At 39.5% G+C, this 63,515-nt stretch overlaps 5 protein-coding genes and 2 long non-coding RNA genes across 10 annotated transcripts; 1 reads left to right on the top strand and 6 right to left on the bottom strand.

The window, feature by feature from the left end:
• Nucleotides 1-2,949: 2,949 nt before the first annotated feature.
• On the bottom strand, nucleotides 2,950-5,924 carry LOC143875971 (flavonoid 3'-monooxygenase CYP75B137-like). Its single transcript, XM_077377551.1, has 3 exons — nucleotides 5,412-5,924; nucleotides 4,413-4,910; nucleotides 2,950-3,728 (listed from the first exon to the last, which is right to left on the bottom strand). Exons 1-3 carry the CDS (start codon nucleotides 5,865-5,867, stop codon nucleotides 3,087-3,089), a joined length of 1,596 nt encoding a protein of 531 aa, XP_077233666.1. The 5' UTR covers nucleotides 5,868-5,924; the 3' UTR covers nucleotides 2,950-3,086.
• A 20,163-nt stretch (nucleotides 5,925-26,087) lies between these two features.
• On the bottom strand, nucleotides 26,088-32,757 carry LOC143885747 (uncharacterized). Of its 2 annotated transcripts, XR_013253577.1 has the most exons (8): nucleotides 32,662-32,757; nucleotides 30,596-30,663; nucleotides 29,439-29,530; nucleotides 28,804-28,896; nucleotides 27,328-27,437; nucleotides 26,528-26,717; nucleotides 26,381-26,440; nucleotides 26,088-26,210 (listed from the first exon to the last, which is right to left on the bottom strand). It is a non-coding gene; the product is annotated as an uncharacterized LOC143885747 (long non-coding RNA). The 2 variants fall into 2 exon arrangements; XR_013253576.1 differs by lacking the exons at nucleotides 30,596-30,663; nucleotides 32,662-32,757 and having other exon boundaries at nucleotides 29,439-29,941.
• A 770-nt stretch (nucleotides 32,758-33,527) lies between these two features.
• On the bottom strand, nucleotides 33,528-43,056 carry LOC143885711 (replication protein A 70 kDa DNA-binding subunit B-like). 3 transcript variants are annotated; one of them, XM_077389827.1, is made up of 12 exons: nucleotides 42,922-43,056; nucleotides 36,664-36,820; nucleotides 36,285-36,549; nucleotides 36,100-36,196; nucleotides 35,886-36,010; nucleotides 35,727-35,805; nucleotides 35,502-35,646; nucleotides 35,259-35,416; nucleotides 34,988-35,108; nucleotides 34,069-34,121; nucleotides 33,843-33,977; nucleotides 33,528-33,717 (listed from the first exon to the last, which is right to left on the bottom strand). In XM_077389827.1, the coding sequence occupies exons 2-11, from the start codon at nucleotides 36,817-36,819 to the stop codon at nucleotides 33,929-33,931; spliced, it is 1,248 nt and encodes a 415-aa protein (XP_077245942.1). In that variant the 5' UTR covers nucleotide 36,820; nucleotides 42,922-43,056; the 3' UTR covers nucleotides 33,528-33,717; nucleotides 33,843-33,928. The 3 variants fall into 3 exon arrangements, with proteins under 3 accessions (XP_077245942.1, XP_077245943.1, XP_077245941.1); XM_077389828.1 differs by lacking the exon at nucleotides 42,922-43,056 and adding an exon at nucleotides 41,994-42,031; XM_077389826.1 differs by lacking the exon at nucleotides 42,922-43,056 and adding an exon at nucleotides 36,918-37,194.
• Nucleotides 37,117-38,483, bottom strand: LOC143892400 (uncharacterized). The gene is made up of 2 exons (XM_077396998.1): nucleotides 37,232-38,483; nucleotides 37,117-37,142 (listed from the first exon to the last, which is right to left on the bottom strand). The coding sequence occupies exons 1-2, from the start codon at nucleotides 38,481-38,483 to the stop codon at nucleotides 37,117-37,119; spliced, it is 1,278 nt and encodes a 425-aa protein (XP_077253113.1).
• On the bottom strand, nucleotides 37,366-40,974 carry LOC143885695 (uncharacterized). The gene is made up of 2 exons (XM_077389825.1): nucleotides 39,967-40,974; nucleotides 37,366-39,828 (listed from the first exon to the last, which is right to left on the bottom strand). Exons 1-2 carry the CDS (start codon nucleotides 40,958-40,960, stop codon nucleotides 38,699-38,701), a joined length of 2,124 nt encoding a protein of 707 aa, XP_077245940.1. The 5' UTR covers nucleotides 40,961-40,974; the 3' UTR covers nucleotides 37,366-38,698.
• Nucleotides 43,057-43,295: 239 nt separating the features above from the next.
• LOC143885684 (uncharacterized) lies at nucleotides 43,296-44,267 on the top strand. The gene is made up of 2 exons (XR_013253554.1): nucleotides 43,296-43,580; nucleotides 44,123-44,267. It is a non-coding gene; the product is annotated as an uncharacterized LOC143885684 (long non-coding RNA).
• A 14,061-nt stretch (nucleotides 44,268-58,328) lies between these two features.
• LOC143885668 (flavonoid 3'-monooxygenase CYP75B137-like) lies at nucleotides 58,329-61,303 on the bottom strand. The gene is made up of 3 exons (XM_077389824.1): nucleotides 60,791-61,303; nucleotides 59,792-60,289; nucleotides 58,329-59,107 (listed from the first exon to the last, which is right to left on the bottom strand). The coding sequence occupies exons 1-3, from the start codon at nucleotides 61,244-61,246 to the stop codon at nucleotides 58,466-58,468; spliced, it is 1,596 nt and encodes a 531-aa protein (XP_077245939.1). The 5' UTR covers nucleotides 61,247-61,303; the 3' UTR covers nucleotides 58,329-58,465.
• Between the last annotated feature and the right edge of the window lie 2,212 nt (nucleotides 61,304-63,515).

Genomic DNA, 63,515 nt, shown 5'->3' with positions numbered 1-63,515 from the left:
AATAATAAATGGCATAAGAGACCAAGTGCTTGCACTCGGACAAATCGGGGGTGCTCTTCAGACCTTCTCCATTCGTAATCAGGCACGGACCCATACATATCTCTGGTTATCCATGGTATACGGAGCCTATTTTGTTTGAGGATCCATGGCCGTATACCATGGATGGCGACTCTGAGTTTGTTTAGGTACGTTTCGAATCCGGACTTGTTCCCGAATCGGGAGTTATCCCTTTTATATCGCCACTCGTGCTATGTTATGAGGGTGGCATCCGTTTTGAGAGTTCCTTGGTAGAGCTCTCCTTCACACGTGGATGATCCAAATGATGTAGGGACTCGCTTCCTCATCATCTCTCGGATCAGGGTCCACAACGGCGTACCTTAATAACGCTGGCGTAACTGAATAGCGTCGGCGTACCTAATCGTTGTGACTGTTGCAAAAATGACTCTTCACATCTGAAACATTTTTTAAACGGCTCTTTTCTCAAAGGTCGTCTTCACTCCATTAAAGTATTGAACAGACATGTTTGGCTGTATAAAAGAGGATGTTCTCTGTGTTTTATAAACACAACAACAGAACAAAAAACTACTGTTTTTTTCTTGTTTTTCTACTTTACTATAAATAGTGTTTTCTTTCTTCCTCTGTTTATTTAACGTATTTTGTTGGGCTACTATAGACACCCCATTTTGACCGGACCCTAAAAGTCCCCAAAATCGAATAAGAGCTTCAAAAATCGAATGAAATTCCTAAATTCCGAGTCCCAAAATATCCCGAAATTAATCTCAACAAATTCCTGAAGGACTGGGCCCAAAATAAGAAGAAGGCTTGAGTTTTTGAGCATCTTATTGTGCGTATTCCTAGGTACAAATTCCCTAGGAGGTTGTTAGTATTCTCAGGGATACCCCTGCAAAATTTCGCGGCAATCGGGCGAAAAATGTAAAGAAAGACGGACGAAGTTTGTGCAATAATCAAAACTGGGTTGTGATAGGGTATGAATTATCAAAGCTTGGTGGTGTAGATATCACCCTCCTTTTTCTATAAAATGCAAGATATTTTGTTTGGTAAAATGGTGATTTGCCACCTTCAGAGGGGTAATTTTGGAATTCTAATATTGCTTAAGATGTAAGCAATCCTTAGTGACCCTTGGATCAAATCAAGGGGTGAGGATCATTTAGAGAGAGGAGAATCTTCACCCTGTTTTCTACTTCCCCTCCCCCCTTCAGGTATGCAGCAGGCATTCTGAGTCCAGTCACCATTTTTATAAATATTTCTCACTATTTTGTCCGAACTACGGATGGCTTGATCCCTAGCTGAGGGGTACGTAGGCAACTCAAGCTTGCAGCTGGCATCCTGAGTTCAGTCACAACTTCAAAAACTTTTATAAGCTTCAAAACCTTTCAAACCTTCCAAAACTACAAAAATTCTTCAAAATAACCTTACCAACAATTTTTAAAAGATCTTCCCATAGAGTTATGAGTCTGTCCTAGGCGTTTGGGGTGTCTTAGAGTTAGGAGTCCGTCCTGTGTGTGTTGATATGCTGAGTCTTGTCGTGTTAGTGTCCTCAGAGTTAGGAGGCCTCGAGTCGTGGTCGGTTAGACACTTAGTCGAGCCGATGGCTAGACTAGAATGCGCTTAGATAGCCCATGGTTTTCCTTAGGACACACAGCCTAGTCACACATAAGGTGTAGGGCCCACCTGCATTAGTTAGGGCATATAGGGAGTCCTAAAAATTACCATTCACTTGAACTTAAGTAATAACAAGAAGCTTTAAAAACTAGTCGAGTCTAGTTGATCGAGTCTATGATAGCGGTCCTAGAGAGTTAGGCATTGTAGTTTAGCATAGATCGCCGAGCTACGTTGACTCTGATTCTTCCCGAGGCCGGGATACGTAGTGCAGCCAGGATGGATGGCCATTTTGGTCCGAGTAAAGTATCGCATTAGAGTCTAGGGTTTGTCGCATCGAGTCGTGTGTCGAGTAGTGTTGTGTTGTGTGTTTTGCTGTGTTTTCTTACTTTCATGTACAGACCCTATACATTTAGCTTTAGCATGCATGTGTTTGCCCATCAGAATTTAGACACCCAATTAGGCATGACACTCATAACCTAGCTATTCTTAGGTGACATGTCTTTTATTTCTTTTGTGCATGCTTCTTATTCATCTCCGAGACATGCATGATTAGTTAGACGTTATCTCGGGGATATTCGTTCCCATTTTGCATGATTTTCGCTCAAAACTCTTCAAAGTTAATAATAAATGGCATAAGAGACCAGGTGCTTGCACTTGGGCGAATTGGGGGCGCCTAACCCCTTCTCCATTCGTCATCAGGCACGGACCTTTTGTATCTCTGGTTATCTGTTGCGACAGAACACAACATGGGATCCAAGGCCTACTTCCTTGGATGGCGACTCTTTCTTTGTTTAAGGTACGCCTCGAATCCGGGCTAGTCCCCGAATCGAGAGGTATCTCACTTTACATCGCCATTCATGCTGTGAGGGGCACTCTTTCGAGAGTTCCTTGGTGGAGCTCTCCTTCACATGGATGATCTAGAGACTTTCTGGGGGGCCCGTCCCCCCGCCTCTCTCGGATCGGGGTCCACACCTACTGTAGTGTTTGTGTGGTTCAAATCTCTGAGATCATGCAGTTCTTGGAGATCGACGATGCGTCGGGCTGTTGTATCCTGGGGGTGATTGCGGCCAGTAATCTGCTGCATCGAAATTAGTTTCCACATAGGCGCAAATTCACCTTAAAGGGAGTGACAAAGTTTGCACCTCATCTCGCCGCATCGGAAAAGGTTTCACTAACATCATTTGTTTGATTGTTTCTATTTCTCAATCAAAGTCTAGTAAGCCATATTATTCCCTAAATTCTCAACAGATCATTTGTGCCAACTCAATTACAATACAGATATAACATGAAGCTAGAAACCATAAGAACTGAAATGGATTCATCGTATTTAAGAAAATATTAAAACTTTATTAAGACTTCTACGAGCCAATTCAAGTACAAGCATTACATATACTAGATATATTATTTGAAGCCAGCAACATAAGAGCAAGAAAGGGGTCAACTCATCCGTCCAAGCTCAAGAACTAATCTTGTTCAGAGAACTGAGCATAGAGCTCTGGTTTTGATAATCGTGGTGTGGGGATGAGAATGACTGGGTTTCGTTTCCTTAAAATCTGTCCGAATTGGTCATCAAGATCAAGCTTCGCCCCCTTTGGTAATTGCCAGTTGAACGAATGCAAAAGTGAACCCAATACAAATCCTAGTGATTTTTCTGCCAGGGAAACACCTGGACAAATCCTCCTCCCGGACCCAAATGGAATATAACGAAAATCATTTCCCTTATAATCCCATTTCCCAGTATTCAAGAACCTTTCCGGAATGAAGTCATTGGCGTTTTCCCAAACAGAAGGGTCCCTTTGTATTGCCCAAGAGTTCACATAAATGCCAGAATTCTTAGGGACAGTGTAGCCATTGACCACGCAAGTCTCACTCGGAGTGTGAGGGATCAAGAAGGGATTGGGAGGGTGCAAACGAAGCACTTCTTTCACTACTGCGTCTAAATATGGTAATTTGGGTACGTGGTAATCTTCTAAAATGGAGTCCCTACCAACTAGTGCATCTAATTCATCTCGAGCTTTCTTCAATGTTTCTGGTTTTAGTAGCATCTCGGCCATGGCCCACTCTAATGTTGTCGAGGTTGTGTCCGTCCCAGCAGCCACCATGTCCTAGCACAAGTAGAACAAGTGTCAGTATACCTAAAGGTAATGATTTATACGAGCAATGATAGAATGAAGGGCGCCCTTGCAAAAAACACCTTCTAGGGCACCCTGAATGGTTGATTTTCTGCAAAGTGCATTTATGGTGGTACTGAAAAAGTGAATGGGGCCTTAAAAAGTGGAAACCATGTTGACTTTGCAGAAATCAACCAATAGGGTACCCTTGAAGGTGGCTTTTGCAAGAGTTCCTCGATTTATACAGTTGCAACTGGGCCAGGTTGGTTAAACAAAAAATAGTCAACAAAACGAAAACACACAAAAATGTGTTATAAAATTTGTCAACCCGTTTTTCCAAATCTGGTCAGGTTGGATCAGGTTAGAACCATTGAATTCGGTCAGTCCGAGCCAAAAACAGAAAAAATTACAATAAAAAAAGGCCATACCCCAAAGATTTTGAAATAACAATAAAATCAGGGGGATGGGTTGCAATTGGGTCGGGTCGGGTCGGGTTGCTCAAGGCCTCAACCCTGAACTGGCCAAATTAAATTAGGATGGCTTTTTCTAACCCTACCCAGCCCAGCCCAATGCATGCAGAAAATCTGGTTGAGCCCAGCCCAAGTTGCACCCTAATGAAAATATTATTTCCCAATCCTTAATTATATTGTATATCTAGCTATTTTGTTAGAAAATTACTAGCAAGAGGGCCTTGACTTGAGTCATGGTCAAGGGCATTTTGGGATCGGCTTGCTCTTCAATCTTCAAAAGTATATCAAGAAAATCCAAGCTATCTTTCTTGTTGCTCTTCACTCCCTGACGTTGTTCTAAGATTGAATCAAAAATCTTATCAAACCATGACATAAGACTCTTCATTTTACGACGCACTCCTTGTAAATCAAACCGGGCTACTACCGGAAACAAATCAGAAATATTAGGTTGTCCCAATAAGTGAACAATTTCTCCCATCACTTGTCGAAACTCGGCCGCAACCCTAGCATCAATCCCACCTTTCACAGTTTCACCCCACAACATGCTAGTCATAGAGTTAAAAATTGTTTCAGTTATTTCCTCTGTGATATTAACCGGAGTTCCAACTTTCGTGTACAAATTTCTCAACGTCTGATAAAGTTGCCTTTGCCTGATGCCTCGCCCGGCTTCGATGCTCCCATTGTTCAGAACCTCTTGGACGCAGACCTGTTCAAGTATAAATGATTAAATCAAAACCTAATAATTCCTTGGTATTTAAAATCCACATGTAGGCCAACCCGAAAAAGAGAGAGGCCACACATGGGAGTGTGGAAGTATAAATGATTAAATAACAAGGGAAGTTATATGGTGGGCGGCCGTGCGTGCACGAGCAGCTCAATAAACGGTGTGGTCCACATTATTTGGGTGATCTAAAATGTTCATTTGTTGGGCCATAACGTAGATAGGGCGTGCCCAGAAAATCTTCTCCATATGATGATCCTAACCCGTTTGATCTGAGGATTAGGATCATCCTGTGGAGAAGATTTTCTGGGCACGCCCTATCTATGTCAGGCCCAACAAATGAACGGTTTGGATCAACCTAAAATTATGTGGGCCCCAGTGTTTTTTGGGGCTGCAAGTGCATGCATGGCCGTCAAGGATATAATTTCTCAAATAACACAACTATTAAAGCTTAAGCTTTTGGAGTAATTTGTTGTTTCACAATACCTTACGAAGCATCCGCCAAACTGCACCGCGACTCCATACGATATCGGACCCTTCATACGTCATTGATATTCCTCCGGCCACATCGTCGTGGTTAGAAAATATGATGTCTTGGTCTTTAAGGATTTCCTTAGCCATGGCCGGGGAATTCAATATAACAATGACTTTGTTGCCGAGCTTCACCTTACAAATTTGGCCGTAGATCGAAGATAATTTGGCAAAATAACGGTGGAGATCGGGTTCAATAAACGGAAGGTTTCCGATCAGAGGTAAGCCTCTAGGGCCAGGTGGGAGTGGCAATGTTCCCTTTCGCGATTTTCTGAGCACCCAAAAGAACCAAGAAAACGTGAAGATTGCAATGGAGATTAAAACTAGTGTTTCTTTGCCAAGTCCAAACCATGACCCAACTTGAGAAGGACTTGATTCAGTGGAGGGGCTTTGAAGAGTGGTAGTAGCCATGGTGAAGAAATACAAAGGGATGCTTTGCCTTTGTATTTTGTTTGAAGGCTAACTTGTTTTCAACATTCACACAAAGTAGGGTATTTATGCACATAAAGTGGAAATTGCATCTTATTAAAAAAAATGGCTCGAACTGCTATGTTCTTTTTTTATTAACTGATTGAGAACATGTGTATAGTTTTTCAACCACATGATTTAGTATCGTCCATTGTATTTTAATATCAAAGTAGTCTTCACTAATGCTTTGCATACTTTATTTTATTTTATTTTCCATTGAAAAGATGTTGCGCTTAGAAGATCCATCGTTAAATTGTTGGGATTTTCTTTTCCAATTTTAATAAAATTGGCGGCAACATCATATCTACTTCACATAAGGGGATTCACGTGAACTAAAACTACTATATTCTGTCAAAATAAAGCGAAGCATGCAAACAAGTTGTCTAATTGTTAATCTTCTAACGTGGTTTCGCTCAGTTTCCAAAATATCAGTTGTCTTTATAATACAAAGAAACCATGGTGACCGTTCGATCTTACATGTGGATCCGAATGCTTCACTATGACAAGACCTCAATGTCAGCACGTCTGACTTCTGTTAATCTGAAGCGTCCATTTGATAGGCTTTTCTTTAGATCTCTTATAGTCAAAAAATTATGTGTGTTATTGGAGGATTTGCATGATTTCTAGGAAATATGAAGGCATATAAAAGGAACGGATCAAATTAATCAAAGGTGGTATTGGTCAATGGGAGTGAATTTTGATGTGCACCCATCCGGTAAGTATGTGCACCCATCCGGTAAGACTTGGTTCCCGGCCACTTCAATCTTTCTTTGACATTTTTCTAATTTGTTTTTATGGATGTGCTACGGACCATCACAGGGGGCATTTTACGGGCCGCGCTGTGGCTGCTCTCTCATGCAACAGCTTGCCTATGGAATGCCTTCTGTGACGGTCCCTAGCAACACTCAGAATTCTCCAGATGCTCTCAATTGCCAATCAGCATCCAGCTAGCTAAGTGTAGATCACCAACATCAATCAAAAAAGAAAAATGTTTTTTGTAGGGAAATGACCCCCCCCCCCCCCCCCCCCCCCCCCCCCCCCCGAAACGGGTAATATCCCCTCCCTTTTAACAGTTTCTGTGAGAATGGTTCACTGCTTGAGGATAAATGAGTTTCCCTCTCTGAATTGCGAAGTTTGCAAGGGCATCTGCAACTGAGTTTCCCTCTCTGAATTGGTGATTGCAAGTGGGAGACAAAATGCAAAGGAGTGGTTGAATCTCTTTCCAGAGATATTGGATTGCCCAAGGGATTTGCCCTTTCCCGTCAATGAGATCGATTAGAACTTTGCTATCTGATTCCACGATCATCTTGCTCATATTATAGGCCTTGCAACAGCGGAGCCCGTCCAAGAGCGCACGAGTTTCCTCAACCATGTTAGTGCCTTTCTCATAGTAAAGAGAGAAAGCTAAGATAACCGTTGATTTTTCATTTCGAATAACTCCTCCTCCACATGCTTCTCCAGGGTTCCCCTTCGAAGCTCCATCTATGTTGAGCTTAAGAGTTCCTTTAAGGGGGTCTCTTCCATAGAATCGAGCAATCCTTTTGAATCATTGGACGGCAAGGAGAAATGCCAAGCTGGGACAGAGAAAGAACCTCTAACAAGTCTGGTTCTTTGAGAGGAGAATGGCTACAATCCAGCTTTATGATACCCTCTGAAATGGTGCTGATGATTCTATTGGTGGGATTAGATTTTCCTTCCATTCATCTGCTACACCGCTCTTTCCAAATTTCCCAAGCTATGATGGGCGCTGTGATGCTGAATAGATAGGGTGCTTGAGTTTTTCCCACACCCCAAGGAAGTAAAAGGGGTGAATATATCATTCCCACACCCCACCACACCCTCCACCCGCCATGCACCCAACAACCACACCCAAAACAAACAAAAAAACGTGACATATTCGCCTCAAGTTGCTTACCAAGAATATATCATTTCCCATCAAAAGCTAATTCAAAATCTTCATATAATATCACAAGCATGGACGGATTCAGGGGGGGCAAGGCGAGGGGGGGTAGTTGCCCCCCTAAAAAATTTCATATACATTTAAATTCCAAAAATAGCCTTTTGCCCCCTTTTATTTCTTGGTTTTTATGAATGGTGCAATTGCCCTTTCTAACTTTTGCATAGCATATCTTTCTGTTTACTAAAATAGCTCCCTTTTTTTTTGCCATGATATACTTGCCCACTTTTTACACAGGACAACCCACTATAGTGTGTAAGAGTAGCCAAAAATTCACTTGAGGGGCTGTCCTAAGTGAAAAATGTGGGCAATCCCTTTTTGCGCAAAACTATTACTCTACAAAAGTTAAATCGTATCCTACTTTATTGTAGAAGTGACTTTCTTGTAAGCATTTCTTTCTTCGAAATAATGGTTGTCTCTTAGGGGTTGTTTGGAAGAAGAGAAATTTTTTGCCATGGAAAATTTATTTTCAAGTATTTGGTTAACTCATTTTTCTTGGTTTTTTTCCAATATCATGGTGTCTTTAAGGCTTTTATGAAGATTTATTAATTATTGAGAAAAGTGCTCCTGCGTAGGGAGCTCCCTGCTCACAAGTGGCTTAAAAAGCCACCAATTGGTTGCTTTTTGGGGACCCCATAGAGGTGGACCCGCCATACGAACCAATCGGTGGCTTTTCAAGTCACACGTGCGCAGAAACACTTTCATCTTAATTATTATATGACAATAATTGTTCGCCCCCTCTTTTGCAAATTCCTGGCTCCGTCCCTCATCACAAGCATGGTCTACTTATCCTCCCAAGTGCCCAACCCTTTCAAGATCCTATTCCCACAATAGTCAAACAAATATTTAAATAATAACATGTACACTATAAAAGTGGTAACCCCTCCCGCCTAATACAACATGCTCTCCTAGCTCCCACTAATGGATGTAAATATGTAATTATGGCCTACAAATCTTTAGCAAAGGCCAAAGTTGATCCACCCAAAATAAATACATGAGGTGGTGGGTATTATTGGGCTTTTGCATCATGCCCTTTTCACGATTCTCCTCTCTCTAGGTTTCTTCCCTTTCCTCTTTCTAAGGGTAAGTCATAACTTTGTACAACATAAGTAGGACCCAGTGAACTTCTATGGATGGTCCGATTCGAAATAAATTGTGACCGAGACTTAGAAATTAAGTAGTATATGAAATGCACCCTGAAAAGGATCCGAGTGATATGGCCAGGACATAGGTGGATCCCATCGGAAGTGAATTAGTTGACACCCATGGCCTTAGCTTGCACAATGGCTAGTGAAGTTTAGTCTCCTAAATATGTGGGCGTAAAGTTCTGCGCCACAACAATACAATAAAGGAGAAGCTAAAATTCGGTGTTTCCTCGGAGATTTCAAAGCAAATACTCTGTAGCCTTTTATTAAAAAGGTGTCTGAAGTCTGAACTGATGTTTTCTATATAAGAATGATGATGCAAACCGTAATAAAAATGATGATGCTAGCCGTTCAATCCGATCTTACATGTTGATTGTGAACTATTTTCTTCCCTATTTATCCATCCATTTCTAGGATATTGAACGTTCGGGCCCAGTAGAATGGATTCAAATTAGCCGTTCTAAGCTAAACGAAGGGAATGTTTGATGGCTCAGTTTCACAGTCTGCTTGATTGCCACAAATGTTGGTTCTCCCACCAGTTTCAGTTGGGGATGTACTTTTACACTAGTGTTTCGCGCCCACACCCATGAGACCTTGTTATTTAGCCCACAAATACCACTGGAAGATCCGTCCTGATCATCCATTGGTCCTCATCACCACGAAAGTGTATCCCTCAACAATTGGAAGTCGATCATGTTGAGTTAGATGTCTTGAATTCAAACCCAATTGGAATCCGAAATATTGTGTGTGACCCGGAAAAGATCTGTTTATTCGGCAATGTGTGGGCTTTGCGGCATAGCCCCAGGCCGCTTGGCCCGGCCTGTTCTTTCAGCCCAATAAGACTAATTTATGGCCCGCTTTATATAAAGGGGCTTTTAGGGTTTATTTCATGGAAATTCTTGAAAAGAGGGTTGAGAGCTCGAAAGAAGGGGAAAAGGGTGTGCTAGGGTTTCTAGTGGATTTGGTGAGAGAGACTGATATTCTCTTGTAATCTCTTGATGTTCTAATGGATTTTTCTCGACGCCTCTGCTGTGGACTAGGCTTTGCCAAACCACATAAATCTTTGTGTTTTTTGTATGTTTGCTTGTGTTTGTTGTTTCGTTTTGCTTTGCCATTGAAATTGCAGATTGCGTAACAGGGGTTTTTCACCATAGATCATTTGGGAAAAGAAAGCAAAATGTCCCCTCCCTAAAAAGTGCCTATCCCCAAGCAATACAATTCAGCTGAACTTTGATGATTGTTACAAAGAAAACACAGGCCTGCCGGTATTGGGGCCGGGTATCTTTAGGTACCACGGAAGGTAGAATTATAAAGTGTTATTCCCGGCCTAGTGAAGAAAAATATTCAAACGAGGCTAAAACAAGAATACTATTGATTGGTCTTCATAAGATTTTATACAGTGCTAAGGAAGGTGGTACCGCCCTTGATACTTGATCCAACAGCGGCCCACTTTTTAAGAGGTTGTTAGAGGATCAAATATCAAGGGCGGTACTTCTAACTTACCGCCTGCACGAGACTTCACACTCGGGCACCATATAATTTCTTTGGTCTTACACACCATATGGAGTTGTTGTTTATTCTTGCACCACCTCTATAGGACATATCATTGTATCATTCCAATAATAAATTTTAAAAACATAATATAGCTTAAATCTTCCATTCATAGAGCTTGAGGAACATTGGGATGATGTGTCTTTTAAGACACAAGCCATTTTCTTTATCAATTCAAAGTTTTAACTCACTCCTAAACTAAAAAGTAAAATAAAATAAATTATATTGCTTTTGAAATAGTTTCGATTGAAAATTTGAACTCACTCCTAAATCAAAAAGAAAGTTTGAACTCACTCCTAAATCAAAAAGAAAGTTACACATTGCTTTTGAATAGAATCCCTTCAATGGAATATAATTTTATAATTTCTTGATGAATTGCAATACATTCAAGTATAAGTTAACGAAATCGTTGAGGGGGGGGGGGGGGGGAGATATCACTGACCGTCATTTATTCGTTTTATACTTTAACAAGGGCTTGAGCTTTTGAAGTAATTGGTAGTTTCACATGGAATCAGAGCAATTGGTTATTGGCATGGGTTCATCTTGATATTAAAAATCCATATGTAATGGCTAAGCCAAAAAGAGGAGCCACATGTGCCAAGCGTAGCCCAGTCCTAAAAAGAGGGGCCACACGTGAGGGAGATTGTTAAAGTATGAAAAGATTAAATAATGCCTTCTCCAGCAGCTTAAGCTTTTGGTGTAATTGGTTGTTTTCACAAATCCCTCAAATGAATTGCTTCAACGAGAAAGGTTTAATCGAAGAAAGCAAATAGTAGTAATTCTTAGAAATCAATATAGCTATCTGTAGACACCCCATTTTGACCTGACGCCAATTCCCCAAAAATTGAATAAATCCTGAATTCCCGAAAAACCCGAGTCCTAAAAGAAATCAATTCCTATGCAAATTGCAAAACAGGGCAAAAAGGGGGTGAAGTATCTGAATGGGTGTGTCATTACCAATTCCCTTGTGCTAAAAAAAGAAGTGATATATTCGCCCCTCTCATTGCCAACCCACCCCTTAGTAGGATAAAGGAGTAGTCAAAATACACTAGTAGAGGGGCTGTCCAAGTAAGAGAAAGGGGTGAGATATATCATTGCCCTTTTGTGTTGGATCTCTCCTTGCCTAGAGACACCCCCTATAGTGTTAAAAAGAGTTGTCATAAATGTACTAGATGGGGACTGTCCAAAGGAGGAGAAAAGATTCGAATATATCATTTCCTTTTAGAGCCCATCGAATAGGGTTTGTGAAGGGGTTCTTCTTTTGGTGCTTCTCCCAACAGGCGAACCTCATTTGTGGGGGTGGGGGGCAGCCACCGAGAGAAAAATGTAGAGAGAGGGAGGAGAAGATAAGTGGGTTTGTGCCTTGATGGGGTGTGAAAACACCAGCCTCTCACAGGCCGCCACCTATCCCAGAGTAGGTGAGCTGCAGCCTCTCACAGGCCGCCACCTGTCCCAGAGTAGGTGAGCTGCAGCCTCTCACAGGCCGCCACCTGTCCCAGAGTAGGTGAGCTGCAGCCTCTCACAGGCCGCCACCTGTCTCAGAGTAGGTGAGCTGCAGCCTCTCACAGGCCGCCACCTGTCCTGGACACCTGTCCAGGACACCTCACCAGATTTTCCCTATAAATAGAGGATCAAAGCTCAGACCAATGGGTAATGCGAAAAATCCCTTCTCTCCCTAAAAACTCTTAGACATCTCCCCTTCACTCCTGCTCATACTGACTTGAGTGTCGAAGGGCCTATCCGGAGTAAAACCCGGTCTGGTCTTCTGACCTTGCTTGCCTTGTGCAGGACTCAGCCCTCATAGCAGGACTCTTTCTCGACCACCTCACTCCCCGTTCACTCCGGTCCCTCAGGACTCAGCTCCCCTAGTCATCCAGCTCAGCTCTTACATCACTGCTGTACCTGTTACCGATTTTAGGTCTAACAGATTGGCGCCATCCGTGGGACCCAGAACTAAAAGCTGTCTTTACACATCCCACTCACAAAAATGGCAGGACGCAAGAGTACGCGGATGCCTACTGCGCGGGAGCGGACTACCCAAACCGCGCTACCCCGTAGGACCCGGAGCGAGCGAATTGCATCACTAGTAGTAGCAGCTTCTGCTACAACAGAGCAGAGCCCGGTTCGCTCAGAACATCTAAATCCCTTGCCCACCCCGGAGCAAGTTCAAGCTCTATTTCAGCAGATGACAGCCCTCGTTGGGCAATACCAGCAATTACTTCAAGTGCCCCCTCAACCTCCCCCAGAGGCTCCGCGATCTGTCCAAGGAAGGCCAGACGTCCACAGGGGAGAGTCATCACACCATGGTGAGGGCCGAACTCATCATTCCACCAGACAAGTCCTTCACCCCACGACGAGGCATGCCCAAACAGAGCCTCATCACCGTGAAAGGTCGCGGTCCCCCTCCGCACAGAGGCGCCGAGCTCATAAAGATCGTGCGCCACCAGCGAAACGTCGACCTCGTCGTAGGAGTCGGGAGAGCAGATCCGGCTCCGCGGCGAGCCAGTCTGTGGAAAGGATCAGGTCCTTGGACCACAGGACGGATCTGCTACTACAGAGAATGGAGGAGATGGATCATCGGATAGAGGAACTGGCGAAGGACCAGAGCCGGCCCGTCTCCAAGGCGTTCTGAAGCAGGACGCCATTCACTGATGATGTTCTGGGTGCCCCAGCACCCAGAGGGTTTAAAATGCCCGCCGTCCCTCAGTATGACCGCACTACAGACCCCGTGGACCACTTGGAGACGTTCAGAACAATTATGCTCCTCCACGGAGCTTCCGATGGCTTTCTTTGCAGAGCGTTTCCAACGACGCTAACTGGCGCGGCAAGAGACTGGTATTCCAGGATCAAACCGAACTCCATCAACAATTTTGATGATTTTGGAGAGGATCTTGTCCGCCACTTCATGAGCAGTCGCAGGCCAAGGAAAACAACAGCTTCCCTGATGGCCTTGCGACAGGACGACAACGAGCCTCTGAAGGTGTTCGTCCGCCGATTCAACAAGGAGGCACTTCAAGTGCCAAATCTAGATCCCTCAGCAGCAATGAATGCGCTCCTCGCAGGCGCCAGGTCTAATGATTTTCGTCGAGCGGTGGCTCGACAAAATCCGCACTCACTAGCGGATCTTAAGGCCGGGGCAGAAGAGTACATAACGGTGGAAGAAACACTGGCAGCTCTTAATTCAAATCGGAGGATAACCTCTGAAGAGAAGAATCTCCCTAAGCAGCGCAGGGAGGATAAACCTCCCAGGAGAGAGAAGGCTCTGCCTCCTCAGAGAAGAGAAGAAAACTTCACGCCTCTCAACACCTCCAGAAAGCACATACTGGCGGCGATCAGCGAAGAAGAGTTCGTGAAGTGGCCTGCTAGAATGATCTCCAAGGAAAACAGGAGAGATCCTTCAAAGTACTGTCGGTTCTACAAGGACCACGGCCACGACACAGATGATTGTTGGCAACTCAAGCAGGAAATTGAGCAACTCATCAGCCGGGGCTATTTGAAAAAGTATATCCGAACTGACAGCCGCAACCAAGAGCGCAGAGGAAAGAGCCCCCAGGGCCGCAGCCCTCGAAGATCACAGCAGCCCCCTGCTCGGGACAAAACCCCTCAGCTGGCCAATGCGCAGCCTGAGGCACCCCAATCTCAGCCAAGGGGGGTCATCGGTACAATTATGGGTGGGCCTGCGGCTGGGGGCACCTCCTCCACCGCTCGCAAAGCATATGCACGGCGAGTTAACGCCGTGCACACAACCAGCAAAAAGACGAGAACGGAGAATGAGATCTCCTTCTCAGATGCAGATCTGGATAATCTTATCCTGCCCCACGACGATGCACTGGTTTTAACCATGCTCGTTGCCAACTGGGAGGTGAAGAAAATCCTCGTAGACAATGGGAGTTCGGCGGACATTCTATACTACCACGCCTTTGAGAAAATGATGATAGGCGACGACCGTCTGAAGCCGGCGAACTCAGATTTATTTGGCTTCTCCGGAGAGGTCGTGAAAGTGGTGGGGCAGATCGAGCTCCCTGTTCTTGTCGGAGATCCACCTTGTCAAGCTTTCGCCATGGTCAACTTTCTGGTAGTAAGGGCCACTTCGGTCTATAATGCTATCTTGGGACGGCCTGGCCAGAACCTCATCCGTGCAGTAACCTCGGCCTACCACCAAAAAATGAAGTTCATAACCCCCAATGGTGTGGGGGAAGTTCGAGGAGATCAGCCTCAATCCAGAGAGTGCTACGCAATGGCACTCAAAGGCAAAAATGCAGTGGAATCACTGCCAATTGAACTGCTCGATGTAAGGGACGAGCTCAGAGGGACTCAACCTGCTGAAGACCTCCTCTCCATCCCAGTGTGCCCATAGGACAGTGAGAAAGTCGCTCTGATCGGTTCCTCCCTCAGCAGCAGCATTCAGCACCAGCTCACCAATTTTCTCCAGGACAATAGAGATGTCTTTGCATGGGTTCCTGCCGATATGCCCGGCATTGATCCAGAGATCAGCACACACAGGCTCGGTGTTGATTCAACCTGTAAACCGGTGAAGCAGAAGAGACGACATTTCGCCTTCGAAAGGCGGCAGGCAATAAAAGAAGAAGTGGAGAGGCTTCTGAAGGCTGACTTCATTCGCGAGATTCGATACCCGGACTGGTTGGCAAACATAGTCCTAGTCAAGAAGACTAATGGGAAATGGAGGACCTGCGTCGACTTTACCGATCTGAATAAGGCTTGTCCTAAGGACAGCTATCCACTCCCGAAGATCGACCAACTCATTGACGCCACAGCGGGTCATGAACTGTTGAGCTTCATGGACGCCTTCTCCGGATATAATCAGATCAGGATGTACGAGTCGGATATACCAAAGACCTCCTTCGTCACAGATCAAGGGACTTACTGCTACCGAGTTATGCCCTTCGGCCTCAAAAATGCCGGAGCTACTTACCAAAGGCTTGTGAACAGACTTTTTCAGAACCAGATCGGCCGTAACATGGAAGTCTATGTAGACGATATGCTGGTCAAAAGTCGGAGTGCGCAGGATCATGCGTCTGATCTCAGAGAAACATTCCAGGTCCTGAAGAAGCACAACATGAAACTTAACCCCACCAAGTGCAGCTTTGGTGTCAGTTTGGGGAAGTTCTTAGGATTCATGGTGAGCCGGCGAGGGATAGAAGCAAACCCAGAAAAGATCAGAGCCGTGATGGAGCTTACTGCTCCAAAAACCATCAGGGAAGTCCAGCGGCTCACGGGAATGATAGCGGCGTTGGGTCGCTTTATCTCCAAATCAGCGGAAAGGTGCCTGCCCTTTTTCAGCGCAGTCAAGGGACTCAAGACTGCGCCCTGGACGGAAGAATGCCAGATCGCATTCGAAGAGCTGAAAAGGTATTTGTCCTCTCCGCCATTATTAACAAAGCCGGAGCCGGGCGAGGAGCTATTTTTGTATCTCTCCATCAGCTCCACGGCTCTGGCAGCTGTCCTCGTCCGTGAAGAGCACCGCCAGCAAAAACCTATTTACTATGTCAGCAAGGTTCTTCACGACGCAGAAACACGGTACCAGCGGGTCGAGAAATTGGCTTACGCGCTGGTAATGGCCGCCAGGAAGTTAAGGCCGTACTTCCAAGCTCACACTGTAAAGGTCTTGACTGATCAGCCACTTCGACAAGTTCTCCATCGACCAGATATCTCCGGGCGACTTGTGAAATGGGCTGTAGAGCTAAGCGAGTTCGATATTCAGTACGCACCCAGGCCAGCTATCAAGGCCCAAGTACTGGCAGATTTTGTAGCCGAGTGCACTATCCCCCAGCAGGTCGCCGACCCTGAAGCATTGCAGCTCCCAGTTGTAGAGAAAGTAGTCCCTGAAGAGCGTATGACTGAGGAAATTCGGACGGAAATCAGGCCACCGTCAGCCGGACAGGACTCCATAACCAGCACACCGACTTGGGAAGTATATGTCGACGGATCTTCAAATAAAAACGGCTGTGGAGCTGGCCTCATCCTCACTGGGCCTGATGAGTTCACTGCGGATTACGCCCTGAAATTCGGGTTCCGTGCATCAAACAATGTGGCAAAATATGAAGCCCTCCTTGCCGGAATGAGCCTAGCGATTCAGACCGGCGCCCAAAAATTGAAAGCATACTGCGACTCGCAGCTGGTAGCAAACCAGATTCAAGGGGTCTACGAAGCCCGAGACGAGCGTATGATTAAATACCTCGCCAAGGTTCGCCAACTTTCCAGCCGGTTTGCAAGTTTCGAGGTCATCAGAGTACCAAGAACAGAAAATGCCAAAGCTGACGTGCTGTCAAAACTGGCTGCCTCTGGATATACCACTCTCGGAAGCATACACATGGAGTTTCTACAAAGGTCCAGCATCGACAGTAAAGCCATGGAAGTCATGCAGGTGGAAGATGAGCCGTGTTGGATGGATGAGATCATGGGTTATCTGCGCGATGCTAGACTCCCGGAGGATAAGAAGGAAGCTCGTAAGGTGATACAGAGAGCTGCCCGATTCTCCCTCAGTGGTGACAATCTATACAAAAGGTCATATACTCTCCCATATCTGAAGTGTCTGAGGCCGAGCGACGCCGCGTATGCACTACAAGAGACTCATGAAGGAATTTGCGGAGAACATCTGGGGGGCAAAGCTCTGGCGATAAAGGTGCTGCTCAGAGGACTGTATTGGCCTACTATCAGGCAGGATGCCCTGGATCTGGTTAAAAGGTGTGAGAGGTGTCAGAAGTTCTCTCCTACCATCCACCAGCCCGCCGTAGCAATGGCTCCAATTATTAGTCCGCTCCCCTTCGCAGTATGGGGGATGGACATCCTGGGCCCTTTCCCACCGGCCTCTGGAAAGCGCATGTTCGTGGTAGTGGCGATCGACTATTTCACTAAGTGGGTGGAGGCAGAACCTCTGGCCCAGATCACTGAGCAGAATGTGCAGAACTTCTTCTGGAAGGCAGTAGTCTGTAGATTTGGGATTCCCCGTGTCTTGATCACAGACAACGGCAAACAGTTCGATTGCCGGAACTTTCGAAAGTTCTGCTCGGACCTAAAGATTGAACAGAGATTCACTTCGGTTGCTCACCCCCAAACCAATGGGCAAACGGAAGTAACTAATAGAATCCTGCTTCAGGGGATAAAGAAGAGGCTGGATGAAAAAGCTGGCCGATGGGCAGATGAGCTCTATCACGTTCTGTGGGCTTACCGCAGTACTCCTCGCACGACGACTGGTGAATCGCCGTTCAACCTCTCCTTTGGTACTGAGGCTGTGATACCTTCCATTGCTAGGCAATTGAAAAATTAAAGCCAATTTGATCAGTATGATAGTGAGTAGCTGACAGTATAGTTGGCATGTTTGTTAAAGCCAAATTAAAGGCACATTTGTTTCTGAAGATATCCTCCACGATATTTTTTTTAATGTCATTCTGGCACATGATTTGAAGGTTCATCTCTTGATTCCCATTTTGCTTAATTAGTTTCATGATTCTAAGAATCTAAGTTCTATATGAATTCATGCTAGATTTCGCGTTTGTAAAGGACTTACCATTAGATCAACCAAAATGGCATGCCCATTAGTGATTAAACATGCATGGCTACAGCTTTCACTTTCATTCTTCTATGCAGCTATCTGCTCATATTTAGTTCTCGATTGGATCAATCGAAAAGATGATTGTTTGATCAATGACTTTGTCGGATTGGCTTCGATTCATATGGAGCCAGTCAACAGCAAACCTCTTACCCTTCTTGGTCTCTTTCCTTCCATAGGATTCTTATAGGGCTTAGGGGTTCTCCCTTCTCTGACATCATCACTTTCATAGGGTTCAGAGTTATCTTTCTTCCTCCTTTCGGGATTACTCTTCACACGTTCCTCGGGACTCTCTTTGCATCTCGGGATTCCGTCAATTTTGGGAGCGTTCCATCGGGTTAAGGCGATGACGAAATGATTCTTGAGCCAACCCTTTGCCCTTTACATCGTCTTTCCCTTCTTGAGATTCTTACAGGGTGTAGGGGTTTCTCTTCTTTCTGAGGTCGTCATTTCTTATGGGATTCAGGGGTTCCACCTTGTCTTCTTTTTGGGACTACTCTCTTCACGTTCCTTGGGATACTCTTTGCATTTCGGGATCCCATCGATTTTGGGAACACTTCGTCACTTCTCTCGGGTCAAGGCGACGAACGGAAACCTCCTGAGCCAAAACCCCCCTTTCAATCAAAAGGGATAAAAAAACACATAAAAATCAAATAGTAAAAATCAAAAAATCGTCAAAAACATCAAAAATATTTTTCGAAAAAGCTGTTTCGAACTAAGTTGGCTTGATCCCTTTCCACAGGGTACGTAGATAACTTGGGTCCACCCAAGTTCAGTCAAACCTTTTTATTAAATATTTTCAAACATTTTCAAACCTTTCAAAACAAAAATAAAAATGGGCAAGGATGGTGATTGCCAGGTCACTCGGAGTCCCCTTTTCATTCCTTTTTCGATTTTGATCATGGTTTTCCGGTTTTCATCGGTTTTCCGACGTTTTATTGAGTTTTGGGACGGGCGATGACGTAGCGTGGCCCCTTCACAATGATCGTCCTCGTTGAGCCCAACGATGGGTCATGACAATCGTGAGACTTGTCCGATCTTCAGCAGATTAGGATCGCTGGGCTTGATTCCATTTGAATCGCCCTCTGAGCCTATCATGTGTTCCATTTTCTTTTCCCTGGCATTTTTGGTCATCGCATACCTTTGATTTTCCAATCCTTTTATTTTCTTACATCTTTTCAGCTCATTGTGAGTTTGTCTTTGGTTTATCATGAATTGCCTTTCTTTAGTTTGCTTATTTCTCTACCGTGTGATTGATTGATATTTCTCAAACTTGTCTCTCGCATAGGTTCGCATGCTAGTGTGTTTACTTTACTGCTTTTGTTGCTTAGCTATAGCATTTACTCGTTCGTCTTATCCTGATTAACTGTCTAGCTATAGCTCTTTACTGCTTTCATTATCTCATTATATCTATCATTGTCTGTTTAGTTATAGTTCTGCATGCGGATGTTACTGCTTTCCTAGAATGTGATGAGTTAGGATTAGATGCGATGAGTTAGGATTTGGATGTTTATTTTCTTTTGCCCTAACCGGGTCATGCATGCTTAGATAGACGTTTTCTCAGGGACGCTCGTTCCCATTTCACATGATTTTCGCCCAAAACTCTTCAACGTTAATTAAAAATGGCACAAGAGACCAAGTGCTTGTACTTGGGAGAATTGGGGGTGCTCTTCGGCACGAACCTTTGCATCTCTGGTTATCCGTTGCGACAGAGCATTTTATGGGGTTCCAGGGCCGACTCCCTGGATGGCGACTCTAAGTTATTTTAGGTATGTCTTGGTTTCGAGGCTCTTGTCTCCGGATCAAGATGTATCTCATACATATACATCGCCACCCATGCTGTGAGTGGCATCTGTTTCGAGAGTTCCTTGGTAGAGCTCTCCTTCACATCGTGGAGATCTTAGAGGATTGACGGGAGATCTCGCGTCCCTTGCTCACCGTCCTCGGGATCGGGTCCACACTATCCTAATAGTAAATGGAAACATAATTGTGACAATTCAACTTTACAAGAAATGCATCAATCAGCTATAACAGTAGTGGTTCTGAGGAAGACAATAGCTTCTCATGCATTATCTAAAGTAAAGAGTTCTCCCTATTCAACACAATAATAAATGCATCGGTAACTTCATGAGCCATAGCACATAGGATTTCATGAATACCCAAGGATCACAGATCGACCAAACCATGATCCTGCCAAAGAAAGAGGGCCAAACCCTAACAACATCAATGCGCATAGATCAGAGCCAGTGATGTAGTGGACCACCACATGACCATAATGTGGGACGAAATCACGACCCACCAATATCAACAATCAAAATCTTTCCAAGGAGGTTGCTATCACTCGATATAACATCATGTGTATTTTTAAACATGTAAGGAGTCCTAATACTGTTGCCATTTTAAAAAAGAGTGCTAATACTATTAGAATTCTGATAAAGTCTCTTATATTATACATAATCTTATCAAAATTCTATTAGAAATAGATCACAAAGTCTTCAACACCAATTATCAGAAAATCAGAACATAAGAGGGAGTAGATGATGAGAGTGTGATGTAACTGAAGCTCTGATATCAAATGCGAGGGTACGGTGAGGCTTAAGGGTAAGGTTTAAAGCAATGTGATCAATTGAGGGAGGAAAAGATAGGGAAAAGGGATGTGTAAAAAGTTGAAAAGGTTAGTTGAAATTGTTGAAAAGGGCACTAAAAGAAACTAACAGGATCTGAAACTAATGGAATTCCTTCCTATTTCAACTCAACTTGGCTTTCCTATTTCAACTACAAGACAAAACTCGTCCAACACAGTCTCCTTAAATAACTCAAACTTTTTCCTAAATTCGTTGGGGACTGGTTTTAGGAAGGGATATTTGACTGGTTATGCAATCTTTAATTATAAAGATGGGGAAGATACGTAGGCTGATTTGGTTTAGAATGCATGTATTTGTAGGCTTTTACATGGCCAACTTCAACTCAACTTGGCTTTCCTAATCCAACTAAAACAAAGAAAAGAAAAGGACTAAAGTCATCCATGCACAAAGTCTCCTAGAATAACCCAAACTTTTTCCAAAATTCTATCGAACTTTTCTCCTTAAAATTTCTCTCAAAAGTCAAACTAAGCTCCTAAAAAATCTCCAAATTTTATCCAAACTTTTGGAAGGATAATTTGGCCACTTATTGAAATCGATCGGAGCCCTTGATCTGGTCGAACACCACTACCATATTGTGGGCCCTTTGCTCGATCAAGACCTCACAAATATCAACGATCAAAATTTTTTGAAAGAAAGCCTAGATAATCCTCTTTTAGATCAAGGGGGTTAGTATCATTTTTTTTAATCGGTAAGCTGGGGTTCAACGGGGACCCCTACCAGTTTATTAGAATGTGAACAGACCTAATACCGGTCAAATCTATTTGTAATATGTAAACAGACCCTGTATACAATATAAGATTATTCTTAATCATGTTCTGTTGAAACCTGAAAACCATGATCACAAAACTTTGATACCACTTATTCAAAGAAAAATCAAAGCAAGAAGCCAAAAGCCAAGAAGGAAAGCCACACAAAAACACAACTCACAAAATGAAGAGAGAGACCTTTCTTCTTTGAATAATACACAGTACACCACTATCACAATTACGTTTTGACGTTTTTCGTTTCACCCAGTATTCATGTTCTCCTCTCCTCCTTTTATATGTAACACAAGGAGACAAACGCCAAGAGTCTTTTTCAAAACAATTTCAAGAAACCCAATACCAAAACCGTTCCTTCACTTTCTAAAACCCAAAAATTCCCTTTTTCTTAACTACAACTCTAAAGTATTATCTTACTCTAAATTCACCACAAAAATTATAAACTTTTCTAACTACTAAAATAGCAAGTCCTAGTTTAACTAGGAATCATCCATGTGTGGGCCCGCACACAGCCCGACGCCTACAGCTCCATGGATAGTCGGCAATGACTCTCAATATATTCTTCTATATAAAAAATCTAACAGTATTAGGAGGGTTTACTTTTTTAATGAAATATATGCTTTTATACCAAGGTTGCCAGAGCAGGAATCGAAAGCGGGAATCAAAGGTTCCTGGAATGGTCGGAAGCGGAAATAGTGAAGTCACCGGAAAGTTACCGGAGAGTCGTCGGAGATTCGTCGGGAATCGTTGGGAGTTGGAAATCGCCAAGGAATCTCCGGAGAATTGACGGGGAATCATGTTTCACATAACATTAAACCGCGGTTCCCAAAAGTGGGAATCACATTTCTGGGGAATCATAAACCGCGATTTTCAAAAGTGGGAATCCCGTTTCCGAGGAATCCGAACCGGGATTCCAAGTTTTTGGAGATTCGAGAAGAATCCCGTTTCATATTCGAGAACCGGGGAATCGGGGTTCCCTACTCCCAGGGAAGAATCATGCTTCCCTGTTTTATACAAAATAAACAACAATAATAATTTCAGGTGTATTACACCAACCACTTAATATTTCAAAATCTATTCTATTCATCCCGAAAACAATAAAAAAAAAACAATTTAAAAAAAAAATAAAGATGATAGAAAAACCAACAAGATAACATGTAAATCAAAAGAAATAAATGCAAACATATGTAGAATTGGATCACAAAATCATCAACTTCGATTTCAAAAGAAAAAAACAGAACATGAGAGAGAGTAGAGAATACAATAGTAAAAAAGAACTACTAAAGTGGGGTTTAAGACATATATGCAGACAAATCGATGAAATTGACCCGGAGAAGGAGAAGAAGAGTTGTGGGTTTTTCTGAGATTCTTGTGAAATTGTGTTGAGAGAGATGGGTCCTATTCCTATATAGCTTGAGGGCCCGGGAATTGTATTCGCATAGAACTACATAACCATCTCTATTTACAGGTAACGGAAAAATGAGGACAGCTTGAAAAAAGGCTAAAATCTAGCGTTTCACTAGGAGTTAAGAACTAGCTCTAGTCGTTATTGAGGATGAGTGGGGGTCGAGAGAATTAGATAATCCGGACCGCTGATTAGTCACGGACCAACAAACCCACGGCTAGAAATACAAAGAAAAAAATCCATGCCATTGGGCACACAAAGGGACCCACCCGACATGATGCTATTTGGGCCGTACTTTAGGTTTGTGTGGGTCCCGTCCGTGCAGGATGGAGGATGATCATCTATTCATTTGATGACGATTGATCTAGATTGTTCAGAATGTGGGCCCAACATGTGATCGCCAAACACTTACGATTGGACTCTCCTAACTGTCCGAATGTAAAACTAGAAAAATTTCTTTGTAGAGAAGACCATTAATGGTTAGGATCATTTGATTGTTGAGGTTCGTGCACTGATCAAATGGTGGAAATTGATCTTCCAACAAACATGTCTGGTAAAAACTTTCCGTTCAATCGTTGCACGATCAGTGGCCGGGGGGGGGGGGGGGGGGGGGGGGGGGGGGGCGTCAAGATTAATCTTCCAACCATCTACAGTGGGTGTACCCACCATTTTCTAATTATGCATGATTGAGATTGCAAGGGCTTTGTGGGCACATGAGAAATGTGTCCTAATTAGCGATGAACAAATTAAGAGATGTCTCACACCTTATCAACAACCTCGATCACCACACATGTTTCACGTGTGCATTAGACAATTGAGGACAAAAACAATCTTATTCCTCCCAAGATTACTTATTTGTATGCAAATAATTGTGAGAGAAGTGGTAGGAAGACGCCCCCGTTGGGTCAGCTTCTTAACATTCCTCTCTAATATAACGCTTAACAAAGCAATACATCATGTCATTATATTATATATATATGTAAAACATAATCATGGACGACGTGAGCGCCACGTGCCACCCCTTCTATTTTCCGTTTCTCCTGGACGACGTGGATGCACCACGTGGCACCCCTTCTATTTCCCGTTTCCTTTCCTCTTATATGAGAAAATATATGAGAAAACATCTCTCTTATCTATCGATTGAAAGGCATCATATTCGATTTCAATAGAGATAAAAAACGCTAACACAAGCATGTCTTTGGAAAACATGAAAAACACTTGTGTCAAAGTCCCAAGGTACGTTAACACCAGATTCAACCCAAAAACTGATCAAGTCAGCCAAATAAACTACTATTGCAATTCCTATTATGTAGAATGGACACCTAATTAATTAAACCTAATAATTTGCTTAAAGCAATGATGGCCGTAAACTTCTATTGTAGTTCCTCTTACATAAAATGGGCACGTCAAAATTTATGGGCTATGATTAAGGCGGGTATGATTTTCAAATAGTCATTTTTTTTTTCTCAGAATTGTAACCAAGCATGCCCAGTGGTCTCCCTAAGATGCTATTTCTATTTCAATGTTCCATTTAATCAGCTTCTAGCAAAGACTCATTAGAAGCCAGTAGCCCATGCCACCTCCAACTAAGCAGTATGGGGTGACAGGAATTTCTATGTGAAAGGAAAATGAATGAAGAAGTGGAATGTTGATCCTTTGAAGGAATACACATGATGGAAGAATTGTGGGTCTGTTGCAAACCAACCTCTCAATAGTCAAAATCTTTTTCACATCTGCACACCAACAAAATGCTGGTACCTACGGAGGAGCTAGGAAAGAGTACAACCTGCTAGTAGAAGCCACAACCAGATGATCCACCTCTAGTGTTCTATAAAAAGAACTATATGAGAAAAAGCCTAGAAGGTTACATTTCCACGAAAGACGACTTTATTCCCCATAAACTTACGCCCAATCTAAACTTATGCGAGGAATATTATTGTCGAAAATTCTTCAGCTCCAATAACTATTGGGATACTTTAAAAATAGATATTGTTACGAAACTCTCATAGAAAATAAAAAATAAAAAATGTTTTAATAATACATAGAATTTAACATTTAGGTTAAGCAGTGTGGTATGTAACCCAATTTATAGATTAATTGAAAAAACAATTATTAAAGTCCATTCATAAAGTATCTATTTAGTAAAATTTAATATAGTAATAAAAAAAGGGGTGCCCCGTGCATGAGGCTCCAGCCATTGCGGGGTCTGGGGAGGGCTAGAAGTACGCAGCCTTACCCTGTTTTGCAAAGAGGCTTTCATGACTCGTACCCATGACCACCAGGTCACAATGGAGCAACCTTACTGTTGCGCCAAGGCTCACCCTCTTTAACATGGTAATAAAAATGAAAGAGAATATCTTATGAAAGAAAATAAGAAAAATGTGGTTGTCCTAAAATATTTAAAGATGACAACAAAAGATGTCAAATATCATCAGTAAAAAATTATAAATATTTATTGCAACAAATTAAATTTCTTTCAATAATTTGGTGGTGTTATCATTTTGGATATATATATATATACACTAGTAAAAAACCCCGTGCGATGCACGAGCCGACAAAGAACTGTATGGACCATCACAAGTTGATCCAAACCGTCCATGTGATGGAACACAACATAAATAGGTTGTGCCCCAAAAATCATTTCCATAGGCTGATCCTAGCCTTCCAATCTTTTAGAGGTTTCCATAATGTGTTGTTCCTCTTAAATCGGATGGTTAAGATGACCCCATAGATTTTTTTATTAAAAAAGCATAAAAGACGGGGGTAGGATTGCAATTCTGTGGCTTTAATGGGTGCCTTTGTTAAAAAACATAAAGGAGGGGGTAGGATTGAAAATATGTGTGTTGAATGGGTGCCTTTGTTTAAAAAAGTCAAAAAAGTGATGTAGAATTCCACAAAAAATTCTCTTATTTTCTCTTCTACTATATATATATACTAGTAAAGACCCGCCGTGCGATGCACGGGGCATCGAAGAAAAGATAGTGACTAATTAGAAGCAGCATTAAAACTATATGCATTAGAGAAATTAAATAAATGATCATATGCATATTTATTTAAACATTGTAAAATAGAAAAAATGAAGCAATAGTTGACATTGGTTGGTTGTAATCCTTGACATTGATTGGTTGTAATTTTTGACATTGATTGGTTCTTAAAGGATCGAACAATACTTGATTTAGACACACATCTATTTAAACATGAATTTGAAGATGTTTTAAAGAATTTACGGGTTGTTGTAATTATGTGAAGAACCTGAAAGAATAAATAAGGACGTATTAGCTTGTTCTAATAAGTCAAATAAGTAATATCCATGGGAAACAGTTAAAGGTCATTGCATGTTGAGGTGACAACTTGAAGTCTTTCATAATGTATCAAGAAGATGAAGCAATAAATAAGAATGTATAAACTTTTAAAAGACATACCTTCAGTGAACCGTTGAAAAAGGGAATTCGGATAGGAAAGCTTCCTAAACTACTATCAACCTGAAAATAAAAAAGACATAAAGCATCATATATCCAGAATAGATATCTTTTCATTAAGTCCACCTAAAAGAAATGAACAAAACATACCGTAGGCATCATATGAGTTCAACTAATGATGTTTCATATATAGATCAAACATCATTGCCCTTAAATTGTTTATTAAGATCACTTTCTTTCAATCTCTCATTTGCAGGTGCAATGGATACGTTATACTAAATGAACGCCTGGTGGGCTCTAGCTTCAAACCCCTTCCTCGAGATACTTCGATGTGCTCCAACTACAAACCAGTACCATCCCAAGTTGAAACAATTGCATCCAATTGAAGAGAAACCAATAAAACCAATTTGGAGACAAAGAAGAAAACAATCTATGCTTTAAACAATCTTCCACAGTTTCATCCAAGTGGACATTTGTGGATATTTTTGGCATTCTTGATGCTGGTTAGGCTCCATAGGTGGTGAGAATTTTGTCTCCTATAGCATATATAAGGAACCAAAACCATAAATTTCAAAAAATCCACAAAGCCATATTAAACATTGAAAATTAGAGGAATAAATATAAAATGTGAAGAAAAAGTGTAAAACTAATTATGAAATAGAGAGAACACAAAATCCCGACCTCAATCTCAGCTGAGATATTGGGATCTGAAGATCCCTTTGATCTAAAATCAATGAAAAGATCCCAAGAAAGCAGCATAAATGTTTTGAAATCAGACACAAGTACCCTAGTAATCAGGACTTCGCTAAAATTGAGAAATAAAGTGATCAAAGGCCAATCAACCGGCCCCAAAAATCCAATTTTTTTCCAAATGGGTGTTTTGTTGTTAAGAAATGAAAATAGAAACAAAGAAAATTGGAAGAAGATAAAAGAAAATGGGGAATATTTACCTTCCTCTACTGTTGCAGCCTACATCTTCTTGTCCTTGCAAGACCTTAAATGAAGGCCCTTAACTTTAGTTAAATTGAGAAGATGAAGAAATGATCGCAAATATGTGATCCTGAGATGCATAAACAAAAATAAATCATACATATATATGAGAGAAATTAAAAAAAGTCTTATTAATAAATAAGATCCTGGAATATTTGCAATTTAGTAAGATTATAGATATATGGACGATATAGCAGGGATACGAAGTTCTTCAAAAGATGTAAACTTCAATGTATTCAGGCTGGGAATATGGTGTGCTTTGTAAAATAAAAGTGCTTTGGATGCCTAGAAAAGATAACAAAAAAATGAAGTTAATGCGTTTACCCTCCATTAAGATGTAGTTTGAATATACTGTCAAATGAAGAGGTGAGTTTTAAAAATGATATAAAACTGAACCTGTTGACACTAAAAAAACAGTATTAGTAATGCCCTAAATTGGAAGTAAATGCAGGTACTTGCATTTGTTGTGTTCCACTCATTTCCCATGTTAAATCTAAAATCAAACATACTTCCAAATACTAATTAAACGCTGATTTTTGTAATTTGTCTTAATATCTTTACCATTTGAAAAAAAAAAATTTAACGCGGAAATTTTTATGATGCGAGTGATGAGTGTTGTTCTTTCTGTAGTCAGTAGTCATATGCACAAATCCATTCAAAGAACAGAAAATGAGTATATTGACTATTGTGATTATCACTCTTTAAGTTTTTCATATTGACCATAAAATTGCTGTCTCCTGTGGTCCACTACATTGAAGGCAGTGACAATCTGAAAAAAAAAAGAAGCAATGCCATAAATGAGATCTTTGAAGGCAAGTAGAAATATCAAATATCTTAACAAAGAGATACAGGGTATGCAAGGAATGGGTTCTGAAAAGAGGCTTTAAAACTCATGTATCAAATGCAAGCAGAAGGCATTAAGGAAGGCATGATTTAGAGAGAGAAAGCAATCCCAAAAGTTCCATGCATTTTAGACACTGTTTGATTTAGATTTTGAGGATAGAATGTGAGCCCAAAAGAGATCATTTGACTCGAATTACAATTAGGCTCCATTTGTTTCGTTTTTGAGAACCGATTGAGAGTCCAAAACTGATTAATGGGGTTAAAGTTGAACTTAATTTTGAGTCCAATAATCAGTGATGGAAATACAACCGGTACTCAAAAACCAAAACAAACAGGGCCTTAGTTAAATAATCAGGGCCAAAGTGATGTAGATCCAGTCTACTTCAGCTACCCTATCCAGAATAAAAGAATTCACATTTGAAATACAAACAAAACATAAATTGCCTTACTATATATCAAAAATGAAAATATTCCTCAAATTAATTACTTGAGTAAAGTATGTATAACTTAAAGGCATCAAAGTGTTGGTAGCAAGGAGAGAAACTGACTACAGTCCAGAAATCCTAAATGCATGGGTAATCAGAAGCACATACCAGCCTCCATGATAAACTACCAGAGAGATCAAAGTCATCAAACCCATGAATCCCAACACAACCTCCACCTTAAAAATGATGTATCCTACTCGCCTGCAGCTCACATCCAAAAAAACAAATGAAACTCGTAAAGAAATATGTATAATTTCATAAAGAAAAAAAAACTTATAAAAAAACCAACTGCTAATAAAGAACTATGTATAATTTCATAAAGAAAAAAAACTCATAAAAAACCAATAGCTAATAAAGAACTATGTATAATTTCATAACGAAATACATAAAAAAACCAACTACAACAATAGCCCAACATACACAGGGAAAAGAATCTAAATAAAAGATCATCCGCACCAACTAATATCAGTTTTCAAATCCTCCAAAATAATAAGAAACAGGAAAAAAACTTTACGCCAAAAGATTAACAAAACAAAGCCTAAAGAACCAATATCAGTTTCATGTAAGGGCAAGAATTTTATAAGGATTAAATAGGTAGAGCAGAATAGAACTCTAATTAGAAGATGCAAGGAAAGAACTCCCTAAGTGCCTATATAAAGCTATTGTGAACATGATACCCCACTGAGTGATATTATGGACAAAATAAGATCACTAATGGATAAAATGGTTTTAGGGTCAAATACCTTGAGCTATCATAAGAATACTACTTTGAAGGGGAGCTTTCCTTTTATGCAGAAATCACCTTTTGCTGTTAGTTTTCCTACACCAAAATAATCTGCAAGAGGTTGTTGTTAATCTTCCTATATCAATGACAATTATATAGAGAACATAAAGCATATGGTTGAGAGCATAATATGTTGAATCTTAACAGAGAACATACTCTCCTAGAAAATAGAGTAAATCGTATTATTCAAGAATGCACATTTCATTCCAAAACATTCTTAATCAAAATATGTATAATCTCATATTTAATTAAGCACTATGAGCAGGAAAAAAAAATTTCTCAGAAAAGAACTAATTTGTCAAATCAATTTTGTGGAAAGGAAAGAGTAAAAGAGGAACAAAATCCCTATATAGCTGGTTCAGAGAAAGCCTCGGAAGATTAATCTATTTCTAGATGTGCTTCAGAAAAAAAAATGAAGATGTAGAAAGCCCTTATTTATTTACATGAGAAGAAGATGGAGAAAAACCCTAATCTATGTGTTGTGCAGAAGACGAAAAGAGAAAACATTGTTATACGGCTTATAGTTAATCAAAAGGAAAATTCCAATGCTACTAAAACATAAACAAATATTACATATATCTCAATCTGCCATATTTGTTTTTGTTGTCCCAGAAAAAACAGAGCCGTTATCCAGAGGAGCAGTTGCAGCCACCGTTTTCCCAATTCCAGCAAAATTCAATTGAATGTAAGCTGTGCTATATACTCTAATAGATAGTATAGAGAGGTCATAAAAAGAGTAAAATCTTCCTTTAATCTAACCAATGGATTTGGAAAGCATCAGTATAGCATGAATTAATCAATACCAAATACAAAAAAAAACATTGCAAAGTGCAAACAAAAGGCATGCAATCAAAAGATATTTCAACATTAAGACTTTTAAAATAAGAAGCTCTCTATTTATTCCTTAGAATGGGAATAAGACGAAGCAAGGTTAATTACCAATTGCCTCCAAGGGAGTTAAGAACATCTTCTATTATTTCAATTTAGGCTATATCTAATTATGCAGTCCTTCCATTGAAGAAAATTCTTTGAAAAAGGAAATAGAAGATAGCCATTTTAAAAAAAGAAAAGAAGTAGATACATTCGGAAGAATAAATATAGGAAAAACTATATTACCATTGATAATAGAGTTGTTTTTAGGCGCGGCTACGGTTGGAGATATGTACAACAATCCGTTTCCAAAACTGAAAACAAACAAAGCCCAGCATAAGCCGACACAATCAAAATAATCAACCCATATAGCTTCCATAACAAAATCCTAAAAAAACCCAAATGTATTTCAGAATATGGACAACATACAACTCATTCAAATACTTTATTTTTATTTGATGTGTAATTGGTTCAAATAGTTTCGAGCAAAACCTGCAATATAGCAAAAGAAAAATTGATAGAGAACACTTTCGTTGGTGGATTTTTAGAGAATAGGGCATGACCATGAGCAATTTCTGGTGATGTTATTCCAAAAGTTCACACACAAAAATCTTAAAACAATAAATGAGCATGGAAGGTGTTAACTTCACAATTGTGAGATCAAATTGATAAAACATCTGACACTAACAGAACACAACAAAAGTCATAGATTTTTTTTTATCAAAACTATTTTCCCTCTAATATAAGACATGGATATCTACGATATAGATAGAAATATGAATTAAATTAGTAGCATTAAACATGGATATCTACCATATAAGGGGTGGTTTTATTCATTTGCCATTCATGAAAATTGAGCATCTGAGTAGACTAATTGCTATTCATCTGCAACAAAACCAAATTGCAGTTAGACAAAAGAAAAAGGCCCTTCTGAGACCCTTTTGGAAAGAAATAGTGGAAGAATGGAATTGTACTGGAAAAAAACAAAAGAAAAGAAGAGAATGAGAAAACCGGCTTCCCATCAGGCCATGAATCCCAAATGGGTTTACTATTGTAGCCAAACTTGAAGGCATGCAGTGCATAAGAATTCATTTAGAAGTAGGAAAGGGAATATGGAATTGGAAGGGAATCAGGTTTGGGAAGTATTATTGGAAAGGTTCTAAATGGAATTAATGGTGAAAAGGCAGTTTCTATCTTGGAGTTATTAGAAGAAAACCTGAAATTAGGAAAAGAAAGAGAAAAAAATGCATTTTGATTTCTTGAAATCTCGATTCTATTGAATATATACGTTTGGAAAGCACAAATTCTCAAAAACCTCTTCTATTGGTATATTTAAACAAACAGAAATACAAATAAGAAGGCAACAGTAAAATCAACTTCAAGAAGCCAAAAGGAAAAAAAGAGGATAATTGGGAAAAAAAAGGAAATAGGAAGAGAAAAGAAAATTAGAAAACAATACAAAAAAGTGGATGTGTTACCCGGATTAGTCAAAAGAGAATAATGAAATGTGTGAGTGGAGTAGTTTTGAGGCAATAGTCAAAACAACTAAGCAAAATGAAGGAAGAGAATAATAGGAAAAAATTAAAAATAAAGAAATAGGAAGAAAAAAATAGGACAACATTATAAAAACTTAATGTATTACCTGTAGAAAAAGAATATAAAACTTAAAATAGAAAGAAAAAAACTTGAATTTTACCAAGAAAGATCCAGATTTTGATCTTTCAATCTAGCGGGCCCAGACAAAATGGAGTGTATACAATAAGTCTATCTAAGATGGAATACTTGATAGTTAGTCTTCATAGTTCATTCTTTGCAAAGGAGTGGTGAAGCTGTCAAAGACAAATGCAAGTGATTTTTCCACAACTTTAATTTAGAAAATAGAGTTTACTTAGAAAATAGTATTTGGGATTTTAGTTGTGGTGTTGCATGCTTGAAAATCTTATTTATTGCTTGATATTGTTTTCAAGCTTTTGTATTTTTATGCGCTTGGTATAAAGATTTTGATCTCATCTCGATACCGAAGTTTGAATTTGCCAATTAAGAAACATTATATAAGATGATCCAACACATAGTGTGAGAGACCTAAAAATCAGTTCATATTAGGAAAAATAAATCAATAAAAAAATATTAGGAAGAGAGAGCAAGAACCTTAGAACTATCAATCAGAAATTTCTGGCTTTCCTCAAAATGAGTATATAAATTGAATTTTCTACAGTAGACACACAGATGCGAAAAAAATAGCAAAAAAACTTTCAAAACTTGAAATTTCATGAAATTTTAAATCTGAACCCTCGAATCACGGATTTTCGTACCTCGATTGAGAGGGATTTTCAAGCCTGAAATTGGAGGTGGAAAGCTATTTGAGGTAGAAGAATCGAGATTGAGTAGGAAATGGAAGCCGATCTTCATCATTAGCATACCTGAAGAAAAGCATTGAATTATAGCCGTTTTTGGTGGTAAGAGGAAAAAGATTGAAAAAATATTCCAATTGCATTTAAATTAGAATTATGAAATTTTACTTGAAACGGATATGGACTGTTTTATTGGCAAAAATTTATAGAATTTATGTAAGCCTTTGTGTAGTTTAAGGTCACATGTCCATGTCTTGCTAAAGATAGGAAAACATGGTGCTTCATGTTCTTCATTCAACAATTGATCTCTATATAAAAATGTGGTGTGTTTAGTAAAGACTCTTTTCAAAGTATATTACCATAGATCTATGATTTGCAGCCTTCTATAGTCTCACTTACATGATCACATGCGCGATCATGTAAGGTGTACATGCATGACACATACGAATGTTAAATGTTTGATACTATAGAAGGTGTACATGCACGTGGTTCAAATAAATAGCCAAAACGAAATATCAGCCAAGAGTGAAGGAGTACATGGATGTAGCAAGAATGTTAAATGTTGTTGGCCTTTTCATTAGCTTTGGTTATGGAATCCATATTCTGGCAACCTGGAAAATTAAGAAAATGGGAAGCAAATAAAATACAATAGAGTTGTTAAAAAAAAAGGGAAGAAAAGAAACATAATGAAATAGAGGAAAAAGTTAATAAGTACCTGTTTGGGTTCAGCTGTTGTTCATGGTTCCCTTAAAAATTATATGAAAGTGGGGAATTTAACATAAGTTACATCTATAGTTTAAGATGAGCTGAAGATACAGACATGAGGTAACTTTTATTTACAAAGTTGTAGTTAAAATATACATAGTATTCAAAAGCACTCATACATAGTGAATTTACATGTAATATTAACATGTTTTACAAACCAAAAGGCGAGTTATATAATTTTCCACTCTAAAGTGATAGGAAAGTTATGTAACTTTTTTCCAAAATGAAGTCATTTGATCTGACATCTTCATCCTGAAAATAAAACAAAGATGGAGTGTTGGTATATGTCGGAAATTGATATCCATATTAAAGAATAGGAGCAGATAAGTTTTAAACTCAACTGGTGTGCATAGGGATTAAAATCTTAAAGTTTATACCTTCTTCGGAAACATTTCCTAAATGCAATTCATCATCTCTTGTTCTTTTTTGTGAGGCATGTATTGAAGATTCTGCGATGGTTGATTCAACTGCTGAATTCTTTCCATGAGTATGAACTGATATGATACTTGTTCCTTTGAAAAAAGAAGACGTAATTGACCTTAATATTGAGAATTGATATAACTTCTAACAATATAGGATAAGAAAGTTTGGTGAATTAAGTACCATGCATGGAGAATCTTGCTTGCCTCTCCCTTCCGCAGAGGACAAAACATCTCCTATAACAATGTAATATTTAATTATGTGAATTGTTAAATGTAATAGTAAATATGAATTGGGTTGAAAAATTGGAAATTAAAATAAATAAAGGGAGATGATATTTTCACTTGAAATCAGGTTATGAGGGAAGTGTGCATGTAATGCAGGGGGGGTGAAACTATTATTACCCTAAATAAATAATAATGCAAATTGTAAGCAATATGATTTAAGTACGATTGCATTTGACTTTAACATATGTGTAATGGTACCTTCTGTGTTTGTGACCTGTGATTGTAACACATTCTTCGAATGAGTGATTGAACTTGCTGTTGAAGAAAGTGTTGTGATTGTGTCAATTAGGGATTGATGAGTGGCTACTCCAATTACTGATGAGGAAGAGTGTACATCATGAGAAAGAGCGCTTGAACTTGGTAGTGAGGAATGCATTGTCACTGATTCAAGGACTGATTCAATTGGAGAGTGATCATTTCCCACTTCAAGTGCTGAAGCTAAAAATAAGTGAAATTATTCTATTTGCATGTAATGTGTACGTACAAAATCTTATGCACTAATGAAATGTTAACTATATTGAGAATACCATCAATTAAGTGAAGTAGTGCATGACTCTCTTCTGAGTAATCTACGTCAATGATCGAATGCACTATGAAGTCTGAAGTATCAGTTATCATTAATTTCCCTTTCAAATTTGATAGAATAAAGACATATTTTTTCCATAGTCGTGGAGAGAATATCCTATTGAAACGGCTTATATCATCACCCTTAAGAAAAATTACACGGAAGTGGGGAAATTAGTAAATGAATTAGAAATGCATTTGTCGGAAAATATTTGATTATAAAATAATTGGAGATTATAATAAGAATTTACCTCAATAACCTGTGTTCTAAACTCCAATGCTGTGAGGCCCAATACATGCTCTGCTTCATTAGTAAATAATCTCAAATCCATGGTTCCTGTCTCATCGACAACCTCTGCCTTAATTGTGTAGCTGAATAATATGTGAAAATGTTAATGCAGACATTCGATTTTATGATAACACAGACATATATGTGTGTGTGTGTGTGTGTGTACTAAAGCCTTGTATAAATGGACTGTATGTAAGATGACATTTGAACCGGGTAAGTAATTTTTAACATACCTCAAGATTGGTGGATCGCAACCATACTCACAAAAGCTACACTTGTTTGTATTATCTGAGGGTACGAATTTGTGTTTGCATGCCACACATGCACTGTAGCAATGCAACTGACCAATGCGAATTTGAGCTAATGTTGCGGTGATCCGATAATATGTAGGCTACAATTTTAGACCGCAGCTTAGTTCCAAAAAACGTTCAAGAATTTGTATATTTCTTAGAAATGAATGTGTTTATTTGGGTTACCGTTAATGCATCACGTTGCAAATGCTGATAAAACTGAGTGATGTTAACTCTTTTGGCTAGCGGTAAGATAGAAGCGACACTTGATGGTGAAGAAGATGATTGTATTCTCTTAAGTAATGAGCGAGCAGTTGCATTTCCTTCCAACCTAAGTAGAAAAAAATTATAATTAAAATATATGTGAAAAAGGATTGTATTTAATTTTAAAGGAATGTGAAAATTGGATACCAAGCTAGTAGTCTTTCTGCACCAACATTGATTGGATTGATTGTTGTAGTTGTGTATCCCGTGCTTGATAAAGACCCACCTATAAGAGATTATTATTAGAATATTGTGATATGTTAGAAAGGAAAATAAAAGAAAATGTAATAGCGATTCTAGATATACCTTGATATTGAACAACTTTGACGGCCTTCACCATCAATACGGTATCGAATATGAGTAGGTGAACCATGTCCTCTGTCACGGAATGAGCCTTAAGAGCCCATAAGGTCAACAGAACTGGATGATTACTGGTATGAATAAGGCAATTGGGTTAAGATTGTAAATTTGAATGAAATAGTAAGATGATAATATGAATAAAGGAAGCTTAAAAAATTACCTGTCATCTATCAAGACCAACTCTTTCTTGAAAGTGAAATTGTTCTGTGTCTTAATGGTATGAATTTTGGAGATGTAAACCAAAATGCCGAGAATATCTTCCACAAAGCAACAGAAGTCAAATATAATAAGAGTATAGAGTTTATGTTGTTTAAACATATTTAAGAATGAAATTATAATACATACCACATAAGTCAGTTGTTGAAGATGTAGCTTGACACAAACTTTTCAAGGAAGGGAATTTCCAAGTGATGGGGATCATGTCTCCATCAAATGGAAGAACGGTAGTAAATCTCATTGGTCGCAAATGGTATTGATGATTGGTGATTGGGCAACGCTGAGTGTTAGGTTTAACAACCACATCGTGTATACAGTAAGCACCACCTTCACTTAATATTCCTCTGTATCTTTCAATATTTTCATCAAAAAGAAGTAGCAGAATCTCCTCTTCCTGATAGAATAAAGAAATAACGATAATTATAGATTGAAGTAATAGTGAATAAAGGAAACATATATAATTGAAGATAAAAAAGCGAGCATTCATTGTTGAGGAAATTGATCGCACTCTTTCATCAGTTAGAACTATTTTCACAAGACGGCCCTTGCTGTGAGGATTATCAAAATTGTAAATGTCGTAGATATGCTTCACACGACACTTAATATTCCATTTGGTCTGAGAAGGATTTATAAATGCGAATGGTGGATAAGAACGGCCTTCCATCCTGGTAAGAAAAAATTCAATTAATTATATATGGTAAAAAAATACAAACTTGCGAAGCAAGTTTATAAGAATGGATAGATTAAGAGAAATATGTATACCATATATTAAAGCCACTGTAAAACTTCCTTGAAAACAACATTTCGCGTGTATCCTCGCCTAGGATGTTCTTTATTGCCAAGTAACAATCGTACACCGGATCGAAAAGTGACACGTGATAAAGCAACATAAAGTTGTCCATGACTAAAAACAGGCTTTGGTAGGTATATCCCAACCATTGACAAAGTCTGACCTTGGCTTTTATTTATCGTCATTGCAAAAGCAACCTTCAAAGGAAATTGTCTCCTTTTGAATATGAAAGGAAAATCACGAGGGGATGTGGACAATACAATTCTTGGAATGCAGTGGATGTCACCTTTGTTAGCTCCTGTAATAATCCTTGTGCGAATAGTCTGTCGCTCTAGGCTAACTACAACCAATCGTGTTCCGTTGCAAAGGCCGATAGAAGCATTTAGGTTACGCAACAACATCACAGGAAGACCGACCTTTAACTCCAAAGAATGCTTAGGAATTCCTGGAAAATTTAAGGAATGTAGATACTCAGGTGTAGTCATGAAATCAGTAGATGAGGAATGAGTATCTTTGTTAACAGCAGCATCAGCACTTAAGTACGTTCTACTGCTAACGGGCAAGATCTTTGACATTATAGTATTAATGTAATCTACATCATCATTCTTCGGGGCTAAAATAGCTCTCTGTTCAAGGTAAGTATCATTGTCCAAATTAGATGTTAAATTTGGGTAGATCTCTGATATTAATTGGCCCACTCCAGTATCGTTATCAAGTATTAGCATATCATTTGGAATTTTTATCCAGTCAGCTTCCATATGATTATGAATTGAAATTGCAGGCAATGTTCCGTTTCCAATATCAAGAAGCCATTGTGCAAATTCAGAGACCTCATTACGTTCTATAGAAGATAATCCCTGTTGGAATACATGCATATTTGTTGTTAGATGCAGTAGCTGACACTGCTTCCATAAATATGATTTTTGCAAGCAAGCAGCAACAGTAGCCTCTCGTCTTCCTCTAGGGATAACAGGAAGTACTTGTCTAAAATCACCTCCAAGAACAGTAGTTTTCCTCCCAAAAACTTTAGGTCGTGCATCAAAAGAAGGGGTCGTTAATAAATCCCTCAATGTGCGATCAACTGCTTCAATGGCGTACCGATGCATCATTGCCGCCTCATCCCATATAATAAGTTCAGCTTTTCTTATCAAGTCTGCCAACTCTGATTGATGTGTAATCGTGCATGCAGTAGTTTCAAATACATCGAGTGGAATTTTGAAGCGTGAATGAGCAGTACGACCGCCTGGTAGTAACAATGCAGCAATACCAGATGATGCAATACTCAACACTAATCTTCCATCACTTCGTAATTTATTAATCAAAGTCTTCCATAAGTAGGTCTTTCCAGTACCACCACTACCATATACAAAATAAAAGCCGCCTTGCTTATTGACACATGAGTTGATGATAGTGTTAAATATCAATAATTGCTCCGAATTTAGGCTGGCATGTAGATGATGGAATTCAAGATCTGCTGTTGTGTGATCAAAGTTTGACTCTTCCCGAATATATTTATTTGGAATGCTATGTTCTATCATCGTAGGTATCGGCATAGAAGGATAATCAGAAAGACCTCTACCGACTGAAGTAAGAATGATTTCTATCTCTTGTAGTGCAGCATTTCGCAAGACAGCTTCGGGTAATAATAAGGTTGAATGGTGTAATGCGATTCGGGCTCTAAACTGCAAGTCATCTGATAAGTCTCTCCAATGATTGTTCCATAATTGCAATGGATTCGTCACTTGAGATGATGTTAAAATTGATACAAATAGATGTCGGAGTTGATGTGGTGAGGCCCAAATAGAAGCTTCTTGAAGTGCTTCGTGCCACTCGTTATCGTCTTCCAACAAACCCAAAGAATTGCATGCAGATCTAAAGTCTGGGCAAAGGAAGCCGTTAATTCTCCGAATATCTTCAAACTCAAAGGGCCACGTACAATGTTTAGAAGCATACGCAAGTAATATCGTTCACTTGATGATGGATATGCATAGTACAGTCTACCAATGCGCCTCCCCCTTTTCCTTCGGTCCCATATTTTTTCTTCTGCTTTCCATACCCAAGCAGTTGGAAATTCAACATATTTCAACAATCGAGCATCATGAAATTCATTATTGGCCATCATCCATGCTGTAAACATAGTAGTAGATATACCAGGCCTGGATAGGACAGTAGGGAGGTCATCTCTATCAGAGAATATGACAGTCTGCTCATTCGGCAAGTAAAATTGGAGACGCTCAACGGATGGACGTTGTGCTTGTAAATCAAATTCGAAAATTCTCCAACAGGCCTCCGGTGCTGATATGTATCTGCAATCAAGGTATTGCTTAACCTCATCCTTATCATGACGGAAGTTGACAGTTGGTTGTATGGCTGATGTAGAATTTGGCTCAAGAACAATTGTAACTCGATCGGGCCCTTTATGAAGATATTTGAATAAATACTTAATTACCTTTGTTCTAGCGCACAACTCAACATTGATATGCGAATTGTACTTAAGCAAAAGGGCTCGATTGTATGGGACAACCCATCGGTTATCTATTTCCTGTCTTCGAACTGTAGCATTTCGACCATCATTCCTTCGACGATAGTTAGCAAATCCATTAATGTCAATAACTGTCTCAGTATTAAAATTCTTAGGATATTTCTTAGAGCATTCACCACCAACGAAGCATGGCGAGTAAGGATTGGCCTCTCCGCAAGGACCATGTATCATTGTCTTTGAAACTATTTGGAAAGCCTGAGGATCAGTATCTTTATTAGGAAGTTCAGCAGAAATGAAATTATCAACGTCAGCTGGGGTGAGAAGCTTATCTTGATTTGCAAGTGTTAACAAAATATGCGCATGTGGCAATCCCCTCTTCTGAAATTCCACAACATGTATGTCTGTTCGTAGGAAAAGTCGAAAGACACGAATTGGTGACCAAGAAGACTACAATGAATATAAATTCTAACAGTAAATATATATGTGGTAGTTTAATATAGATACTCGAAAAAGCTTAAGAGCATGAGGATAAGAAGCACCTGCAACAACGGTTCCAAATATCTTTTCGCTGCGAAGGTCATTTATAAGTTGTTTTTTCTTTATATTGAATACTCTCGCGACAATGTCAGGTCTATCTTCAACCCTCTGACCGGGAATTAGCTGTAGTGCTGAATATATTTCTTCCCATTTTGCATTGCATGTAAATGTTATAAACAAATCTGGAGGGCCATACCATTGACATATTGCCATTGCATCCTGGAAAGCTTGAGCCATGTATCTTGGACCTCCAGTGAAGGATGAAGGTAAAACCAGCCTTTGTCCAATGCTTGCAGCATTATGATCACCACTTCTTACAGCATCCTGCAAACCTTCATAGACATTAGCACGGAGTTGTTTCTGATTGGTCCGTACCCAATACAATCTTTGTTCTTCAATTGCCGCATAAGCATCAACCACGAATTGTTGGAATAAACGGCCGGATCTCATAAGTGTCTTACCTTCCAAAGGTCGGTACTGAATCCGGTAAGCATAAAACTCTCGCATACTAACAAACTCTCGTTTACGGCTGGTAGAATTAGGATTTGATCTAATAGGTATATTGATTCTCCAACCATCCTCTCCATATGGAAATAACAGAGGATACTGTAGAGGCATATACGCGGGGTGGCACTCGTTTATCCTTTGGAGAAATCCATCATTGGTGCAAAGAATAATGTCACGACGCTCAACAATCTCAGACCCATCACCAACCATTAGTGCAGCGACTTCTGACGCAGTAGGTAGATTATATTGCCTAGCATCTCGTGATCTCTGTTCTATGATTCGAATACGCAGGTCAACAGCGGCACTATTAGCCAAGAAATCCCTCCCATATCTAAAAGTTTGTACATATGGATTGGTAGTGTCAAGCATTTGTCTTAAACCAGCAACGACATCCTCGTTAATGGTAAACCGACCATTGTTAATGTGAACAGCATCCATCCTATTTTTGGCCTCATCGCCTGTCACGCACACATATAGCTGTGCAAACATTGGTTTGCAATTAGGATTTGGTAACAATGACCCAATCTTGTGGTAGTTAGAACCTGAAATCCTAAAAGAGTACGGACTACGACCATCAACAATATTGTGATCAATCATACCACCTATGGAAGTGAAGCTATACATCGAATTATAAGCACGGATAAGCTCCCTAAAACATGTACGATTGTTATCATATATTCCTCTATGCAAGTCTTGCAAGTAATTTGGTGCCTCACCAAGCAACGGCAACTGAATTTTGCTATCTTGACAACACATGAAAAATCTTGGGACAGGGCCGGGCTTAGAAGATCTTTCTTGATTCCACATTAATGCTCCACAGAATTGGCATCCCGTATTTGGAGGGCTGAAATCCCAAGTTTCTGTAAATCCGTTATATTCTCGAAATTCCCTCTGTGCAGTATTCGATGTAGAGCCTGGGAAAAGTGCAATTAAGACATATATGCAACATATTTAACCCTTAATTAATGAACATCAGACTTGGCCAAATGCTAACCTTGATGAAAATTTTGACGTATGCCGATTCGTAAAGTTTCTTGTGGCAACGAATCCCTTTCTGACGACTCAATATGAATGTCATTCGAGGGGAAAAAATTGAACCCCATGAAGTGATCGATATCATGTGTACGTTGTGCAGGAATATCTGTAAATTATATATCGAAACATGTTACCAAAGATATTTAATTTGTAAGTATAAGTGAGAATGAATCTCATAATCAAGCACAGCCTAACTGTCGGGATAAGATCGTAGTCTGATTGGTGGAATAATATGTTGCGGAAATGGTCGAATATTAATATCAATGGAGGAGGCCAAATCAGTCGACACGTGGGTACTGATAGCTTCATATGTTGATGCAATATTGAGTCTCTTCATACGCAAATATCTAATTCTACGTTGGTGAGCCATTTTCGTAACGTATTTTTTCCGTGCAATATCTATAATAGTAGATACTTAAATTTTCATGTAAAAATAAGTAAAGTAAAGATAATATACATTACACCTATGGAGTCTAAATATACTCACGTGCACTACCGTGTGTGTCCATTGTGAAGGCGATTATGAAGCAGTAACAATATGCCTCAATATAACAATCTGTTTTGAAAAAAGTATGAAATCAATATCCATGATATGCTTTGAAAGGTGAGACACTATTGAGCATAATCAAGAGCATAATCAATATCCATTAAAGTGTGAAAGAAGTATCAAGAAATGAAAAATCAAGAGCATAAGAAATGGCAAATGTTGCTAGCAAATGAAGAAAGAAGTAATCATCACACATAAAAGCCAACCTAGGTGCAAAGATGCGTGGCAAATGTTGCTAGCAAACCAAGAAAAAAAGTAATCATTACACAAAAAAGTAAATAAGCTAAAGTTATAAAGTTTTCAATGAAAAATTACCTAGAAATGGTTACAAAGTTTTTAAATTACAAAAAAAATACGAAGAACATGTAGTAATATATGACAATTACGGGAAAAAAGTCAAAAAAATCCAACAGGAGAAATCCCCAAAACGATTTCCCAGTTTCAAAAGCCACCCTGCTGTTTCAAAAGCCACCCTGCTAATAGCTTCATAAACATAAAACCCCACCTTGACTATGCAAAAAAAACAAAAAGAATTCAACAGAAGAAATAAAACCCCACCTTGACTATGCAAAAAAAAAAAAAAAAGAATTCAACAGAAGAAATAAAACCCCACCTTGACTATGCAAAAAAAACAAAAAGAATCCAACAGAAGAAATCCCCAAAACGATTTCGCAGTTTCAAAAGCCACCCTGCTAATAGCTTCATAAACATAAAACCCCACCTTGACTATGCAAAAAAAAACAAAAATAATCCAACAGAAGAAATGCCCAAAACAAATAGAACCCTGATTTGGAGTAAAAAAATAAATAGGAAGAAAGAAGAGGATAATCTGAAATCTCAAGAAAAATATAGGAACGTTACGTTTTACCTTGAAATCGTTCAAATGGCACCCTTTTCTTGCTACCTTGAAAGAGATATTAGCAAACAAAACAGATACCTTGAAAGAGATATTAGCAAACAAAACAGATAAAGCTCGTCTCTTTAAAAATATCTGCAGGAGAAGTCTTCTCTTTAAAAATATCTGCAGGAGAAGACGAAAGAGAAATATCTCTGAGGGAGGAATTGGGATGGCTGGGACACGTGGAGAAAGAGGAAAAATCCCAATTGTTCGAGGGTTCAACCGGAAAGAAGCAGGGAAAAATAGGCTGAGGGAGTAAGGGACGACGACACGTGGCGGGTGAACAGTAAAATCTCCTTCTAGATATATATATATATATATATGAGGAAAAAGAGTGTCCGCACGAAGCCTCCATGCGGTTGAAGAGAGAGAAACACTCTCGTTGGTTAATTTAGTGGGCCCGGTTGGAAAAAAAAAGAGAGAGTTTCTGCGTTATCGAGGGTGCGTCTTAGACGTACCCTCGAGAAAACATTTGTAAACCCTAAATCCCCGCCTCTTCTCTCTCTTTCTCTTGGACTGGTTTGTAAAGAAAAAGCTTCCACGATCCGCCACCTTCCACGATCCGTCGGACGAAAAAGCTCGACAGAGAGAGGCCGAAACCTCAACCTCGACGAATGATCTTCTCAAAGGTTAGTGCGTTCTTCACTTTTTTCTCTTTTTCTCTTTTTTTTTTTGCCAAAAAATCATGAATGATGCAGATTTGGGGTTTAAAGTGGCATGAATGGTGCTGAAATTTTGGGTTTTGCAAAAAAAACTAGGGTTTCTGTTATTAGTTTAAGAAGGAAACCCTAATTTTTTGTTCTTGCAAAAATTAGGGTTTCTGTTCTTGCCAAAAAGAAGGAAAAAACCCTAATTTTTTGCAAAAAAAGTATGGATTGTAGGAACATAAAAAACCTTTCATGATTTTTTTGGAAAAAAAAAAAGAGTTAGTTATGAATTCTCAAAAAATGTTATGAATTCTGTTATGTTTTTTGCAAAAGAAAAAAGATTTTCTGCAAACACTATTTTTTGAGAATCCATACTTCTTCTCAAAAAATGTTATAAATTTTGTTAGGAAGATCAGAAATTTAGTGTTTCTGATATGGTTTTTGATCTTCTCTTTGTTTTTTATCTTTTTTTTTCCCTTCAAAAATCGTGTAATTTTTTTTTTTTTTAATCATGAATGGTGCAGATTTGGGGTTTAAAGTGGCATGAATGGTGCAGACCTCTAAGATTATTCACATTAGTGGGGAAAAAAACCTCAACTGAGGACTCATCACTCGTATACTTGTGTGGAATTGGATTTACTTGATCAAGAATTCAGTTCTGTAACTAAATTTTTGTTGATAGCATAACACAAGATTTTGTATGGTGTAAGCATACAAAATAAGCTGTGCGGCCACAGTATAGGATGATCCAAACCGTCTATGTTACGGGCCATACCATAAATAAGTTGTGCCCAAAAAAAAGCTATGGGCTATGTATGGACGGTTTGGATCATCCTATAGTATTGTCCGTACAGTAAATACTTAAACATGTCTTTAAGCAAATGTAAAACGGCTTCATTAACTGAACATTCTTAATGGTGTAAGTCCTCTTGAACAGCCACACCTTGTTTGATACAGCAAAAGTTAGAACCTTCAAAAAATTGAAGCTCGGCATGAAGAGATTTCCTGCCTAGTGGTCTTTCTATCATTTAATCTTTGGTTGGTGTCATTAATTTTGGTCCCGAAAGACTAAGGGAAGCATTTGGCCAATGGTTCTGATAATTAACAGACATAAACTTTATTCAAGGGCTGACATTAAGTACACTGGCATAGATGGTCAAGCCAACACCCAAACAAACAACGAAAAATGCAAGAGATGAAAAATGCAAGAGCGATTGAGAGTGATTCAAGAGTAAAAAACGCTCATCCTCCATACAGAAAAGAGGTTTTCTTTGGGCCCATAAAAGAAGAGGAACGGATCATAATATACAGCACTTGTAAATGGGAATATGATTCAACACCCTACGATTCCATTGAGTGTTCCCGTTGAGTACCATTAAAAAAAGGGAGATGATATTTTCACCCCCCCCGGCATACATGCACACCCCCTTATAACCTGATATGACGTGAATAAAAAAAAAAAGGGTGCCCCCATTGGCTGTGGACCAATTCATTTTCATCCAGCTACCATTGATGAATTGGTCCAACAATCCCGATCCCTTCCACCCAATTTAGAAAAGTTTAAAAATAAGAGTTGTTATAAGATGTTTATCCATATTTCTCCAAAGAAAATTATGGGCGTCCAAAGGTACAAGTTGAACAGCTAGTTCAACTACCGAGTTCAAAAACTCCATAAATTAATTCTCCCATGTATGCTCTTACCACCCAAATGACCTTCAAAATTCCTGCACTGTTGTTTATGATGGGGGCTGCCTTGGGCATTTATGTTGGGCAGATGAATTAGAATTCATCTTAGATGCTGTTCTCTCTTACACAAGTGATCTGCGAAAGTTTTCAGATTGACAATTGCAGTGGTTCAGTTGGAGAACAATCTCTTCATATGACACTGCTACTTGCAAATTCTAAACATCATACATTCAGTGTCAATGATCTGAGAGCAAGGCCACGTTCATAATTAGTTGGTACATAGCATATTGACAATAACAATTGAAAAGGCAGCACAAGTTCTATCAAAAGACCATTACATATCCCCGTCTTCTATAGCCAATAACAATTAAAATAGTTTGTTTCTAAAATACCATACATCACAAATACTACATAGTGATCTCAAGATGCAAAATAACATCCTAGCAATGCCTACCATCCGATATTACAGCTTCAAAAACCAAAGAATCATAGCTGCCATAATCAGAATGAAGCCTAACAGGCAGCAAATGCAAGTACAACCGGTATTGATCGCACCAAATGAAGGATCGATAGTGGGTCTGCAAAAACAAAAAACACCAAGTTAGTGACAATGGGCAGTGAGAAATGGCACCTTCTAAATGATTTTTTTTTAAATGATGATTTGAACTTTATTGTAAATGATGTAAACTTTTTTAAATGACAATGGGCAGTGAGAAAAACACCCATAATCCAAGGACTCATGATTTAAAGTTTCTTCTAAATGATTTTTTTCCTAAGTTTTGGCTTATGTTCTTTTTTTCTTCAGCTTCTAAAAATAATGACAATGGGCGGAGAGAAATGGCACCTTCATCTAGAAAGCAAGTGTCTAACTCTCTAAATCTTACTCATTTCCATCTTGGTTATCGGCATTTTGCTGCTCATGTAATGTTGGTAAAAATGATACATGGCAATTGGAACGGGGTTAGAAGCCAACTCTCAGTCGAATCATATAGATCTAAAAGGGCATATAATCATTAGGGAGCCATTCTGAAACACAAGCTCAACAATGTCATATTAGTTCTCAAACACAGAACCTTACAAACCCCATAAAATTAAAATCCATAACAGGAAAAAGAAAGAAAAAGGACTGCTCCTAATAATCAATTTTTTTCTCTGGAAACAGCCTACTAAGCCATAAATTGCATAACTCCAATTACATCAAACAGAAGAGTGGACCCTAGTTGGGACCCTAGTTGTATAACTCCAATTACATCAAAAGCCTACTAAGCCAAAATGCAGAAGCATTTCCCCCCAAACTACACGCCAGAAAGCTTCTTTTTTTAATAGAAAATTCAAAAACCTTGTCTCATAACAGAGGCATTTCATCAAACAGAAGAGGGGACCCTAGTTGGGACCCTTAAATTGCCTATGTTTGCCAAATCGTGTGAAGTGCAAAAAGGACATGTTGAGGCCTTTCCATCTAAAGCCTACAGAAACCATCACCAATCCATGAAAGCCACTCGAATGGAATTCAGTCTAAAAATAATATAACTAAAAGTAGTAGAATAGAAAAAAGCCCACAATAGACTAGTTTTGAGTTCACCCTCTCATACAACATGCCAGAAAGGACTTTTACCTCATAACAGAGGCATTTCATCAAACAAAAGAGGGACTTGTTGAATTTTGTTTGCAAAAAGAATGTTGAATTACAATGTAAGCCCATTACTTTTAATTATTATTTTCGGAATTATTTTTCTGTAAAAGACACTCTTTTATTTTGAATTTAAAAAATCAGTTTTGACAGTTATAAAGTAACATATATGACTGCTAGGATTTAAATGAAAGGGGTTATAAACTAACAGATATGACTGTTAGGATTTAAATGAAAGGGTGTCTTTTTCTAACTGTTTTCTAACTATTGGAAGCAACTATTCATAATCTATAAATACTTAAAATTAGTGGGTTTTCATAGACACTGATTATCTATCTCTCTCTCTTTCTTTCTTATAACTCTTACAGCCATACTTATACTATTTCATAGAGAATTCGTTGGAGAGTTATCAGATTTGCTTTCTGAAAATTCTCAAAGACTTTGTTGTATCATGGAGGCAATTTGTCTCCAACCCTTAAGCAAACTCAAGATCGAGTGGGGACAAATAAAGCCTTAAAGAAAGCGATCATCGTGCCTCAAAGTCTAGGTTTTGTTTATTTTCTGATTTCGACTGCAATATCTTCTAACAATTTTAAGGCTTTATTTTTGTTCTAATGGAGTCGGAATCAATCAAAGTGATGAAACTGGACAAATTTGATGGCAACAACTTCAGTCGTTGGCAAGATAAGATGAAGTTTCTCCTGACTGCCTTGAAGATCATCTACGTTTTGGATCCTGGTTTGCAGCCAATCGTTGAAGGAGAAAATCTGTCCCCTGCAGAAGTGGATCGCATCAACAAAGAAAAGAAGAAACGTGACGAAGATGAATTGTTGTGCCGAGGAAACATTCTCAACACTCTGTCTGATCGTCTCTATGATCTTTTCACTGATGTCAAGTCTCCTAGAGAAATCTGGGATGCGCTAGAATTCAAATATAGGGCTGAAGAAGAAGGTACAAACAGATTTCTTATAGCCAATTATGATGATTTTGCTATGATTGATGGTAAGCCTATTCTTCCACAAGTTCATGATTTGCAAGTGAAAACAAAGTTGAAAATGAAAAAGTAAAAAAAAAGAGGGAAAGAAGAGAGAAGAGGGAAAAGTGGAAAAGCAAAACGTGTTGCTTAAGAAAAGGGCATTTTCATCCAGCTTTTAATGACAAGACCTCTTTTGTCCCTCGTTGATAATTTATGAAAAGCATGGGTCCTGTTAATAATTCCACCTAATTTTTGTCCCCCATTGGTAATTGGTCCAAAGAGAAATATAGAAAATAATATTTTTCTGGGAAATGTTTACGGGCTTTTTTCTAGATTTTCTTGTTCTCCCATTTGGATCATGATGGAGACCAAAATAAACACCCAATCACAGGGTGGCATGTGGCAAAGGGATAATCATGTAATTACATCCTGATAGGAAGCTTCCAGGCTACTCCCCTACGCAATCACAGGTCGACACCTATCTAAGGGTACGTGGGTAATCTCATGCTTGACACCCAACTATAAATAGCCTTCTAAGGGTCAGAGGTAAGGGTTTAGATCCCAAAATTTACTATTCATAGCAGACCTTACTTATATGTTGCAGTCACTAACTTAAGCATCGGAGGGCCTTCTCGGAGCATCAACTCTGGGTCGGTCGTCTGACCGTTAGCTACCTCGCGTAGGTCCACATCAGCTCTTCCGAAGCCATATCAACAGATCTCTGATTTTTGGCCGCAACAGATCACATCCATCAATTTCCTGGAATTGAATTCTATGGTTTGGACCCAATCCTGTTCCTGCTTCTCTCTAAGCCATCCCTCTCAAAAGCCGTCTGGATTTGAAAGGCATAAATAAACAAAAATATGAAGCATATTTTCGTTCATTGGCACCCTCCATTTAGGTCAAGGATGCTCATCGAATTTTGTGGCTGCTTCTAAGTCACGATCCAAAATAATTTCGCACGCTTTATGCCCAATCATTCCAGATAACAGGATATGGATCAAATGGATACATTCAGATCTAGATATCATGCCTCAATCCTGTCCATTAACGTTCGGATTCATCAGACCGTTCGGATCCATAGGACCGTCTGGACGCATTGATGCCCCTAGTATTATTTCTAGATCTATAAACATTACTTCCAAACAATCTATTCCATATAACACACGAAAACTAGTGTAGCCATCTTTCCCCAAGCTTCTCTAAGCCTATCTTAAAAGGACTTTATAAATGATGTCCTCGTGTGTGTTTTTTTTTTTTTTTTTTAATATGACGAGCCCACCTTATTTGAAGATCCAAACCGTTCATTTGGATTGACCCAATATAAATAGATCGGATCACCAAGATCATCTCCAAAGGATGATATGATATGTAGGATGGCATATTATAAAAACCGCAGGGATAGAGGGTTAGGATCATCCTTTGGTGTTGACTTTTGGAGCCCAACCTTTCTACGGTGGGGCGATCCAAATGAACGGTTTGGATCTTCAAACAAGGTAGGGCCTACTTTTTGAAAATTTCGCACATAATTGTTAGCCCAAGGGTTTTGCCTTGGTAGCTTTCTCAAATCATGCCTTATGATTCTAAACACAATATATTAGTTATAGTTCTAATGCTTAATTGTCGTTTGAGAATTCTTTTTGAAGGTCAAATTGGATTGCACAGAAAATGGATCAAAGCACTAAGATTGAAGATCAATGGAACCAAATGATAGAGAAGAAGATCCACGGAGAAGAAGAAGAGGACTAAAGATTTGAAGAAGAAGAATTCAATATTCAAGTTAAGTCTTAAGAGTCTAGACTATAAAATCTAGTCCCTCAAAAAGTGTTTAACACCTTTGTGCCTTCAGATGTGTGATATGGAGGGATTAGGCTTAGTTAAGAGCCCGATCATCCCTTTCACAGTTAGCTGGGGGACTCGATCAGGAGAGAGATGACCATGCAAAGCTTTGGCAGTTTTACGTGGGTCCAAACGACTCTCTAGAGAGCCGAGCGTGACTTGTCTGTAGGATTCGTTACAACCCAGAAACGGCTAGTTTGTGCTGTAAACTCTATAAAAAGGGTTCTAAGACACACATATAATACACTCAGGGCTATCTTTGACCATTATACAAAGTGATTAACACCCTTGTGTGGCCAACATTAGGGGTGTACATGGTTCGGTTCGGTGTTGGGGTATTCCCGGAACCGAACCACATATAATCGGTCCCCTGAAATTGGAGCCAGAACCGAACCATATATGTTTGGAACCGAACCGAACCAGAACCATATATAATCGGTTCGGTTCTAGGTTTACCCAACCTTCACCAAATGTAGATATTTTGCCTAATCGTGTTTATAATCGGTTCAGTTCGGTTCGATCATGTTTATATATGAGCTACAAACACTAACAGGCACAAATTTGGGATAATCAGGCACAAATTTGAGCAATGCAAAAATTATATATGAACTACAAACAGGCACAAATTTGAGATAATCAGGCAAAAATTTGGGGGGTGAATTAAAATTTTAAAGGCAAAGCAATACATTAAAGAGGGATGAATTAAAAGGGGGTGGGGTGATTTTATCAAATGAGGAGGCAGTGAGTTTTAAGGTGAGGGTTGGTTCTCGGTTCCGGGATCCCAAACCCAGAACCAAACCGAATTTCCACCGGTTCCAAGATATCAGAACCAGAACCGAACCATATAGATTTGGAACCGAACCGAACCGAACCGAACCATTCGGTTCGGTTCGGTTCGGTTCCTCGGTTCGAACCGGAACCATGTCCACCCCCATCCAACATTATTGCATGGGATTTGCTAGGGAACATTGCAGAAGGCATTTCGCTGCTGTCGCATGAGAGAGCAGCTACATAGGCTCATTTTTCCACATATTTTGTCTTATTCATTCAATTCATCTCTTCTCACCCTCTTTTTTTGGTAATAGAATTACTTAGTTCTAATGCTTTTTTACGCCCTTTTGTTTGTGATTATTAAAAAACTGAATGTGGTTATGGTAACTGATTATGCCAATCACCAATTACTAAAATAATCTAATAAAATGGAATTAGCATTCTTCGCATCATTTCACAAATGACATTCACAAGTGATTATTGATTCATCTTATGGGACAATAAATGACCAAAATACCCTTTAATGTAGGTACAGTCCCAGCAATACAGGTGACTCAGATGAGACAAAGTAAACCATATTTAAGTTAAATGCAAACTAATGACAATTTGGCCCACGATAACACTTGAATCATAAACTAGATGTGTTAGCTGGAATTTGAAATGTACATGGCATATGCAGAATCATAAACTAGAATCGATCTATTATCCCTTGCAAACTACATCACCAGCATTAGCTGTCCTTTGTCCCAGCAGAACCAGTTGGATTGTTTGGTGAACAGAAGAAGATGATATCTGTTTGTGAAACAGTTGATAAATCAAGAAAGAAACTGTTCCCAGATGTGCATTATGAAGATTCCAGACAGTTGATAAATTAGCAACCATGTTTTTTAGCATCTGTGAGTAGTTGAAATGCGCTTGAGAGCATCTTTGTTGAGATAGACTAGTGTTTAGTCCAAAGGCCTGCCAAAACATCCCGATAGAGCATTATGAAGATTATATACAATTGCGGCCCAAATTTTCAGTCCATCATCACATAGAATTAATAATTTGCCCCCAAATTTCTAACATTATTGGTTTTATAGCGAAAAGTAAATAGATCAACAAAAAAAAAAAAAAACTGAGTATGTGGAAGTGGAATTTGAGTATGTGGAAGAAGATCTTAGCAACAAGAGCCCCATCCACTTGTTGTGGGTCCACCCCATGATGTAGGGCCCACCACTCACGCAACTCTCTTGTAAAACAAAAGAGAGTCGTGAGACGGGTTTTTTCAACGAGAAAAAAAGGAAAAAAAAAACGTGAGGAGAGAGAGGAGAAAAAAAAGGGTTTTCTCTAAGGTTTGCTTTGGGGTAATCCTAAAGAGGGTTTGGAAATCCTAATCTCCATTGAAACTTAAAGTCTTTTCTTGGGCAAGAAGGAAGAGGGAAAAGAAGCCAAAACCTAGGGTTTGGAGTGGTTCTTGGAGAAGATCTCTCACGCTTGGTTCTTTGAGGTAGGAAAGCGTTCTCTTGCAAGGGTTTCATGAGGTAACCCATATTTCCTCCAAGATTTGATTGTTAATCTTCTATTCTTGTATATTCCTCAAGTTTTTGGAAAAACTTGAGAAGAAAGACTTTGTATTTCTCTTTTCATAGTGGATTTCTTTCGGAGCTTGTCCATTGGTTTTTCCCTTCACATCGGAAGGTTTTCCACGTTAAAATCGTGTATTCTTGATTTGTGTGGTGAATTGCTATTTTCTTGCTTTGTGGTTTTCTTGTTCGTGGCTATTTTCTTGATTTGCAGATAGAAGGGGGAAATTTATCCGCCGCGGTGTATCCGTGTTTCTTATATAAAAAAAAAATGTGGCGAGAGGTGATTGGACCATGTTGTGTCATGTATATCTTGTTTTAGGGGAGAAGCTAATAGGAGGCTTTTAGCCTTAAGGTTGATAATTCCTTGGATTATGTTGTTGATTTAAATGGTTTAAAGAGATGTGTGATGTTGAAATACTAGGAACAGTTATACCTTAATATATTAAAAGATAAAATGGGATGGGGCAGGTTGGAGCACATGATCAGGTTATGTCTTTCTTATAAGTAGTTTAATTTCAAAACAGTTTTCTGAAGGTACTATCATTTAAGGAAAAATGCTCTTATATGATTATGATTTCTTATTTTACTTTGAAGGAATTATAGTCAGAGGCCATTGTTCTAGCAATTATGTTTGTACGTTTTTTTTAAAAAGATTAATTTCTATAATACCTTTAGGGAATAATGTTAATATAATTAGCAGTTTACTTTATCTTAATTAGTTTATGTTTAAGAAAGTCACTCGCAAATATAAGGGTTATTTAAATTTTGATGCTCTATGAATTTCAAGGGGACAGTTGAGTTGGTGCAGGTATAAGAATGTAATGATATGAATAACATTTCCTTATGGTTTATCTTATTAAATAGTCATATTTCTGAAATGATAAGATATTGATAGATAGGTTATGGTTTCACTAAACTATAGTTCATTCGTACTGCAAAATGTTTATAAACTTTATGATGTAGAATATGGATATTATCATATTGAGAATATAATATTATTTCATCATCTATTTTGGTTGACCTTCAAAGTCATTTCGCATATGTGGTATTAATAATAAGAAATTTTATAGTTAAACTAAGAATTTTTTTTTTAGAATATGTAATACATAATAAAAATGAACAGGTATTTGACATGTACATAATTCATTCAGGTTATTGATGTCAATGGGATGAAGTTGATTGAGTTGTGATTAATGTATAGCTTGATTAACATATGTAAAGTGATATGTGATAGATTAGGTTTTTAATACAAGTATGTTTTATTTATTCAAAATTATATCATACTGTTATTCTATTTTTTGGAAAATGTTTTATATGCCTCATTCCTTAGAGTTATTTTCAGAAATTTATGGATCTATTTTTTCTATAGTTGTCCTTCCAAGACTTTCCTTTTTCTTTTAGGGGACTTACCTAGACATGGTAGCACCCTCTTTCTACCTTTCCTCTTCTTTAGGTAGGGTGTTCTTAACCTGTTATACACCCTTCGAACCATAGATAACCCTTCTTCTTTTGGGGCGATGAAGGCGCTAGCCCAAGCCCATCCTTAGGGGACTTGCTCACTCCAAGTAGCGTACCCCTCCTTTGTATAGTAGACTTGCCTAGTCTGTTAGACGCCTTTTAGATATTAGAACCCTTCTCATTACAAGGGCGACGATAGGGATACTTGGAGCCCTCTCTTGTTTAAGGAGACTTGCCAAGTCTCGTTAGATCCTTTGTTTGCGTCCTTCGTGACTAGGAGACTTGCCCAGTCTCGTTGATCCTTTGTCTGCATCTTTTGTGTGCGGGAGGCATGTCTTGCCTTATTTATAGAACCCCTATTTGGAGACAAGCCTTGTCTCGCGTAGAGAGTTTCCCATTTAGGAGGCTTACCTAGCCTCATGTTAGAGTGGCCTCCTCTTTTAGAGCGAGTCTTTTTCTTGGTAGCGTTATTAGAGAGTCATTGACTCATTTATACCCCTCTTTGGTGTTTTTCTAGTTAGGAGTTTCTCCTTTAGAATTGTCATTCTTCTTGATTCGAGACTAACTCAGTCTTATTAGAGCCTTCCCTGCTTGGGATCTTAGATTGTTTTCTCTGTTCTTGGGACGCTTATTTACTTGTTGTAGTCCGTCTCTTTGAGACGCTAATTGCTTGTTATTTGTTCGGGGTTTCTCCTTTAGATTTAGGGCTTTGCCCTAGTTTGTGGTGTTACTTGCGTGTTCCCTTTAAGAGTTAAAACATTTTAAGGTCCAAAAGTATTGGAATATTTGAAAACTCAAAAACATTAGGAATTTAAAACATCAAAAACATTTGAAAGCATAAAAAACCTTTAAAAAAAATTTAAAGTGTTGAGTGTTTTTAGTAGCGTAGTTAGAAAGTTCGTTTCGAACTACGTTGGTTTGATCCTCTTCCACGAGGTACGTAGTGCAGCTTGGGATTCACATCCCAGGTCCAGCCAAACTTTTAAAAATAAATTCGTCAAACCTTCAAAAAATACAAAGCTTCTTCAAAACCTTTTCAAAAGAGATCTTCCTCTAGAGTTAGGAGTCTGTCCTAGCTGTTTGGGGTGTTTTAGAGTTAGGAGGCTGTCTTGATTTGCATTGATGTGGTGTGTCCTGTCGTGTGAGTGTCCCTAGAGTTAGGAGGCCTCGAGTCGATCGGTTAGACATTTAGTCGAACCGATGGCTAGACTAGGAAGCATATAGTCAGCCCATGGTTTTCCTTGGGATGCACAGCCTAGTTATACATAGGATGTAGGGCCCACCTGCATTAGCTTAAGGCTAATCAACTTGCATTAGTTAGGGCATATAGAGAGTCCTAAAAATTACAATTCACCTGAACTTAAGTAATCATGCAAAAAGCTTTAAAAATCAGTCGAGTCTAGTGGATCGAGTCTAGGTTAGTGGTTCTAGATGGTTAGGCATCGTAGTTAGAATAGGTCATCGAACTACGTTGACTCCGATTCTTCCCGAGGCCGGGATACGTAGAGCAGCTGGGATGGACGGTCATCTTGGTCCGAGTCAAGTCGCATTAGAGTTAGGATTTGTCTTGTCCTGTCATATATAGGATTGATTTGTGTTTTATGTTTTGATGTGTTTTCTTACTTTCTTGTACTGATACTATACATTTAACTGTAGCTTGCATGTGTATGTCCACCAGTACTTAGACACCCATTAGGTATGTCACTCATAACCTAGCTTTGCTTAGGTTACACATTTTTTATTTCATTTTATGTATGCTCATTTCTTTATCCTCAGGAAATGCATGCTTAGGTAGACGATTCCTGAGAATTGTTCCTATTTCATATGATTTTCGCCCGAAACTCTTTGAGGTTAATAATAAATGGCATAAGAGACCAAGTGCTTGCACTCGGACAAATCGGGGGTGCTCTTCAGACCTTCTCCATTCGTAATCAGGCACGGACCCATACATATCTCTGGTTATCCATGGTATACGGAGCCTATTTTGTTTGAGGATCCATGGCCGTATACCATGGATGGCGACTCTGAGTTTGTTTAGGTACGTTTCGAATCCGGACTTGTTCCCGAATCGGGAGTTATCCCTTTTATATCGCCACTCGTGCTATGTTATGAGGGTGGCATCCGTTTTGAGAGTTCCTTGGTAGAGCTCTCCTTCACACGTGGATGATCCAAATGATGTAGGGACTCGCTTCCTCATCATCTCTCGGATCAGGGTCCACAACGGCGTACCTTAATAACGCTGGCGTAACTGAATAGCGTCGGCGTACCTAATCGTTGTGACTGTTGCAAAAATGACTCTTCACATCTGAAACATTTTTTAAACGGCTCTTTTCTCAAAGGTCGTCTTCACTCCATTAAAGTATTGAACAGACATGTTTGGCTGTATAAAAGAGGATGTTCTCTGTGTTTTATAAACACAACAACAGAACAAAAAACTACTGTTTTTTTCTTGTTTTTCTACTTTACTATAAATAGTGTTTTCTTTCTTCCTCTGTTTATTTAACGTATTTTGTTGGGCTACTATAGACACCCCATTTTGACCGGACCCTAAAAGTCCCCAAAATCGAATAAGAGCTTCAAAAATCGAATGAAATTCCTAAATTCCGAGTCCCAAAATATCCCGAAATTAATCTCAACAAATTCCTGAAGGACTGGGCCCAAAATAAGAAGAAGGCTTGAGTTTTTGAGCATCTTATTGTGCGTATTCCTAGGTACAAATTCCCTAGGAGGTTGTTAGTATTCTCAGGGATACCCCTGCAAAATTTCGCGGCAATCGGGCGAAAAATGTAAAGAAAGACGGACGAAGTTTGTGCAATAATCAAAACTGGGTTGTGATAGGGTATGAATTATCAAAGCTTGGTGGTGTAGATATCACCCTCCTTTTTCTATAAAATGCAAGATATTTTGTTTGGTAAAATGGTGATTTGCCACCTTCAGAGGGGTAATTTTGGAATTCTAATATTGCTTAAGATGTAAGCAATCCTTAGTGACCCTTGGATCAAATCAAGGGGTGAGGATCATTTAGAGAGAGGAGAATCTTCACCCTGTTTTCTACTTCCCCTCCCCCCTTCAGGTATGCAGCAGGCATTCTGAGTCCAGTCACCATTTTTATAAATATTTCTCACTATTTTGTCCGAACTACGGATGGCTTGATCCCTAGCTGAGGGGTACGTAGGCAACTCAAGCTTGCAGCTGGCATCCTGAGTTCAGTCACAACTTCAAAAACTTTTATAAGCTTCAAAACCTTTCAAACCTTCCAAAACTACAAAAATTCTTCAAAATAACCTTACCAACAATTTTTAAAAGATCTTCCCATAGAGTTAGGAGTCTGTCCTAGGCGTTTGGGGTGTCTTAGAGTTAGGAGTCCGTCCTGTGTGTGTTGATATGCTGAGTCCTGTCGTGTTAGTGTCCTCAGAGTTAGGAGGCCTCGAGTCGTGGTCGGTTAGACACTTAGTCGAGCAGATGGCTAGACTAGAATGCGCTTAGATAGCCCATGGTTTTCCTTAGGACACACAGCCTAGTCACACATAAGGTGTAGGGCCCACCTGCATTAGTTAGGGCATATAGGGAGTCCTAAAAATTACCATTCACTTGAACTTAAGTAATAACAAGAAGCTTTAAAAACTAGTCGAGTCTAGTTGATCGAGTCTATGATAGCGGTCCTAGAGAGTTAGGCATTGTAGTTTAGCATAGATCGCCGAGCTACGTTGACTCTGATTCTTCCCGAGGCCGGGATACGTAGTGCAGCCAGGATGGATGGCCATTTTGGTCCGAGTAAAGTATCGCATTAGAGTCTAGGGTTTGTCGCATCGAGTCGTGTGTCGAGTAGTGTTGTGTTGTGTGTTTTGCTGTGTTTTCTTACTTTCATGTACAGACCCTATACATTTAGCTTTAGCATGCATGTGTTTGCCCATCAGAATTTAGACACCCAATTAGGCATGACACTCATAACCTAGCTATTCTTAGGTGACATGTCTTTTATTTCTTTTGTGCATGCTTCTTATTCATCTCCGAGACATGCATGATTAGTTAGACGTTATCTCGGGGATATTCGTTCCCATTTTGCATGATTTTCGCTCAAAACTCTTCAAAGTTAATAATAAATGGCATAAGAGACCAGGTGCTTGCACTTGGGCGAATTGGGGGCGCCTAACCCCTTCTCCATTCGTCATCAGGCACGGACCTTTTGTATCTCTGGTTATCTGTTGCGACAGAACACAACATGGGATCCAGGGCCTACTTCCTTGGATGGCGACTCTTTCTTTGTTTAAGGTACGCCTCGAATCCGGGCTAGTCCCCGAATCGAGAGGTATCTCACTTTACATCGCCATTCATGCTGTGAGGGGCACTCTTTCGAGAGTTCCTTGGTGGAGCTCTCCTTCACATGGATGATCTAGAGACTTTCTGGGGGGCCCGTCCCCCCGCCTCTCTCGGATCGGGGTCCACACCTACTGTAGTGTTTGTGTGGTTCAAATCTCTGAGATCATGCAGTTCTTGGAGATCGACGATGCGTCGGGCTGTTGTATCCTGGGGGTGATTGCGGCCAGTAATCTGCTGCATCGAAATTAGTTTCCACATAGGCGCAAATTCACCTTAAAGGGAGTGACAAAGTTTGCACCTCATCTCGCCGCATCGGAAAAGGTTTCACTAACATCATTTGTTTGATTGTTTCTATTTCTCAATCAAAGTCTAGTAAGCCATATTATTCCCTAAATTCTCAACAGATCATTTGTGCCAACTCAATTACAATACAGATATAACATGAAGCTAGAAACCATAAGAACTGAAATGGATTCATCGTATTTAAGAAAATATTAAAACTTTATTAAGACTTCTACGAGCCAATTCAAGTACAAGCATTACATATACTAGATATATTATTTGAAGCCAGCAACATAAGAGCAAGAAAGGGGTCAACTCATCCGTCCAAGCTCAAGAACTAATCTTGTTCAGAGAACTGAGCATAGAGCTCTGGTTTTGATAATCGTGGTGTGGGGATGAGAATGACTGGGTTTCGTTTCCTTAAAATCTGTCCGAATTGGTCATCAAGATCAAGCTTCGCCCCCTTTGGTAATTGCCAGTTGAACGAATGCAAAAGTGAACCCAATACAAATCCTAGTGATTTTTCTGCCAGGGAAACACCTGGACAAATCCTCCTCCCGGACCCAAATGGAATATAACGAAAATCATTTCCCTTATAATCCCATTTCCCAGTATTCAAGAACCTTTCCGGAATGAAGTCATTGGCGTTTTCCCAAACAGAAGGGTCCCTTTGTATTGCCCAAGAGTTCACATAAATGCCAGAATTCTTAGGGACAGTGTAGCCATTGACCACGCAAGTCTCACTCGGAGTGTGAGGGATCAAGAAGGGATTGGGAGGGTGCAAACGAAGCACTTCTTTCACTACTGCGTCTAAATATGGTAATTTGGGTACGTGGTAATCTTCTAAAATGGAGTCCCTACCAACTAGTGCATCTAATTCATCTCGAGCTTTCTTCAATGTTTCTGGTTTTAGTAGCATCTCGGCCATGGCCCACTCTAATGTTGTCGAGGTTGTGTCCGTCCCAGCAGCCACCATGTCCTAGCACAAGTAGAACAAGTGTCAGTATACCTAAAGGTAATGATTTATACGAGCAATGATAGAATGAAGGGCGCCCTTGCAAAAAACACCTTCTAGGGCACCCTGAATGGTTGATTTTCTGCAAAGTGCATTTATGGTGGTACTGAAAAAGTGAATGGGGCCTTAAAAAGTGGAAACCGTGTTGACTTTGCAGAAATCAACCAATAGGGTACCCTTGAAGGTGGCTTTTGCAAGAGTTCCTCGATTTATACAGTTGCAACTGGGCCAGGTTGGTTAAACAAAAAATAGTCAACAAAACGAAAACACACAAAAATGTGTTATAAAATTTGTCAACCCGTTTTTCCAAATCTGGTCAGGTTGGATCAGGTTAGAACCATTGAATTCGGTCAGTCCGAGCCAAAAACAGAAAAAATTACAATAAAAAAAGGCCATACCCCAAAGATTTTGAAATAACAATAAAATCAGGGGGATGGGTTGCAATTGGGTCGGGTCGGGTCGGGTTGCTCAAGGCCTCAACCCTGAACTGGCCAAATTAAATTAGGATGGCTTTTTCTAACCCTACCCAGCCCAGCCCAATGCATGCAGAAAATCTGGTTGAGCCCAGCCCAAGTTGCACCCTAATGAAAATATTATTTCCCAATCCTTAATTATATTGTATATCTAGCTATTTTGTTAGAAAATTACTAGCAAGAGGGCCTTGACTTGAGTCATGGTCAAGGGCATTTTGGGATCGGCTTGCTCTTCAATCTTCAAAAGTATATCAAGAAAATCCAAGCTATCTTTCTTGTTGCTCTTCACTCCCTGACGTTGTTCTAAGATTGAATCAAAAATCTTATCAAACCATGACATAAGACCCTTCATTTTACGACGCACTCCTTGTAAATCAAACCGGGCTACTACCGGAAACAAATCAGAAATATTAGGTTGTCCCAATAAGTGAACAATTTCTCCCATCACTTGTCGAAACTCGGCCGCAACCCTAGCATCAATCCCACCTTTCACAGTTTCACCCCACAACATGCTAGTCATAGAGTTGAAAATTGTTTCAGTTATTTCCTCTGTGATATTAACCGGAGTTCCAACTTTCGTGTACAAATTTCTCAACGTCTGATAAAGTTGCCTTTGCCTGATGCCTCGCCCGGCTTCGATGCTCCCATTGTTCAGAACCTCTTGGACGCAGACCTGTTCAAGTATAAATGATTAAATCAAAACCTAATAATTCCTTGGTATTAAAAATCCACATGTAGGCCAACCCGAAAAAGAGAGAGGCCACACATGGGAGTGTGGAAGTATAAATGATTAAATAACAAGGGAAGTTATATGGTGGGCGGCCGTGCGTGCACGAGCAGCTCAATAAACGGTGTGGTCCACATTATTTGGGTGATCTAAAATGTTCATTTGTTGGGCCATAACGTAGATAGGGCGTGCCCAGAAAATCTTCTCCATATGATGATCCTAACCCGTTTGATCTGAGGATTAGGATCATCCTGTGGAGAAGATTTTCTGGGCACGCCCTATCTATGTCAGGCCCAACAAATGAACGGTTTGGATCAACCTAAAATTATGTGGGCCCCAGTGTTTTTTGGGGCTGCAAGTGCATGCATGGCCGTCAAGGATATAATTTCTCAAATAACACAACTATTAAAGCTTAAGCTTTTGGAGTAATTTGTTGTTTCACAATACCTTACGAAGCATCCGCCAAACTGCACCGCGACTCCATACGATATCGGACCCTTCATACGTCATTGATATTCCTCCGGCCACATCGTCGTGGTTAGAAAATATGATGTCTTGGTCTTTAAGGATTTCCTTAGCCATGGCCGGGGAATTCAATATAACAATGACTTTGTTGCCGAGCTTCACCTTACAAATTTGGCCGTAGATCGAAGATAATTTGGCAAAATAACGGTGGAGATCGGGTTCAATAAACGGAAGGTTTCCGATCAGAGGTAAGCCTCTAGGGCCAGGTGGGAGTGGCAATGTTCCCTTTCGCGATTTTCTGAGCACCCAAAAGAACCAAGAAAACGTGAAGATTGCAATGGAGATTAAAACTAGTGTTTCTTTGCCAAGTCCAAACCATGACCCAACTTGAGAAGGACTTGATTCAGTGGAGGGGCTTTGAAGAGTGGTAGTAGCCATGGTGAAGAAATACAAAGGGATGCTTTGCCTTTGTATTTTGTTTGAAGGCTAACTTGTTTTCAACATTCACACAAAGTAGGGTATTTATGCACATAAAGTGGAAATTGCATCTTATTAAAAAAAATGGCTCGAACTGCTATGTTCTTTTTTTATTAACTGATTGAGAACATGTGTATAGTTTTTCAACCACATGATTTAGTATCGTCCATTGTATTTTAATATCAAAGTAGTCTTCACTAATGCTTTGCATACTTTATTTTATTTTATTTTCCATTGAAAAGATGTTGCGCTTAGAAGATCCATCGTTAAATTGTTGGGATTTTCTTTTCCAATTTTAATAAAATTGGCGGCAACATCATATCTACTTCACATAAGGGGATTCACGTGAACTAAAACTACTATATTCTGTCAAAATAAAGCGAAGCATGCAAACAAGTTGTCTAATTGTTAATCTTCTAACGTGGTTTCGCTCAGTTTCCAAAATATCAGTTGTCTTTATAATACAAAGAAACCATGGTGACCGTTCGATCTTACATGTGGATCCGAATGCTTCACTATGACAAGACCTCAATGTCAGCACGTCTGACTTCTGTTAATCTGAAGCGTCCATTTGATAGGCTTTTCTTTAGATCTCTTATAGTCAAAAAATTATGTGTGTTATTGGAGGATTTGCATGATTTCTAGGAAATATGAAGGCATATAAAAGGAACGGATCAAATTAATCAAAGGTGGTATTGGTCAATGGGAGTGAATTTTGATGTGCACCCATCCGGTAAGTATGTGCACCCATCCGGTAAGACTTGGTTCCCGGCCACTTCAATCTTTCTTTGACATTTTTCTAATTTGTTTTTATGGATGTGCTACGGACCATCACAGGGGGCATTTTACGGGCCGCGCTGTGGCTGCTCTCTCATGCAACAGCTTGCCTATGGAATGCCTTCTGTGACGGTCCCTAGCAACACTCAGAATTCTCCAGATGCTCTCAATTGCCAATCAGCATCCAGCTAGCTAAGTGTAGATCACCAACATCAATCAAAAAAGAAAAATGTTTTTTGTAGGGAAATGACCCCCCCCCCCCCCCCGAAACGGGTAATATCCCCTCCCTTTTAACAGTTTCTGTGAGAATGGTTCACTGCTTGAGGATAAATGAGTTTCCCTCTCTGAATTGCGAAGTTTGCAAGGGCATCTGCAACTGAGTTTCCCTCTCTGAATTGGTGATTGCAAGTGGGAGACAAAATGCAAAGGAGTGGTTGAATCTCTTTCCAGAGATATTGGATTGCCCAAGGGATTTGCCCTTTCCCGTCAATGAGATCGATTAGAACTTTGCTATCTGATTCCACGATCATCTTGCTCATATTATAGGCCTTGCAACAGCGGAGCCCGTCCAAGAGCGCACGAGTTTCCTCAACCATGTTAGTGCCTTTCTCGTAGTAAAGAGAGAAAGCTAAGATAACCGTTGATTTTTCATTTCGAATAACTCCTCCTCCACATGCTTCTCCAGGGTTCCCCTTCGAAGCTCCATCTATGTTGAGCTTAAGAGTTCCTTTAAGGGGGTCTCTTCCATAGAATCGAGCAATCCTTTTGAATCATTGGACGGCAAGGAGAAATGCCAAGCTGGGACAGAGAAAGAACCTCTAACAAGTCTGGTTCTTTGAGAGGAGAATGGCTACAATCCAGCTTTATGATACCCTCTGAAATGGTGCTGATGATTCTATTGGTGGGATTAGATTTTCCTTCCATTCATCTGCTACACCGCTCTTTCCAAATTTCCCAAGCTATGATGGGCGCTGTGATGCTGAATAGATAGGGTGCTTGAGTTTTTCCCACACCCCAAGGAAGTAAAAGGGGTGAATATATCATTCCCACACCCCACCACACCCTCCACCCGCCATGCACCCAACAACCACACCCAAAACAAACAAAAAAACGTGACATATTCGCCTCAAGTTGCTTACCAAGAATATATCATTTCCCATCAAAAGCTAATTCAAAATCTTCATATAATATCACAAGCATGGACGGATTCAGGGGGGGCAAGGCGAGGGGGGGTAGTTGCCCCCCTAAAAAATTTCATATACATTTAAATTCCAAAAATAGCCTTTTGCCCCCTTTTATTTCTTGGTTTTTATGAATGGTGCAATTGCCCTTTCTAACTTTTGCATAGCATATCTTTCTGTTTACTAAAATAGCTCCCTTTTTTTTTGCCATGATATACTTGCCCACTTTTTACACAGGACAACCCACTATAGTGTGTAAGAGTAGCCAAAAA

The sequence above is a fragment of the Tasmannia lanceolata genome, unplaced genomic scaffold, assembly GCF_043159265.1.
Source record: "Tasmannia lanceolata isolate RefF3 unplaced genomic scaffold, GAP_Taslan_0.1 ptg000002l, whole genome shotgun sequence".
In the NCBI taxonomy this organism is placed as follows: domain Eukaryota; kingdom Viridiplantae; phylum Streptophyta; class Magnoliopsida; order Canellales; family Winteraceae; genus Tasmannia; species Tasmannia lanceolata.
The sequence above is the reverse complement of the archived record's forward strand: the minus strand, read 5'-3'. Positions and strand labels throughout refer to the sequence as shown.

Excerpts from the sequence above, each read along its gene's own strand:
- LOC143875971 (XM_077377551.1), bottom strand. The coding sequence starts at position 5,867 with ATGGCTACTACCACTCTTCAAAGCCCCTCCACTGAATCAAGTCCTTCT. Across the intron at positions 4,911-5,411 it reads TTTGGCGGATGCTTCGTAAG|GTCTGCGTCCAAGAGGTTCT; the intron begins GTATTGTGAAAC and ends ATACTTGAACAG. Across the intron at positions 3,729-4,412 it reads AAGTCAAGGCCCTCTTGCTA|GACATGGTGGCTGCTGGGAC; the intron begins GTAATTTTCTAA and ends TACTTGTGCTAG.
- LOC143885711 (XM_077389826.1), bottom strand. The coding sequence starts at position 37,057 with ATGGACAACTTTATGTTGCTTTATCACGTGTCACTTTTCGATCCGGTG. Across the intron at positions 36,550-36,663 it reads TAGTTCTAACTGATGAAAGA|GAAGAGGAGATTCTGCTACT; the intron begins GTGCGATCAATT and ends TTATTCTATCAG. Across the intron at positions 35,109-35,258 it reads TGCGATCCACCAATCTTGAG|CTACACAATTAAGGCAGAGG; the intron begins GTATGTTAAAAA and ends CATATTATTCAG.
- LOC143892400 (XM_077396998.1), bottom strand. The coding sequence starts at position 38,483 with ATGATAGAACATAGCATTCCAAATAAATATATTCGGGAAGAGTCAAAC. Across the intron at positions 37,143-37,231 it reads TATTACAGGAGCTAACAAAG|GTTGCTTTTGCAATGACGAT; the intron begins GTGACATCCACT and ends TTTCCTTTGAAG.
- LOC143885695 (XM_077389825.1), bottom strand. The coding sequence starts at position 40,960 with ATGTTTGCACAGCTATATGTGTGCGTGACAGGCGATGAGGCCAAAAAT. Across the intron at positions 39,829-39,966 it reads ATTTGGAACCGTTGTTGCAG|ACATACATGTTGTGGAATTT; the intron begins GTGCTTCTTATC and ends TCCTACGAACAG.
- LOC143885668 (XM_077389824.1), bottom strand. The coding sequence starts at position 61,246 with ATGGCTACTACCACTCTTCAAAGCCCCTCCACTGAATCAAGTCCTTCT. Across the intron at positions 60,290-60,790 it reads TTTGGCGGATGCTTCGTAAG|GTCTGCGTCCAAGAGGTTCT; the intron begins GTATTGTGAAAC and ends ATACTTGAACAG. Across the intron at positions 59,108-59,791 it reads AAGTCAAGGCCCTCTTGCTA|GACATGGTGGCTGCTGGGAC; the intron begins GTAATTTTCTAA and ends TACTTGTGCTAG.